The sequence below is a fragment of the Grammomys surdaster genome, unplaced genomic scaffold (assembly GCF_004785775.1).
Source record: "Grammomys surdaster isolate TR1022 unplaced genomic scaffold, NIH_TR_1.0 126198, whole genome shotgun sequence".
NCBI classification, from domain to species: Eukaryota; Metazoa; Chordata; class Mammalia; order Rodentia; family Muridae; genus Grammomys; species Grammomys surdaster.
Genome location: NW_021621003.1, coordinates 1,048,495 through 1,111,257, shown reverse-complemented (window position 1 = coordinate 1,111,257; position 62,763 = coordinate 1,048,495). Strand labels below are relative to the sequence as shown.

The 62,763-nt window shown below is 39.1% G+C and overlaps 1 protein-coding gene across 1 annotated transcript; it reads left to right on the top strand.

The window, feature by feature from the left end:
- The first annotated feature begins 20,185 nt into the window (after positions 1 to 20,185).
- Naa30 (N(alpha)-acetyltransferase 30, NatC catalytic subunit) lies at positions 20,186 to 38,210 on the top strand. Its single transcript, XM_028758632.1, has 4 exons — positions 20,186 to 20,956; positions 25,638 to 25,761; positions 28,129 to 28,184; positions 34,822 to 38,210. The coding sequence occupies exons 1-4, from the start codon at positions 20,189 to 20,191 to the stop codon at positions 34,957 to 34,959; spliced, it is 1,086 nt and encodes a 361-aa protein (XP_028614465.1). The 5' UTR covers positions 20,186 to 20,188; the 3' UTR covers positions 34,960 to 38,210.
- Positions 38,211 to 62,763: the final 24,553 nt, after the last annotated feature.

Sequence of the window (62,763 nt, the reverse complement as noted above, 5' to 3'; positions counted from 1 at the left end):
GAGAGAGAGAGAGAGAGAGAGAGAGAGAGAGAGAGAGAGAGAGAGAGGAAGCCCAGGGGAGCCAGCCAGCATTCTGTAGTGCACACACACACTTAGAGCTTACTTTGTACCAAACATTGTATTAGGTTTGGAGGCTACAAGAAGCAGACAAACACAGTACCTCACCTGAAAAACTATGTGGTAAGAGGAGAGAGCCAGGTGTGGAGGCACTCAGGAGGCTGAGACAGGAGGCTCACGTGTTCAAAGCTAGCCTGAACTACATAACAAGATCTGTCTCAAGCAGCCAAAGTATATAAGTTAAGTAAATAAATAACAGGTTAAAAAAAGAAATATTTGCAAATTAATCTCATAGTAATCATGAGAAATCATTTTTTCCTCTCTTCTTCCTTCTTTCTGTTTTTTTCCTACTAGCAGAAAAATTTGTTATTATGCACCATTCAAATTTTTGAATGTTATTCAGTAGGACAGTGGATAGACTACTTTTTCTTACTATTTTTTTAAAAATAAATTACAGCAAAATCATAAGCTATAGGCAGTTTTGATATTGTAACTGTTTATTTATCAAGTCTTTTGCTCAAGACGACTCAGATGGAATGTGGCCCTGCTGGCAGTGGCCCCTACAGAGGAAGAAAATTACCATATTTGTTATCTATGGCCAGGTGGGAGCTGGTTATTAGACAGCTTTACATAATAAATGTATCTGTGAACAACTTCCACTGTTTCATGAATAATAGTATCTCTTGAGCTCTTTTTGAATCACAAAACAAGCTCTTTCTTTCGGCAGTTCTACTCAAGATGAAACTCACAATTACCTTTTCTTGTCAAGATCCCCAGGGTGTAGGTAAGCAATTATTTCAGTGATGAAAATATCTCTACAAGGCCAAGAGGTGTTATAAAGAGAGAGGGTATTATGGTTTATATATGCTTGGCCCAGGGAGTGGCACTATTAGAAGATGTGGCCCTGTTGGAGTAGGTATGGCCTTGTTGGAGTAGGTGTGTCACTGTGAATGTGGGCTTTAAGACCCTCATCCTAGCTGCCTGGGCCATCCAGAAGCCAGTATTCTGCTAGCAGCCTTCAGATGAAGATGCAGAACTCTGAGCTCCTCCTGCACCATGCCTTCCTGGACGCTGTCATACTCCCATCTTGATGATAATGGTCTAAACCTCCAATCCTGTAAGCCAGCCCCAATTAAATGTTGTCCTTTATAAGACTTGCCTTGGTCATGGTGTCTGTCCACAGCAATAAAACCCTAATTAAGACAAAGCGGTTAGGTAGGTGCTCCTTTTGGTTTTATACAGGAGTTCTTTAACACCAGAAGCCCTTCTCTATCCTGCAGCACCTCTAAGGAGCTTATGCTGTCAAGGTGCTTTAAAGTTAGCCTGTGTGGAGCCCAGATGAGAAGCTTCAGTTGCATCTGATAGCATCTTGCATGCTTTGGTGGTTTGAATAGGTTTGGCTCCCATAGACTCATGTGTTTGAATGCTTGGCCCAGAGGGAGTGGCACTATTAGGAGGTATGGCCTTCTTGCAGTAGGTGTGGCCTTATTGGAGGAAGTGTGTCACTGTTGAGGGAGGACTTTGAGGTCTCCTATGCTTAAGCTGTGCCCAGTGTGGCATGCAGTCTCCTACTACTGCCTTTGAATCAAGATGTAGAATTCTCAGCTCCTTCTCCAGCACCATGTCTGCCTGCACACTGTCATGTTTCCTGCCATAATAATCAGGAATTAAACCTCAGAAACTGTAAGCCAGGCCTAGTTAAATATTTTCCTTTATAAGAGTTGCTATGGTCATGGTGCCTCTCCACAGCAATGAAACCCTAACTAAGACATGTGTCAAGAACAAAAGCTCACTAGAAACACACACAGTCACAGGCTGATCAATAGCACTGTCCAAGAATACAGGATTCACTGGTTAACAGTGGCACATCAAACTCCCATACCAACAGGGCACCAGACAGAGGACACAAGCCCAGAGATAACAATAGGAAAAACACCTATATTAATACCACAGTACCCACATGCAGAAAACACTGTGAATGACAGGATGAGACCAATAGATGGGAGTTAAAAGATGGGATAATTGCATGTGGAAAGAGGAAATTGAGAAAAATGCTAGTATCTTAGATGTGTACCAGAAACAGTACTCTCATGTGTATAATCCACAAGATATAGGCAGCCCAACATCATGATGTCTGGACAGCTGTTTTCCTCCTCATGTTTTGTCTTTGTGGAGCTGGCTATGTAAGAAAATGTATCATTCTCACGCTTGTTCATATAATTCACTGGCACTGGACTCATTCAAACTACTGTCTTTATCATTGTTACTAATTCCCTCATCATCTTTATCCTATTAAACAGAAATTGTACCATAGGTGAGAACATCTCACTCTCTTTCTTCCTTACCTTTGGTATCCATGATCATAATTTCTGTCACTATCACTTTGTGTATGGCTTAAATTTAATCAACATAATATCTTTAAGGTTCATGCATGTTGTAGCATGTACTGGAACTTCACTCTTTTTAAGGACCTAGTAGTACTCCGTTGTATGTATAGATAATATTTTATTTATCCATCTATGTGTTAATGGACATTTGGGTTGCTTCTACCTTTTAGCTATCATCAATAATGCTGCTACACATTTTCATTCCACAGTTGAATTACTCTTCATTGTTCCTTCCTCCTAAAGCCCCAGGAATTCTATGAGTATATATATCAACTACCTGAGGGTTTATGTTGTTTCTTCCTTGAGTACACTGAGGTACCTGCAGGATCAGAGACTTGAGCTACAAATAGAACCAGACACTGATATCATGCTTCCAGGATGAAAGAATTCTTCAGTCATAGAACTGATACATGCTGTTAGTGTGTTCAAAGACTTACTGTATTAACAATCAAAAAGAACTTGTAGAAAAGTATAGAAAGAAGTAGGCTGTGATGTTGGAGATCTGTGTTAGCTGACTATCAAGAGCAAGGAGGCTGAGGAGCAGACTACTCCATTTTGGAGGAGCATAAAGCATACAGTTTATTACATTTTAAGTCAACACACAAAGGAGTGACAGTTATTTAATTCATACTTGTGATGGTTTGGATAAGCTTGGCCTAGGGAGTGGCACTATCAGGAGGTGTGGCTTATTGGAGGGAGTATGTCATTGTGGGTGTAGGCTCATCCTAGCTCCCTGGAAGCCAGTCTTCTCCTGTTTGCCTTCTGAACAAAATGTAGAATTCTTAACTCCACCTACTCCATGCCTGCCTGGACACTGCCATGGTTCCTGCCTTGATGATAATGGACTGAACTTCTGAACCTGTAAGCCAGCCCCAATTAAATGTTATCCTTTTAAGAGTTACCTTGATGGGGGCTGGAGAGATGGCTCAGCAGTTAAGAGCACTGACTGCTGTTCCAGATGTCCCGAGTTCCCAGCAACCGCATGGTGGCTCACATCCATCTGAAATAGGGTCCCATGCCTTCTTTTGGTGTGTCTGAAGACAGCGACAGTATACTCATATACATAAAATAAATCTTTATAAAAAAGAAAAAAAGAGTTGTCTTGGTCATGGTATCTGTTCACAGTGGTAAAATCCTCATTAAGACAATACTCTATTATAATTCTGCCTCCTCTTCCACTACCCTCTCCTTCCCTCCTGTCCTCTCTCATTTGTTTCTGTTTGTTTGTCTGTATTTATTTATTTATTGACAGTGTTTCCTCTGTGTAGCATTGACTGTCCTGGAACTCATTCTGTAGACCAGGCTGGCCTTGAACTCATAGAGACCTGCTTGCCTCTGCTGGGATTCAAGGTGAGCACCATCGCAGCCCAGCCTGACATTGAGACTCTTTAACAAAGGCATTCATGGCCATTGAACATAAGCCAGTTCTGAGAGTCTCTCAAAATGGAGGAACAAGTCAGCATGGCTTTCTACAGAGGTCACATAAACCACTCTTGCTATAGTTACAGGCTAGGGATGTAGTTCAGATGATAAAGTGCTTGCCTGGCATACATAAAGCCCTAGGTTCTATCTCCACTATGGCATAAATGGGAAATAGTGACACATGTCAGTAATGTCAAATGCTCAAGGTCAAGCAACAATTCACATGCAAGCCCACCCTGGGATTCTGTTACATATATATATATGTGTGTGTGTGTGTGTGTGTGTGTGTGTGTGTGTGTGTGTGTGTGTATTTGAGAAATGTGTGTATGTGTATGTATGTGTGCTGCTAATTTCCCTTTTTTTTTCCTCCAGGAACTTTAAGAAAGGCTCTGGCCAAATGTATCTTGAAAAACAGTTATAGTCTGAGTTTATCTTCTTGTAGCCTCTGCTAATTTTTTCCCTTTCACATTTAACAGGATTCTTACCTGTATCCCATTTTCTGATGGCCGGACCTTAATTTCCTTTAGAGATTCCTGAGGTTGGCATGTAGAAGAGAAAACACTTAAATAAAGCGTACCTTGAAACGGACAAGCAGCTCTAAGCATTTCCTGCTGATTTCGGTCTCACACCTTCTCCTGGTGGGATGATGAATTTTTACCGTTATAACTTCGTTATTCGGATAAGGAAAAGAAGGTTCAGAGTGGGCGAAGAAACAAGCTCTAAGCCCAAAGAAAGTCATGGTGGGAACTGGGGCTCCAAACTCCACAATTAGCTATGGTGCTATGCAGCTCTTTGAATACCAGGTACATGGTCATTGAGTCTTTGGCTTCTACTCCTCTCCCTCCCACGCTATTTGCCACCAAAACTCCAAATCTGTTTGGTGTGGGGCATAGGAAGCTGGCACTGCACCTGCAAATCAAGATCTAGAAGAGTCTGCATGCTCAAATGTGTTATCACCTGAACTCGCCATTTTCCCATGACCTTCATTTACCAGAGCATTTTACTTAAGTGTCAGAAGACTCTCAGGGAGTGACTAAACTCTTCTTGACTAAATCATTGGGATGCTTTTTTTTATTTATTGATTTATTGATTTATTTAATTAAAAATGGCCTTGGAATTCTGATGGGGATTGGATCAAATCTGCAGATTGCTTTTGGTAAGATGGTCACATTTACTATGTTAGTCCTACTGATCAGTGAGCACGGGAGATCTTTCCATCTTCTGAGGTCTTCTTCCATTTCTTTCTTCAGGGACTTTAAGTTCTTGTCATACAGATCTTTTACTTGCTTGGTTAGAGTTACACCAAGATACTTTATATTATTTGTGACTACTGTGAAGGGTGTCATTTCTCCAACTTCTTTCTCAGCCCATTTACCCTTTGTATAGAGGAAGGCTACTGATTTGTTTGAGTTAATTTTATATCCAGCCACTTTACTGAAGTTGTTTATCAGCTGTAGAAGTTCTCTGGTAAAATTTTTGGGATTGCTTATGTATACTTTCATATCATCTGAAAATAGTGATAACTTGACTCTCTCCTTTCCAATTTGTATCCCTTTGACCTTTTTTTATTGTCTAATTGCTAGAACTCCGAGTACTATATTGAATAAATAGGGAAACAGTGGACAGCCTTGTCCCTGATTTTAGTGGGATTGCTTCAAGTATCCCTCCATTTAATTTGACATTTCCTTTTGGTTTGATGTATATTGCTTTTATCATGTTTAGGCATGGGCCTTGATTTCCTGATCTCTCCAAGACTTTTAACATAAAGGAGTGTTATATTTTGTCAAAGACTTTTTCAGCATCTAATGAGATGATCATGTGATTTTTCCCCCTTTGGGCTTGTTTAATTGTGGATTACATTGATGGATTTCCATATATTGAACCATCCCTGCATCCCTAGGATGAAAAACAAATAGCCTTGGACTGGAAAGGAGGTTTATTGGTTAAGAGCCTATACTGCTCTTCCAAAGGACTTGAGTTCAGTTCCCACCACCCAAATAGCAGCTCTCAATAGGACTCTCTTCTTGAATCTGTGGGCCTCTACACTCACATGCATATACCCGTACACCTACATGTATAATTAAAAGAACAAAATGAATAAAAAAAAAGAAACCTTACTGAGCATGGTAGCACAGGTTTGTAATCTCTGAATTTGGGAGATTGAGTGAGGAGAGCAGCCTAGGCAATAAAGTGATACCTGTCACAAAATAAAACAGAGAAACAACACACACACATACACGGAGTTTCATTTTATATGGGTGTGATAATTATACCAAATTTTATGGAAAAAATTGTTTTGTGTCCCCATTTATCTTCTTGCTTTTCTAGAAATCGAAACCAACATATAGAGTAGTCAAATAAATAGATTTTTTTTTTTTTAGGACTTAAAGACAAGATGAGCACAATTCTAGTCACGAATTCATTATATGGACATCAATGTTAAATTTCCTTGCAAATGTATTCTTTCATAAGTTAATAGAAGGACAATATGTAGTTATCAGACTGTACACATTTTCTGTTGAAAAAACTCACAGTCAATTAAAGATATTGACTTATTTTTCTTTTTATGCAAACATTTTATTGCTGTGCAAGATTGCCCTCTTGTGTTTCCTGTTGCCAAATCCTAATCACTTTTATTGACTTAATTTTCTTTCTAACTTTCCTAACCAAGACTAACTTGCTATGAAATGAACTTTAAACAAAATAATGAAGAATGACTCAGATCAGTGTCATGACTTGTTAAATGAGGTTAAACTCCTAACATCATTTATAAACACTATGCTCTAATATTAAGGATAACCAGAATCAAGTAGAAATAGTCACATTTGATCCCCCAAATAATTTCATTTTCAATGTTTTCTAGTTAAAGTGGGTACTCATTGTCAGAAGAAATGTAAATTAGGTGCACATGCATGCATACACACGTGTACTCACGTGCATGTGCATACATGTACACACACATGCACATATGTGTGCACACACATGCACACACATACACATACTTTTTTGTGGAATGAGCATCCGACCTTTGTCTAGGAAAGTATTCTACCACTGCGTTACCTTTCAAAACAGAGTCTCACTGTGTAGTCCAGGCTAGCCTCAAACGCCACGTTTCTTCTTCAGCCTCCCAAATGCAGGGATTATTGACTGGTACATCTTTTTTTTTCCAAATCAAATTAACACTGTGCATTATGAGCCTAGATTTGCTTCTAATAATTATCTTAAAAGCACAATCCTAAGCACTCCCAAATGTCATGTCCAAACTGTTGGTGACAACCTTTTATATACAATGCAAATACTTTATTTATTATACATTTTATTTTATAATACAAAAATTTATGCATGGTGCCATGTTGAATTAGACTGTAATACAATCACACACTAAGATGGTTTATAACCATTAACATTTTATCATAGCAGCTGGAGGGATTGTTCAGTGCTGAAGAGCACTTGCTGCTTTTGCAGAGGATTGGGGCTTGGTTCCCAGTACCCATAAGAAAGTTCACATCCTCTTGTAACTCCAGTTCCAGGGAACCTGACATCCTTTTCTGGTCTATGCAGGCACCAGGCGTGTATATGGTATACATGTATGCATGCCAGTAATAAGATACAAATACATAAATGCTTAATTTTGTATTTTAATATTTTAATTAACATGAACTTTCTTCTATTATGGTAAGTTAAAAGAATCAGGGTGTGTGTGTGTGTGTGTGTGTATACGTATGTATCACAGTGACTTCTGAGCAAGCCTCCTAAAACTAGATCTAAAGACTAACACAGAGGGTTAGGGCCAAGTTTACTGGTATGGTGCTTGCCTAGGATGCCTGAACTCTCGGATTTCATTCTGACACAATAGTAACAACAACAAAGACAAAAATGGTTCAAAATATTAACATTTGTCATTTGGTGATGCCAGTATAGGTGAGTTTCCCTCTATTTTTCATTTGTCTGTATTTTTTTATATCTTTTTCATACTCAACATATATTAACGCTTTGGTGGGTGAAATACTCAGTTTTGAGCAGTGGTAGAGCTGAGATAGTGTCCCTCTTCCCATAGGTATGCATTCTGAACTTGGCTGTTTAAACCCAGAAAGAAAACTCAGACTTCAGCATTGAGCTCAGGACACAGCACCTCAGTGAGTACAGGTAGGAAAGTGGGGAGCTTGCATTACTAAAAGACAAAGGTTTGTACCTCAGAGCCTAATCCCCCATACTTGATGCTTTAGAGGAAGAAGGAAGGAGTCAGATAATGGATCCTTCCCCAAACACACAAAGAGTAAAGAAAGCAGCAGCAGCGGCAACTAACCCTTTGAATGATAGGTTGCTTGAATGAGGCTGGATACTAAATGTACCAAAGAGTGGACGGAGCGAAGGATGGTGCTAAACTTCTATTCCAGTCTTCTTGTAGGACCTCCTCAGCTGACGGGTAGCTGTCACTACCCTAAGTTTTTTAACAACCCCATCTCTTTACCTCTTACTGGACCCTTGTCCATTTTCCAGTTTGCAGCGAGAACTCCTGGTGTCTCGTGGGATGAAGCAGAACGCCTTTAGATAGCTGGCAAGACCCCTAATGACCTGCCTTCTACCTACCCAACTCCTTAAGCTGCTCCTGTCTTTCAGGGCATTCTGCTCCTCGCCATACTGCCCTCTCGTGGTCACCTGAGGTAAAACAGATGTGCCTTTTCTTGGGCTCAACTCTCACCTACCCTTTAAAACTCCGATGAAATGTTGCTTTCCTTTGGGAGTCCTTGTGGTCCATGCTGTACACATCCTTCCTGGAATGACTCTCCCTAGTGAAGTCCTTTATGGATGTTGTTGAGGTCTCTGTGGTTGGTGCTTGGGATAGAATCCAGGTTCCCATGCATTCCGGGGTAGGAGTTTACCATTAAACGGTACCCGGAGACTTTCACCCTTAACTCTGCCTTATTTGTCCTTCTCTGACTCTAGATCACGGTCTCGGTGAGGGCAGAACTAAGCGTTCCCTTTTCTCTTTGGCACAGATAGTGTTTGTCAGGGAAGCAACCGTTGTTCATGACATGTAAACGAGCGAGTGAATTAATGAGATAACTCGGTCTGTTTTTTTACCCTTGCACACCTCCAACAAAGTGCTCCTAGACACCAGTGTATAGTGAAATAACTGTGAGAATCTCGTGATGACGACGATCCAGGGGATTTCAGGGGTACTGCATCAGGGTCAAGCCCTCGTTTGTCCTGTGTGTCTATGTCTCTCTGCCCCTCCTTCCTCCACTCTACTCTAGATTTACTTTTCAAATGTGTTATGGAGGAGAGAATGAATTGTAACACATTGACTGGCCTATCATACTTTAAAGACACCTCTTACAGTAAGCAAGTGAATAAAATAGGATTCATCAATGATTACAAATAATCTTTAAGGACACAAGAAATGTTCACATAATTTTAATTAATATGAACTATTTACTAATTGATGTCTATAATATATTTAATTATTTAATTAATGAACAAAAAAGTATACACAGATTTTGAACTTTGGAATATATTTTTTTCAAGTGCACAAAAACATATATTTGAAACAGGCTTTCTTTTGTCTATAGCCCTGGCTGTCCTGGAATTTGCTCTGTAGACCAGACTGGCTTTGAACTAAGAACTCAGAGATCTACTTTCCTCTGCCTCCCGAGTGTGCACCATCATCACCCGGCTACGTACACCGTTGTACTTGCTATGAATAAAGCCTGTTTCAGGTTCTCCTCTCTAAAAATAGTTTTTGTATACAAACTCCATGATTTAAATAAAATGCTGTCTTTTGCATAAAATATATTGCATGTTTATTCAATTAAGATGTAGAGCGTATCTGAATATGATGGCGCACATCTTTCATTCCAGCGCTCAGGAGGCAAAGCAGGTGGATCTCTGTGAGTCTGAGATCAGCCTAGTCTATACAGTATCTACATAGCGAGTTCCAAGACAGCCAGAGATACACAGAAGACCCAATGTGTGAGTGTGTGTGTGTGTGTGTGTGTGTGTCTGAGGGTCATTCTTTTGTTAAAGAAACTGAATTTAAAAAATCTTTATGCTAGCATGAATTTTTTGGCAATTAACCAATTTACAGTTACTGCAAGTGAGTTAGAGACTAGGCAAAAGGGATGCGTAGGGCTCTAAGTGGCAACCCCCACAGCTGGCCGAGAAAAGTTCCTCACCTGCTCCAGTACCTCTACAAATCTAGGAAGTTGCTTTTCTTTTGCTTAACAATAGGTCCCAGTGATAAGCAAAACCACTCTCCCCCAAAGCTCCTTGAAGTGCAAGAAGACTAAGAGGATCAAAGCGACCATCAGCCGCTCCCGAACTTCAAAGGTTTCTCTAGTGCGGCTGGCCCTTTCTACTTTGGAGAGTTCCATTACTGTGTGGAAACACAGCATTACCTCAGAAGGCTACCGCACCTTTCTATTTCCTCACTACCCCTGCATTGGAGACTTTGTGCACATACTAAAAATGGGTTACAAATAAATTAAAGTGCATATTAGGGTTAGAGACCGATCCAGTTTGATGAGCATTGTAGTTCTGGCTTAGCATTATGGTTTTTGTTACTTTCTAAAGGGTTTTTTTTTTAACGTCTTGGTTGTTTTCTGAATTTTCTCATGTATACAAAACAATAAAACAAGCATTTTATTTCAGATGATTTATGTTGTAAGGCAACGTTCAAGTTTACAAAGTATACTTACCTTTTTCATAGCCTGGATCCTAGTCTTGAAAACGGTCCTTTTACTGAGATGTTTCATGCAGGCTATGGTGACCTGAAACCAAAATAATAAAGTCAACGGTATAAACTGCTGTTGTCTTGTAAACATTGCCTCCAAATGTTTATTTTAATAATAAAATTATATCTATAAGTGATGATCTTAAGTAATGCTACCTTAGGTCCCAAGCATGTCATTTATGGGATAAAAGAAAATCCTATGTAATTAAACTTGTTTAAGGGCATTTGTACCAATAGAGAGCTGCATTCTTAAAGGATGTAAAGGAATTCAATCTTGCATCCATAAGTTTAGAATAAGTGCATTGCACAAAGAATTCCTACCCTTAAGAAATCTTTCTGTAGTGGCTAAAAATGCAGCTCTGTAAGAGAGCACTTGCTGTTCTTGTAGAGGAACTGGCTTCAGTTCCCAGCACCCACGGCGTGGCTTACACTGGTCTCTAAAACATTTCAGGGGATTCGACCTCCTCTTTTAGCCCTCAGAAGCATTGTGCACTCACAATGCACAGACACCCATAGGAATAAATATATGTTTAAAAACTTTTCTAGAAGAAGCCACAGATAGACGAAGGGATGTTTCAAAGAAGCGCAGGCGCAGATGTCCAAAGCGCATAGAGGTTGGTTGGTCATGGGAAGCTCTACATGCCCATGTAAAACCAGAAGGAGTCGGGAAGAGAAGAGATGGCTCAGTGGTTATGAACACTGACTGCTCTTCCAGAGGTCCTGAGTTCGATTCCCAGCAACCACATGCTGGCTCATAACCATCTGTAATGGGATCTGATGCCCCCTTCTGGTGTGTCTGAAGACAGCTACAGTGTTCTCATATAAAATAAATAAATCTTAACAAAACAAAACAAACCAGGGGTTAGACTAAGGATGTTCCAAGCACTCATATGATGTCATGGGCACAGCTCACAGGGGCTAGAAATCACTTGGCATAATTCAGACAATTCATCTCTAAATTCATCTCTTTCATATGATCAACCACAACCTGATTGAGTTGAATAGAAGAGAATAATGGAAAACAGGAGAAAAAATTACATAAAGGGCAGAAAGAAGTGCCACACAGGAACAAATGACGGGGTGCTAAGGAGGTGAAAGGTCTAGCTTTGGGAACTCAGCAAGTGACTATCTCCAGAGGGATTCCTCAGAATGAGAGAGACCAACACATTAGTTAAGGGGTGAGCCTGCCCTTGAAGCAGGACAGGTGTCATAGTGTGGATTAGTTTGTGATAAAAGGCTGGATCTAGCATGGGAGAAGGGACAGTTTCCCAATGCAGCATGGTTTTCAACGCTGAGGCACAATTTCCAGCTAAGGCAACATGGAACTAACATTCAGGGGCAACTGTGACTGGGAGAATCCAGAGGCCCTGAAGCAGTCTGCATGAGTAGGTGGAGGGAGGCGTGAGCCATGGAGAACTAGGAGGGCTGTCTCCCACCCTTTGGAGTGGGGGAGGTAGGCGAGGGGAGTCCTGCTATGGATGAGTTTATTGGATAGGGTGGCATGCACAGTTAAGAAATAGTTCACTTTCTTAGTGAAGTGGCAGCCGTCGCCTGTGGGAGTGTGATAAGCCAGCAGTGATTCAGCTGTGGTTGGCTGAGATTGGCCCCAGAGACCGGATGAGCAGGATCTGAAGTACCAATAACCTAGGGCACAGCTCAATTGGAGACCAATAATTTTCAACAGCTTTCAAATGAAAGAAGGATAATTCTCCCCAAGGTCTCTCACCAGCCCTGTTGTACCTACAGGGTCAGTCCATCCAGGTCAGCTGGCTGAGTAAGAGGTAGAAAGTAAGGGAAGAGCATTGTTGTTTGCCCATGACCCTGTGTGGCTCTGAGGCCTAGGGTCTGTGCCTGCAGTTGATACTGCCAATTACTGTTCTCAAAGGAAGGCAAAAGGTTAAAGAACAGACTGCCACCCCAAGCCCTCAATTGGAAGTGAAGAATCAATGCTAATTAAAGCACTTTAAACTGGGAATCTCAAAGTGTACCAGGTTAGGGAGTAAAACTACAGTTTTCTAATATCTGTCTAAATTATACAGCCCCCAGATTTGAGATATGCCTGTTCTTTCCACTAGAATGAAAAAAGCTAAGGACACATACATACCCACATCCCGTGCTTTATGTATAATAGATAAGATTAGTAGGATTTAGGACCACATGACATGTAAAACAAAACTACACACATACTTAAATTATTCAGTGTCTGTGCCTATGGCACATCGTGTCATCCTGCTGAGTTAAGGGACCTCAAAGCATCTTTTCATTATTCATGTCTTCATTCTCACAGTTACCAGGCAGGTAGGCACACAGCTCAGCTTCTCCTCTAAGCCTAGCCAGCAAGGGAAAAATGGCTTGCTGACAGAGACTTGGGAAAGAATTTCCCTACTATGGAGAAATTCCAGGAAGTTGTTTTAAGATATTGTTTTGAAATCTCTGTTGTTCATTTTAACTAAGGTTTAACAAGGAGAGTATTTTGCTTTCTAGAGTTTAAGATGTGTCCTTTTGTTGTCAAAAGAGGACAACAAGTAATATTTTTTTCAAGTGACTATTGCATCATAGGATATTACAAAGCAATGAAAATACCAATTACCCAGACAGAGGAGAAGCTGTACATCCCTTCCCTGCTCTGAGGCCATTTCTCTTCTTGTGCAGCCTTTGCTCATCGAGGTAGCTTTCTTTTGAGACTTTCCCAGCAGGCAGGTATGCCTGTAGCATTGTAGTGAATTAGTTCTATCTCCATGCTCCAGCAACGTTACCATCATGTCAAGTGAAAAGTAAAAAAGGAAACTTTTTATTTCCCAAGTAGAAAAAGAAAACTACCTAGAGAGGTCATCTGACCCAGAAGTACATTACTGAGATTTTTAATGCTGGATTACAAAGAGAACTCGTTGGCTCTCAGATGTCAGAGATATTTCTGCCTAATTATAAAGGAAGCCAGAATTTACTTTGGTACTATAAGAATTCTGGACAGCTGAATGATAGTGTCAAAAAAGCTTAAGACTTCTTTACATGTTAGCTGAGGGATACAAACTAACAGTCCTTGACTTTAAGCAGGTCTTCACAATTCTGAGTAATAATAATAATAATTTAAAAAGCATTTTATTTAGTGTGTCTATAAGAGGGAGGGGGAGAGGAGAGAGGGGGGAGAAGAGAGGGAGGGAGAGGGGAGAGGGTATACCTGTCATAGCTCATGCGTAGACGTCAGAGGATAACTCATGAGAGTTGTCTCTCTCCTTCCACTCTGTGTCCTGGGATCAGGCTCTAGCCATCAGGCTTGGTGGCAACTGTCCTTACCCTATGAACCATTTTCCTGTCCCAAAATTCTGATTTTTTTTGAAAATAACTTTTGGAGAAACAATATCTAATCAGTCCTTTGGTGTGACTAAATTCATTGTTAAATAACATTATAGAAAAACCTTAGACTAGCTACCCTTCTTTTTTACATCAGGGTCATTTTTCTGTTTTTTGTTTTTGTTTTTGCTTTTTTGATACAGCTGTATAGCTAATGTCTTCGGGTTTCTATTCCTGCACAAAACATCATGACCAAGAAGCAAGTTGGGGAGGAAAGGGTTTATTCAGCTTACACTTCCACATTGCTGTTCATCACCAAAGGAATTCAGAACAGGAAGTCACACAGGGTAGGAACCTGGAGGCAGGAGTGGATGCAGAAGCCATGGAGGGATGCTGCTTACTGGCTTGCTTCCCCTGGCTTGCTCAGCTTGCTTTCTTATAGAAGCCAGGACTATTAGCCCAGGGATGGCACCACCCACAATGGACCTTCCCACCCTTGATCACTAATTGAGAAAATACCTTATAGCTGGATCTCATGGAGGCATTTCCTTAAGGGAGGCTCCTTTCTCTGTGATAACTCCAGCTTGTGTCGGGTTGATACACAAAACCAGCCAATACAACTGACCCATTGTCGACTTGATACACAAACACATTACTATTAAGCCTCAACCCTTACTTTCTTATTCATCCCCAAGATCTAAATAACTTTAAAAGTCCCACAGTCTTTACAAAGTTTGACATATTAAAATTTCAGTCCCTTTATTAAAATATCCAATCTCCTTTGAATTTCAAAGTCTTTTTACAATTCAAAATCTCTTAACTGTGGACTCCACTAAGATACTTTCTTCCTTCAAGAGGGAAAAATATCAGGGCACAGTCACAATCAAGAGCAAAATCACACTCTAACCGTCCAATGTCTGGGCTCCTCCAAGGGCTTGGGTCGCTTCTCCAGCTCTGCCCTTTGTAGCACACACCTTGTCTTCTAGGCTCCAGCTGCCTGTACTCCACTGCTGCTTCTGTTCTTGGTGATCATCTCATGGTACTGGCATCTCCAAAACACTGCTGTCTTCTGCTGCAACTGGACTACACTTTCACAAATAGCCTCTCATAGGCTCTTTTCATGGCGCTAAGCTTTAACTTCTCTGCATGATTCCTTTAGTCCTGGGCCTTCAACTGCCACTGAGGCTGCACCTTCACCAATGGCCTCTCCTGGCTTCTCACAGTGCCAAGCATTAGCTGCTATCCCTTCATGTTTCAAAACCAGTACCACCTGGGAGACTTTTATACATTATCGAATCTGACTGCCAACATGAGGTACAACCATGGCTGCCTCTGGAACACATAACTCTGTGCTCCCCGGAACCACTTCTCAGTTGATTTCACCTGGTCTCTTTTTAATCACTGCTAATTTCTTAGGTCCAGCTAATCAGCATCAATTGATCCAGTAATGCAAACATTTCGATTAGAAGTTCTGGTATCTTGTTAATCACAGCTGAATCTTCAGCCTCAGCTAACGAAAACCACAGTATCTTCACAATCAAAATAGCAATGGCTCTGATAAGAGTCTTTAATCTTCCCTCTGAAATTTCACAAGCCAGGCCTCCATCATTTGCACTGTTTCTGACATTATCTTCCAGGCTCCTACATTACATTCCACAAAGCTCTTAACACCCAATGGCTCTTCTAGCCCAAAGTTCCAAAGTCCTTCCACAGTCCTCCCCAAAACATGGTCAGATTATCACAGGAATACCCTACTATGCTGGTCTTAGCTAGGGTTTTACTGCTGTGAACAGACACCATGACCAAGGCAACTATTATAAAAACAATATTTAATTGGAGCTGGCTTGCAGGTTTAGAGGTTCAGTCCATTGTCACCAAAGCCAGAACATAGCACCATCCAGGCAGGCATGGTGCAGGAGGAGTTGAGGGTTCTACATCTTCATCTGAAGGCTGCTAGCAGAATACTCCAGGCAGCTAGGATGAGGGTCTTAAAGCCCACACCCACAGTGCCATGCTTACTCTAAATAAGGCCACACCTACTCGAACAGGGCCACATCTTCTAAAAGTGTCACTTCTTTGGCCAAGCATATACAAACCATCAGAGCTACATTATTTAGAAACATTATTCTAAATGAAAGTTTCCCATAAACTTCTTTGCGGATTAAGTGAGGCCATTTGGGCATCTCCTTCATGTTTTGAATAGATCATGTTTCTTTGGCTACACTTTCATGTAATGCTTAGAAACTATATATTCTGAACCACATATAGGTATGCTTATACGTATGTATATATTATATCTACTTAACACTGTAAAAGTTTGCTTATTCACGTAGGTGTTTTGCTTCCATGTATGTATTTTGCGGGGCGCCGCCTCGCCGAAAAGGAGAATGCCACGCTCAGGATTCTTCTGACAGCATTTTTATTGTTACAGCTCTTTTAGTGTTACAGCTCTCTTAGATGGTAGTGTTACAGCTCTCTTAGATGGTAGTGAGGCGAGGGACCCCAAGCCCCAAAAGCTTGTGGCTTATATAGCGCTTTAGGAGATGTGCCGCACACTCATTGGCTCTTATGATGTCGCCAAATTAGCATACTGGTTTTCGCGCCTTGCGCAGGCGCACATTCAAGCAAGGCTCGCAAGAAGAACCAGGAAGCAGGAAACCGGCGCCATCTTGCGATGGCGGACTCGGCTCCTAACAGTATTTATGGGCACTATGCACATTCCTGGTATCTGTGCAGGGTGAGAAGGCATCAGACTCCACGGAATGAGTCAGAGATGGTTGGGAGCTACCATAGGGAACCAAATTGGGTCCTCTGTAATTGTGACAAGTACTGTTAACCACAGAGCCATCTCTATAGCCCCTGTATAAAATTTTTTGTGTGTGATAGACTCTCACTGTGTAGCCCAGGATGGCCTCAAACTCATGATTCTCTCCCCTTAGGCTTTTGGATGCTGGGATTATGTAGTTGGTTACCAGTATATCTGGCCTAAATGTGTATCTTTAAACGATGTATTCATATGCTTGAAAATATGATTGTACTGTATTTTTTCCAGACAGAGTCTTATCATGTAGCCCATACTTAATTTGAACTCACTGTGTAGCAAAGGCTGGCTTTGAACTTGCCACTTTTCTACCTCAGCATCCTAAATGCTAAGATTACATGTATATGTCACCAGGCCTGGGTTTGCACATTAATTTTGTTTTGTGGGTTTTTTTTGAAGAGGACAAACAGGATTATTCCATACTTATGCATCTTATTTCCCTTGCCCATAAGATATTGGGACAGTTATGCTTTTGTGTTTGAGACAGGGTCTCATTATGTAGTTCTGCCTAGTCTGGAACTCCATATATAGACTCTGTTGGTCTTGAACTTGTGGCAATTCTCCTGGTTCTGCTTTCTAAGTGCTGAGAGAACAGGTGTGGTTCACTAGCTCAGCTTTAGGATGTGCTTCCATGTAAGCACCTGTAGAAACTCAACGTTTCCAAAACAGTCTTAGGGTTCTACTGCTGCAACGACACACTGTGACCAAACAGCAAGCTGAGGAGGAAAGGGTTTATTTGGCTTAAGCTTCCGCATCATTGTTCATCACCAAAGTCAGGACAGGAACTCGAGCAGGGCAGGAACCTGGAGGCAGAAGTTGATGCAGAGGCCACAGAGGGGTGCTGTTTACTGGCTTGTTCAGCCTTCTTTTCTTTAGATGCCAGGACCACCAGCCTAGGAACAGCATCACCCACAGTGGGTTGGTCCTTCCCACATCAATCACTAAGAACAACCTTACAGCCTGATTTTATGGAGGTATTTTCTCAATGGAGGTTTCCCCCTTTCACATAACTCTAGCTTATGTCAAGTTAAGACTAGGCAGCACACACAAGTGGTTATTTTATAGTGAGTAATTGTGGGAGTCATTTTCAGAGGAGTCATAGGAGCTATAAGAGTAGCAGTAGCAATACCTCCTTCAATTTTTAAAAACAATAGAGTACGTTAACAGTAGGGGGCTTTATTTTAATTTAGGGCAGTGAGATGATAGCTAAATTGCCATGCCAGGAAGAGAGCTTGGTTGAGTTCGCATCCTCAGAACATACCAAAATGCTGGTGGGTGTGATGGCTCCTGTAATTCCAGCTTGAGAAGGTGGAAGAGAGGGATCTCTGGAGCAAGCTGCTTTGCAAAACTAGTTCTAGTGGTGAGCTTTGGGTTCAAACGAGAGATCTCCCCTCAAGAAGTAAGCAAGCAAGGAAAATTTCTACCATGTGTGTCAAGCGTCCTCATGCCTAAACACACCTGTACACACATACACCGACACACACATGCACATACATCCCACAGAGAAAAAGAGCAAAATAGCTTATTTATTTAGTCATTCTCAAATCTGTAGCTACTTAGTTGGATTTTTCCCATATTACTGAGAAGACTGAAATATGTAAGTGTATTCATTCCTGTTTGTACAGGGACGTACTTTTGTAACACATGAATTCATAAAAGTCATAATGTATAGAGAACAGTTTGCACAATACCTGGTAGATAATTATAAATTTCATTATCTTTAGAGGCCAAGTCTTTCTGCTTGAGCCGGCAGCATCCTTTAATATTCTTAGTGAAAAGGATTGTCACCCTCGTGTCTAAAACCGTGTCACAGTGCAGGTTAATCTCACTTGAAAATTGTTTTTATTTTTACTTAGTATTTATTTTTAGAAACGGTTTTGCTCTGCAGTCCAGGCTTCTGTCTCCTGGGAACCTGGATCCCAGACATGTGCCGATTACTGCAGCTCACTTTTTAAAATGTAGATGATGGCACAAAGTTGCAAACACCTGTCATAGAAGCCTATCTCTGAAAACATTAATCTCGGACATACCCGACTAGCTCTATAAACCACTTTAAATAAATAGAAAAGCTATTTAACACATTTTTAAAAACGTGTCATGGGTGTTTGCCTGTATGCAGGCATATCTGTGCACATTCCTGATGCCCTTGGAGGCCAGAAAAGGTTGTAGCATTCCTTCAACCCGGGATTCCAGACAGTTGTGAACTGCCATTTGGGTGCTGGGAATCTAACCCAACAAGCAAGTGTTCCTTACTGCCAACTCATCTTTTCAGCTCCTACAACTTAATAAGTAACTTTATTAGTATGCGTGTGAGTTATTTATTCAACTCTCAGATCAGATATGCAGCAAACTCCCAGCTGTGGATTAGAGCAGAGGTAAAAATCACATGCTCAAAAGCACGCTGACGTTTCTACACCTGATTAGCAATGGGAGGATCCCGAGAACTCTTTCCAGGTGCTTCCCAACCTAACACAATTACAATCACAAATCAGGAATGTGCTTCTTAACCGCCACCATCTCTGTCGCTTTCCTCTGGTGTTGCCTGTAGTTGTCCAACACCTGTTTGTCACATTTATGCCTTCAATTTTCGGGGTGGAGGAATGGGGCAGAGGGGGACTCTGGAAGACTACTAGCCAGTCTTTTGTCCCAACGGACTAAAGGTTCTTTCCTATTGCAAAATGCTATCTTCACAGCTCAATGCTTTAAATTCCCTCTATTTCGCGGTCCAGTCCGAGATTTGCTGCCTTTGTAGCGGCTGCTCCCTGCCCCACGCTCCAGGTCAGGATAAAAGTTGTAACAGTGCAGCTGCAAAAGGTACTAGAGGTTGGATGTGGACAGCCAGCAGCTCTGAGAGCACCTAGCCCTGCCCACCCCGGGAGGCTGCCGGGCGACTTCCGCTAGAACCTCAGGAACCTCAAGGCTAGAGCCCCACCCCCGGCACGCGGCCTCCCGGAAGCCCTCCGGAGACACCTCGGGCCCCGCCCCTGTACAGGTCACCTCCCTCCACGCCCCCTTTTTCTGGCCCGGCAGCCGGCAGGCAGGGAAGTGTCGTAAAGCTTGGCCCAGGAAACTTTACCCGGGGTAACAGGCGAGGCGCTTTACGGCGGCGGCGGCCGGGTGAGAGGCTTGGCGGCGGAGCGGCGGCGGTGGAGCGGCCGCGGCGGAGAAGGCGGCAGCGGCGGTGGCTGAGGGAAAGGAGCGGCGGCAACGGCGGCGGGGAGCGGCGCGGGGTGAGCCGCGAGGAGGGGCGGGTGGGAGGCGGTGACACGGCCGGCGGCGGGGCTCGGGCGGCCAGGGACGGTGGCCGGCACGGCGGCGCGGCGGCGTGGGGGCGGCGCGGCGTTGGGGACACTCGGTGAGGGACGGTTTCTGCCTTTGTTCCCCCCGCCTCGGCCGCCCCCGGCCCGCCAGTCCGCGCTGCCTGGCGCCAGTCGGCCGCCTCTCATGGCCTCCTCTCTCGGCTGTGTCGCTTCTAGGATGGCGGAGGTACCGCCTGGGCCTAGCAGCCTCCTCCCACCACCAGCGCCTGCGGCCCCAGCGGCGGCGGAGCTCCGCTGCCCGTTCCCGGCGGGGGCCGCACTCGCTTGCTGCAGCGAGGACGAGGAGGACGACGAGGAGCACGAAGGCGGCTGCGGGAGCCCAGCGGGCGGCGAGGCGGCGACCTCGGCCAAGGCGCGTTCTTGCCTTCGCTGTCCGCAGCTGCCTCAGGAGCAGCAGCAGCAGCTCAACGGATTGATCGGCCCAGAACTGCGACACCTCCGGGCCGCGGCGACCCTCAAGAGTAAGGTTCTGAGTGCAGCGGAGGCGGCCGCCCCCGACGGGGCACCCAAAGTGACTGCCACAAAAGGAGCCGAGGGACACCCGGGGGAGAGACCTCCCTACTCGGTCCCCAACAATGCAAGAACTGCACTCCCCGGCCGGCCAGAGGCGGCGTCGGCGGCGGGGGCGGCGAGCGATCCCGCTGCGGCCCGAAACGGACTGGTGGAGGGCAACGAGCAGGAGGAGGAGGAGGAGGACGAGCAGGTGCGGCTGCTGTCTTCGTCTCTGACCACCGGCTGCAGTTTAAGGAGCTCCCTGGGCAGGGAGGCCGAGCCCGGGGAGGATCGGACGATACGATACGTCCGGTATGAATCTGAGCTCCAAATGCCTGATATCATGAGACTGATCACCAAAGATCTGTCTGAACCCTACTCCATTTATACGTATAGATATTTTATCCACAACTGGCCACAGCTGTGTTTCTTGGTAAGTGGATGGAATGAAAACAGGGTGAGCCCAGCAGAGATCCAGGCCACTCGGGGCAGGGAGTGTGAGGGCCCAGTGTGTGGCCGTGGATGTATCCTTCATTTTCATAGTACCTTACAGATGGGAGGCGCGAAGGTGCGCACTTTACCAGGTATTCCGTGGAAGTGTGTGGAAGGTAAGAGCTCGAGGTCTGGGTTAACTTGTGACTGTTGGAACAGCAGCAATCCTGTGCAAAGCATGTTTCACATGGGGTTGTCTTATATCCTGTTTACATTAGCTTCTAATCATGCTTAACCTTCCTCATCCTTAGAGCACTTTGCCGTGATTGAATTGGAACATGGTTCTGTTTGATACAGGCCTTAGTGATAACTCAGTTACAGCCATAGTAGGGGAAGAATATATGCAGTAGATGCAGTTTTGGTGAAGATGGCTGTCAGCAAACTTGCTGTTACCACGCTGAAGAATGAAATCTCAGGCCATGTTCATTGATTATGGACATTGTTTCCTTGGGTAGGACCATTAACAGTTGTAGGTAACTATTGCAGGTGTCACTAACACTTCCGGTGGCCCACAGGCCCCTGAAACTTGAACAGAAGGCCCTTTTGTGGGATGCAGGAAACTTAAGTGTGAAACTACTCAAAAATAGTCCAAAACCTGGTACCATTGGTTTGTGTGGATATAGCTGACTGAAGTTTTTTTTTTTTTAACCTATACATAGACTGAATATATTTGTCTATCGGATAAGATGAATAATTTAAGTGTACATTCCCATCAGTAATCTCGAAACAGTAATATAGACTCAGTTTCAGTCTGCGTGGAACCTTTAATTAGATAGACTTCAGGTGTAAGTTGTGTGTGGCGAGCACAGGACGTGTTTTCATTGATGTTTACTAAAGGTGCATATTTAAGAGAGTAAAGCTCCCACTTTTATTTATTGTTGTAACCCTGACATAGTTGCACTCAGTATTCCTTGCAGTATGTTTTGACAAGACTTCTAAAGTCTTGTGGTTGCTTCTACAGCTTGGTGGTAATCCAGAAATACTAATGGATATTGTAGATTTTGGTAGTTTGCTATAATGTAAATTATACTTAAATTTTATTTTAGAACATTTGTTTAAACTTTAAGTAGTATTTTTATTTCAGTACTCCACCCCGGATTCTTAGTATTGTATTAAAGTAGTTCTGCTAGACATGGTTGTCCATGCTTTTAATCCTAACACTTGGGAGGCAGAGGCAGGAGGAAGTCTTGAGTTCAAGGGCAGCCTGGTCTACATTATTGAGTTCTAGGACAGCCGGGCTGTGTAGAGAGAACCTGTTTCAAAAAACAAAGTTCTAAGACATATTAGTATCAGAGAATATGGAACAGTATTTACAACCTGCAAATGTCATCAAATGCCATTTCTCAAAATTGAGAATTGGTGTCATCATAAGATAAGCCACAAAAGTGTATAATGGAGTCACATTTTAAACTGAAGTGGTGCTGGGGGTGTGGCTCAGAGGGAGTGGGCTTGAATTATGTTTTTTTCTAGACCTCAGTTTTCTGGCATTTTAGACTATGGTAAATGTCAATCTTTTATGTAGACCCTTCTTAATTGATCAGTTAATTTGTACTTTAGCCTTTACTAGCCAAAGTTTACCATTAAGTAACAAATATCTAGAAGTTGAAATGTGTACAAATAACTTTTTCTAAGGTATCTCATATGAAAGTATGGAATATGAATTTGGAGATAAACAATAAAATGATATACAACAGAGGTAGCTTACAACTAGGTCTTTTGTATTGGTATGCTTTTCAAATTGAATTTCCCGTAAGAACTAATTTTTATAAATTAAACCTTTTTTCCCCAAATTATATCTGAAAGGACAGCCATAAAGATAATGTAGACCCACTTATTTTTTTTTTTAATGGAAATAAAAACCATGCTGATGTGTAATGCTTAAATCTCTAGCTTTTTAGTAGCAGAGAAGTAAAGGTAGAATCCAGGTCTCCTGTCCTCTCATGACAATAAGGTGAAGGACTATGACATATCCTTGACCTATTTTATGAAAGACATTGTAGCATGGAGTTGTCTTCAGCAAGGGGCAGTTGTTCTTATGCACGTCAGTCTTGGGATTAAACTTACAGTGTACCCCCAGGTTCCAGGGATGAGGTAGACCAGATGGAATATATGAGGTTTAACCATAAAAATTGCCTATACTTGGTTGACTCATAAAATAAGTTTCTTAAAATTCTTCTTAATATTTGTAACACTTTGGAAAATAGAAGCCAGTACAAATATGAGTCCCCGTCAGTTACCACAAGTTGTACTCCTTTATATGGTATTTTCAGTGGCAGTGTTTTTAGAGGTTCTTAAATAGACGACTAGCAGTATAATGCAGTATTTCCATTTATTTTAAATGTAACTTTCTGGCATCCTTCAGGGTAAGTGTTGTGGAGTTTGAGAAAGTGTATTTTGTTATATACATTTTTCATAGTTCTATAGACTTGACAGACTTTTAGCCCTGTGAAGTTTAACCAGAGACTTGCCACTTCCCATACTTCAGAAAACACATTTAATAATATGCTTCAAAATGTGTGCAGCATTTTTCTTTGGAAAAAAAAAATCAAGTAATTTAGCTATTTTTGTAAATGTTGATACACAATTTATTAGGAAGCAAGCCACATTAGGTTTTTATTTTTAGATAATATGTACAATTTGATTTTTACTTACCTATATTTTTAAATGAGGGAAGCAATGTAGTCTCAAGAATGAACTAACAATAATATTATGTTTGCTTTTTACTTAAATGATCAGAGGACAAATACATGAAATTCTGGTGCAATTTGAAAGTATTGTCTAGCTGTATTTAGTGGTTTTAATTTTTCTTTTTGAATGGCTTTATTAACTAGGATAATAGCTGTAGGATATAGCTGTCCTGTCGTCTTCTGTAAGATTTATATGTATTTCCATTTCACATGAACCTAACTTACTAGGTCAGGGCAAATGTTTTCTTATTGTTACATGTATATGATTTTGGTCTGTGATAATTTTATGTATATGTGTACACATGTCCATATATGTATGTGTACACACACACACTCAAATCACACACATTAGACAATCCAAATCAGAAAATGCTACTAGTGGGGTTGGAGGTACAAGCATATTGTGTTATTGGTCCTGGGTTTAGTCCTCAGCACTAAAAAAGTATGTAAAAGTTGTTTCTTTAGATAACTTTTGTCTCTGTTTCAGGTTTTAATAACAAAAACAAATCAAATTGATTGTTGTGAATTAAATTGATACATTATGAATGAGAAAACAAAATGGAAATAACTGTAAGGTTGTTTGATCCAGAATAATTATGGAATATGTGATACAATGGGATGAACTATTAACAGTTACTGAGTTTAATATTCCTTCAAAAGGGTTTCTTTCAACCTAATTCAGGTTCATGTGAAATGGATTAAAGTTATCTTGCCTACGAAGATTTTCCTACAGTTTATTTAAAAAGGAATTTCCGGAAGTTTATTGAGTAATAGACCACAAAATGTTACAGCAAATTCAAGTTAAAATAGATACTAGGTTAAGTATATGCTAGATGTAGTTGCTTGCTAATTTTTTAACCGATTCCTAGTGGTGTTCAAATAGGTGTTTCTGAAAATTAATTTACAAATAAGTATTGCTTGCTGAGATAACATCCTATTTATATCTCTCAGGATACACTATTAGAACTTTTTAGCAGTTTTGAAATATTTGAAAAACATTTGCATTGACAACACTGGAATATCAAAATGAGTTATCAGCATTATTTAACATTTAACCTTTAATACTCTGACAACCTGATAGTTTTATTCAAATATAAATAAGTCATTATTCTATTGCATTAATGTAAAGATTGGAATTTGATATAAATGTATTTGAGACAGGGCCTTGTTGTATAGCAGCAAGAACAAGCTGCCTTGAACTTAGGATCTTCTGACTCAGATCCTTCCACCTTAGCTTCCTGAGTACAACCTATCGAGTTTCTGGAAGCTTTATGATAATGATTCATACTGTCTAATATCCTGAAAGTGAGATCGTCATGTATTTATAGTGCTAAAGTACTTTTTGAGTGTGATCTAAGTAATACCTTCTAAACAGTGCTTTTTCTGAAAAAAATCTTAGGTACATTTTTCTTGATCAAAGTTAACTGCCAGGTGTAATTTTCAGTTATGTTTTATATTTATCTTTTACTAACTTTTTATTACAAAAAGTTGTAGTACTCTGCTGATTGCTAACTTGTACAGTATTTTATTGTGTTCTAGTAAGTAGACTTTGCTTTAAAATAATTTTTCATTTACTCCCTCTTCCCAAAATGTAAACAGACCTTTATTTGCAAATGATTTTAATTATAAGTACTTGACATGTAGTCAGTAAATGTACTTGAGTATTTACATTGTAGAAATCTTGACTCCCCTGGCCTGAAGGTTTTAATAAGCATTTTAAAAAATTTATGTTTAGAAGAAAGTTTTGAGTTTTAGAAACAATAATATTTGAAGAGTTTTGAGATTCAGATTCTGAAGCTTTGAGATTGTTGTCTCACTCCGAAGTTCTCCTGATCTCTCAGAAATGCTGACCCAGAGTCTGTTGCTGTTTTCCCTTGGTAATTTTGCAGTATCTGATGGCAATGTGTTCTTCATAACTGTTTGTTTATTTTCAAGGCCATGGTAGGGGAGGAGTGTGTAGGTGCCATCGTTTGCAAGTTGGATATGCACAAAAAGATGTTCCGCAGAGGTTATATAGCCATGTTAGCCGTGGATTCCAAATACAGGAGAAATGGCATTGGTAAGGAAAATGTTATTTCACAAAGGGTGAATAAATTATTTTCATTTTTGTGTTTTGAAACAAAAGATTTAAATGTGACTGGAGGAATAAACTTCAAGGTAAGGAAAGAAAAGTTTTATTTTTTTATAAATTCATTATTGTGTGTCTGTAACACATAATTTCATAGGCGTCTGAGAACAGCTTTGGGAGTCCTCCTTTCACATGGGTTCTGGGGCTTGAACTCAGATTATCAGTCATTAGAGGCAGACGCTCGGACTGCTTGGCCATCTCACTGTCCTTACGACTGTTTTTCATCATATTTTCTAAACATTTTAAAAATAGGTTTTATAAATTAATATTTTTGAGAGATTATCTTTTAAAAATAGCATGCGATGAGTTATCTTCAGGGATGAGTTATCTTCAGGGTTTTTAAAAAATCACATTCAGCATTCTTTGTATTATACTTAGAACTGGAGGAAATATTCCTGTTTTTTAATAGACTTATGAGGGTATTTTATACCAACTACTAGTCTCGAGGACTTTAACCAAGCTAAAATTATGGAGTAAGTATCATTACCTAATGCTAATCATTAGACTTGTTGTAATTTGAGAGCCCAAAGAAGGTAATTATTTCTTACTATTCCGAGATACATTTTCTTAGCCTTTTTTTAAAGTTGAATTCCTTAGTTTTTAAAATTTGTGTGTGTGTGTGTATGTATATATATGTACATATACATATACATCTGTATGTATCTGATAAAGTGCACAAGTGGAGGTAAGAGAACAGCTTTTGGGAGTCTATTCTATCATGTGGGTCCCAAGGACCTGGGTTTGAGGGTTTGATCCTCTGGTGAGCAGTCTCTGGGTCAACATACAGATGTTTTTGAACCATCATTAGAACCATCTGGATGGTTTAAAAGCAGATGGTTAGACCCCTTCTTAAGAATCTTGTTCACTTGGTAGGGCTGAAGCTTTCCCTGTTGACTATTTTGAAGCCTAGTTACAGCTACTATCCTAGTGTCTAGTACTCCCTGGCTCTTTTTTTTTTTTTTTCCATAATGGAAAATCAGATGGAGAAGTGCTTGTTGGGATATGTAAATTCTGAGATGCATTTTAAACTAAATCAGTATTGATGCCTGCCACTAGTACTCTTAGCAGTTTTGCTACATGTAGCTTTAAAAACATTTGGATGTTACTGTTAATAGTCAGGATCATGTCATGAGAAGTCTCTATAAATATGTTACAGTTTTATTTATTTATTTGATATTGGGCTATAATGCCCATCATTAAACTGCTGGACTCAAACAGATATTCCTTCCAAGTGCCACTTGCTGAGTTTATTTAAGAGGTAATGGACTTTATTTTTGCATTGCTTTCTACTAAAATTTGTAATAAACTTGGTTTGTTTTAGAGGCAAGTTTGAAACTTTGGTGCTTTTGAAAAGAGCTAAGGACTCATGAGAAACAGTACCCTTTATTGGCACATTCCAGTGAGAGAACCATTATTTTAAGGTTACATCCTTGGCTTGCCTTGTTATGAGATGTGTACACACATGCCTGGTTTGAAAATGAAGAGATTTTTTTTTAATGTCTTTTTTTTTTTTTAAAAAAAAAGACAGGATCTCAGTATGTTGCCTTGGCTGGCCAAGAACTCTAGACTAAGTTGGCCTTGAACTCACAGAGGCCTATCTACCTAGCTTCCTAAATGCTGGGATTAAAGGTGTGTTCCAGCACATGTGGCATACTTTGTTTTTCTTAAAGTCAGAGTTGGCAGTTATTATTGGTTTTTAATGTATCATTATGTGACTGAATTATGACAAATTTTCCTAGACATTTACAGACATACCACCTGCATCAGTGAGAGTGCCTGGCTTTGTTTTGCCAGGCTCACTAAATTTTACTGCAGCAGATTTTATCTTGGCCCTCTGTGGGCTCAGCAGTTCTTGTTAGGTTGTCTTGTGCCTTGTGTCCGGAGATTTGGATAACATTTGGCAAAGTCAGCTCAGGCCATTCAGTAGCTTCTTGCTAGCTCATGAAATTCTGGGTTACTTTATGTAATTATATCCCTTTTCTTTTTTCTTCTTACCTTTTCTAATATCTTACAACAATAAAACAAAAAAACTTTAGCTTGGGCCCACTAATTACACTGAGAAAAAGGAATCTATCAGGAGGTAGGTCTTCCCAGGGCAGCCTGATTGCTATGTAGAGGTTCCCTGGGCTTCTCCCACCTGATACATAGTTTATTTTTAACTTAGAAATGATAATTGTATGTACCTACAGTCAAGATAAAACCTAATGTTTGACATTTTTATGTAATTATGATAATCATATATTTTTTTAAGACATTAATTATATTTTTCCTTTATTAATACTCAGATCTATATTCTAGGTACTAACTTGGTAAAGAAAGCTATATATGCCATGGTCGAAGGAGACTGTGATGAGGTGAGTCTTTAAACTATTTAATCCTGTTGTTCTGGGCAGGATTCTACTGGATAGATTTTTACAGCATCTTATAGTAATAGTGCTTTAAGTCTCAATGCAGATCTACTACACAGATGCAGCTTGTAGGGAAAATGTTACTTTGTTTAGAAACAATAATTGTGCTCTAGAATAACTTTTAATGGACTTGAATTTCTTCAGAATACAGGAGTGAAATCTAATTAATTTTTGTTTTTAAAAAAACAGGGGAAAACTCTCAACCTGTATAGAAGACATTTCACTCTAGGAAATGTCTCTAAGTATTAAATAATGAACAACAGATTGCCTTCTATAATTTCTTTATTCGTATACCACTATGCATAGTAAATATTGGGGATAACTAGGGATGAGAACATTGTACAATGTAGGTGGGAAGGAACAGTTTTAAACTAGAAAATGGATGGATGCCTTTCATAGCAGTGGCAAGTAAGGAAGTTATTACTGTGCTAATTTATGAGCAATACATGACAGGTATCTTTTGAAAAAAGTAACTTTTTTTGTTTTTTGAGACAGAGTCTTGCTATGTATTCCTGGCTGGCCTGGAACTATGTTGACCAGACTAGTACTTGTCTCAACTTTCCAAGTGTTGGGATTAGAGGCTCATATCTTTACTATTAGGAAAGCTGTCAAATACATGAAATTAGGTGATACAGTTTCTTTGACCTTAATAAGTGTTTTAATAACTTTAAATCAGTGTTTTGTTTTATGAGATTCTGTTTCAGGCTAGCCTAGAGTTTACTAGGTAGTCCAGGTTGGCCTTAAACTTGCTATTCTCCTGTCTTACTCTCCAGAGTATCAGGATTATAGAAATGTGCCATTTAGTAAAATGGATTTTTTGGTATAAAATTTATAGTAATTTAAAATAAGAGTACCTCTTTCCTCCATCCCCACCGTGTGTGTGTGTGTGTGTGTGTGTGTGTATATGTATGTGTGTGTGTATGTATGTATGTATGTATGTGTGTGTGTATGTATGTATGTATGTATGTATGTGTGTTTTTACATAGGTATTTCTCCTACCGTCTTGTTCCTCACCTGTGTCCTTTCTACTAATAGCTGGTTATCTACCTTCACATCTTCTAATCATACTTTCATGTATACATTTAGGCTTCACAAAAGTTGCTTAGCAGTTTGGAGAAATCTTTGAGTTTTATAGACTATATTTTGATCTGCTACTGAGAATTTCTTCTTGAAAACAGAGATGCTTAGGGCCAGGACCTACTGCATTCCTGGGGTTCAGCTTTTCATGAATTATATTACTCATTGCCTATGAGGCAAGGTGTGTTGAAATACTTCTAACTTTTCTTCAGAGCTTCTTAGGATATGGAGGTTTTGGAAATGCTATGTTAGTAAATAGTTAAATCTTAACTTTATGATGTATTTTAGGATTGAATAATATATTTAATCTATTTGTGTGGTGGGGGGTGTGGGTGGGAGGGAGGGAGTCAGTGTGTGTATATGTTTGCCAGTGTGGGATTATGTACATGTAGAGGCCAGAGGTTTGTTTTCCTTTTTGTTTGTTTTTTGTTTTTTTTGTTTTTTGTTTTTTGTTTTTCGAGACGGTTTCTCTGTGGGAACTCACTCTGTAGACCAGGCTGGCCTGGAACTCAGAAATCCACCTGCCTCTGCCTCCCAAGTGCTGGGATTAAAGGCGTGCCAAACCACTGCCCAGCGAGGTTTGTTTTCCTTAATCATTTTATACCTTAAATTTTGAGATAAAGTTTCACTGAATCTAGATCTTATCAGTTCAGTTGGGCTTGGCAGCAAGCACCTTTATTCACTATCTCACTGGATCCATACCAGAAGTATCTCGAGTATTTAAAAACTTCAGTATGACTCCTTAATTTCTTATGCATCTTTTATGACTTAGCAGTTGTATGATTGTAGTCAAATCATTTAACTTTTCCCGCTTTGTCACTTTGTGTGAAGTTATGTTAATTCTACTTTTAACTTGTCAAGAACAATAGGTACTTGTTCATTTATCAGTTACCTAGTCAAGGTCTGCAGGGAGGCAGATAACAGTGGGCACAGCCTACTCTTCATGAGCTTCCAGCCTACAGTGTTAAAAAGTCTAAACTGCCAGTTTGGCTTAGCCTGACAATGATTGATTCCTAGTGTATTAATTGTATTATATTCAGTATATATAGAATTGGTAGAACATCATTGTAATAGCAGAATCAAACTCATTAAGCTATTTTTTCTTTAAAGAAATTGTGTGTGTGTGTCTGTCTGTCTACCTACCTGTCAATCAGTTGTGTGCAGGTGCTCTAGAAGGCCAGAAGAGCTTGCCCCTTGAACTGGAGTTACAGATAGTTATGAGCTGATATAGGTGCTAGGAACTGATTTGGGGTTCTCTGTGAGCAGTACATGTTCTTAACCACTGAATTATCTCTCCAGCCTCTCATTGTCTTTTTATGTCACGCTTCTATGTAAAGTAAAAGAGAAGCTTTCTAGTAAATTTCCAGCATAAACCTAGATTTAAAAAAAATATGTTTATAAGAGTTGAAGTGATAAAATGTTGAAAAATAGTTGCTTTTTTTTCCTTAGCATATTCTACTATATTAAGGAATACATAATTTCTTAGGAAACATTAAGTGTACTAAGAAAATCTTTATATTTTAATTAGAGTGGCCACTTGTGTAATTTTTCTTTATAATTGGGCCTGATTAATCTATTATATCAAGCCAGAATTCAATTTTTTTTTAAGATTTTATTTTATGTGTATGTATGTGGTGAGTATGTCATGTATGTCTGAGGAAGCCAAAAGAGTGATTCTGGTCCTTTACAGAACAGAAAAGGCTCTTAGCTGCTGAGGTATCTCTTCAGCCATTCAACACTTACCCACACTTAGCTTGTATCTGTGTAGCTGTAGTTAACCCTTATATACCTTTAGAGCAGTGGTTTTCAACCTATGGATTGTGACCCTTCTGAGGGTTAAACGACCCTTTCACAGGGATCACCTATCAGATATCCTGCATATCAGATGTTTACATAATAATTCATAACAGCAAATTACAGTTATGAAGTAGCAATGAAAATAATTTTCTGGTTGGGAGTCACCACAACACGAGAAGCTGTATTTAAGGGTCATAGCATTAGGAAGGTTGAGAACCCCTGGTTGACAATATTTTAGATTCCTAATTACTTGTGAAAGTGGACTTAGATTCCCTTGTCTAAGTTGATTAAAACTTCTTTCTTTGCACTGGTTTATCTTCCCTGGAAGACAGTGGGGAGTATTGAAACTTGGTCACTATGAAGTTCTAGCTTATACTTGGATTCCAATTTGTCCTTGTTTACTTGATTTCTCTTTTATGATTTACTTATTTATGATTATCTATCTATCTATCTATCTATCTATCTATCTATCTATCTGCACATGCATACTGTTTACTGGTTTTCTTGAGTTTTATTCATCTATAAAGTATAGATAGACCAGTGATTCTCAACCTTCCTAATGTTGCAATCCTTTAATACAGTTCTTCACCATGTGATAATCCCCAATCATAAAATTATTTTCATTGCTACTTCATAACTGTAAGTTTGCTACTATTATGAATCATTATTAAATACTTTTGGAGATAGAAGTTTGTCAAAGGGGTTGTGACCCACAGGTTACAGATAACCATGTCTTTTCTTGAGGTTGCTGTCTAAATGAGTATAGCTATCTTTTTCACTTTTTATTCCTGTGAATTAAGTTAGTAATTTTACATTGTGACAAATTAGTTTTTCTCAAATTAAATTGCCTTTATTTAACAGTTTAGTTGTAATTAGATGTTGACCTAATAAGAATTCCAAGAATTTCCCAAGAGAATTAATTATTCAGAGGTAAAAACTTGTTCTAGTATATCATTCTTTTTTAAAACTTGAATTTTTGTTTGTTCCTGGCAGGTTTCTACTATGTAGTTTTGGCTACCTCAGTGGTCATAGAGATCTCTTGTCTCTGCTAGGATGAAAAATGTGTGCAACCATACTTAGCTTATAGGTTGTTTTGTTTGTTTGTTTTAAAAACAGAAACAGAATTTAATTTAATTTTTAAGTAAATCAGTTGGTTTTTGCTACGACTTGTATTTAAGTCTTCTAAAGACATACCCACTTTATACTGAAATAAGTACTGATTTTGGAATTTTAAAGGTTTGGATTTAGCATGTGATTTACTTTTATTACTTAATAGCATAGGCTATTGCCTTTGGATGATGCTTTCTCTTCAAGTACTCTGATCATCTAAAAAGCATGTTAATACTTGCAGTGCATATGTAGTATATGTTATATAATAAGGACTCATTTAACAAATAGAAGAGCTTTGTGTTTGTTAGGCAGTGTGCTAGGTGCAGAGGAAGCCACTGGAAGGTGTATAACGATGCCTGCTTTCCTTCAGCTCACTGGCTAGAAGTGACATAGTTAACAAGCATAGGGGCGTGCCGTAGGAGCAACTCACAGTGTTGTGGAATTGTGTAAAAGGAAATGGCATTCCATTGACTCTGAGCAACCAAGCCAGAATCCAGGAGGGAAGAAATACCATTCGTTCTTCAAGATAGAAAACAGTTTATATGAAAAGCCTAACCCAGAAGATGTATCCAAAACTTGTGTATGGGCCATGTGTTTTAGAATAGCTATGAGTTTGGTCTAACATGTTTGTAGATGTCATTTTGCATTGTTAAACTTGGACACCTATAGAAGGTGAAATAGATCATGGTTCCAGAGATTGACAGTTTAATGTTGAACTTTAAGAGGAGGAAGAGGGAAACTGTTGATGTATAAGCGAGCCATATCTTGATAGGCATTTTAAATCTCTTCAGATAATTTTTAGTTCATTAAGCATATTTTAAGGCTAGAGTCACTAAGTTATTTTAGTTAGGAAATTAATGAGAGGATCCTTTGTAGAAAATGGGAGACTTCTTGAGCTGGTGGCAGTTTAGGGCTCTGTCAGTGGAGAATAAAAATAAGAGAGAAAATCTAGGAGGGAGAGTTGACAGTACTCAGTGCTTAGATGCATATAGGAGAGTGGACAGAAAAGAGTTGAAGACTCTTGGGGTTCAGGTTGAAGAACTGGGTAGTAGGATGGAAAGCCTCTTCACTGAGATGCAGAATTGTGCAGGCCCTGAATGATTTTGGATATAGCAAATAGAGGTATATTTCCTTTCTGTCACTTGAATTCTTACTTAGAATAGGAAGACCTTCATGTGCTTTATGAGTGCTGTGCTGTGTCTTTGTTTAGTTGTACTTTGCCCTTTTTCCCTCACTCTAAGTGCCCAAAGGTTATGACACTGTAACAGGAACTATGGCGCAATGTGACACAGGTGAGACTCAATAGAAAAGGCAAATAGAGCAGCATATCAAGAAGGGAGGGAGTGAGGGAGTCTGTGTTTAGGTAGAGGGAAGTAGAAATAAGAAGGGTACTAGTTTGTCAGGGCCACGAGTTTAGTGATACTCCAGAACACTTAAATGGAACTTCATAGTCTGTGATCCTCTGTTAAGTTTTGATTTGAGTAAAATCTAGACCACTGGTTCTCAGCGACATCAGTCTCACTGGTAATTTTTTTATAATGCAAATTATTGGGCACTAAGCCTCTTTGTGTGTGTGTGTGTTTGTTATCTATGTGCATGTGGTATGCATGCAAGTTGGCAGTCTGAGATCAATAGAATGTATCTTCTTCAATTGTTGCCTACCTTATTTTTCCCCAACTCTTTATTTTTCTTAATTATTATATGTGTGTATATATTTATGTTTTATGAGTGTGTATGCTGCCATGGCACACATGTGGAGATCTGATAACCTTGTAGAATCAGTTCTGTTTTTACACCATTATGTGGGCTCCCCATAGTCAAGTGCAGGTTGCCAGGCTTGCTCTGCAAATGCCTTCACCTGCTTAGCCATCACCAGCCCTTATGTTTTTGACACAGTCTTTTTATCTAACCTGTAGCTTGCTGATTTGGCTAGACTGGCCAGTGACCTTTGTGGATCTGCTCTTCTCCCTTCAACCTGACACCTGACTTTTACATGGGTAATAGAGATTTTAATTTAGGTCCTCAAGTTTGTACAGCAAGTAGTTTATCCTTCCTAGCTCTTAGCAATCTTATTCTAACCATTCTTCAGGAGACTATGAACCCTAATATTTAAATCCCCTTGGTCTAGGTTCAGCAAACTTTTTCTGCATAAGGGTTGCAGTACTAGAAAGGTTGAGAACCGCTGCTCTAGACCAATATGGTAGTTGTTACCAGAGTAAACAGTGACAGGTTGATAACAACAGGGGTTAGAGGTCAGCCTAAATAATTTCAAATATCGGCTGCCTTTCAAAACTTTTGATGTTGATTTCTTTTTTCTGTTTCTCTTTATATGACACCTTGGTTTTCTTCACAAAAAAATAGTTCACTTTTGTTTTATTATAAACATGTAGTTCAATTCCTAAAAATTGAAGCATCACAAAAACCAGGAGAAAAGTTCTCAATGATTCCACTTGTCTTGACTCAAAAATAATTACTTTTATCATTTTGATGATAGTTTATCATAATTCTTAAACTTTTAAAATGTTTGATATGATTATATACTTTCTCAGCTTTTAGGTGTAAAATTATAACAAGTTTCTTTTTTTTTTCTTTTTTGAAGGTTGTTTTGGAAACAGAAATTACAAATAAGTCTGCTTTGAAACTTTATGAAAATCTTGGTTTTGTTCGAGATAAGAGGCTGTTCAGATACTATTTAAATGGAGTTGACGCACTGCGACTTAAACTGTGGCTGCGCTGAGAGACTGACGGCAAGGGACGGATGGCTCCACCCACCCGGAAGCGACTTCTGCATGCAATGCAATTTGTGCGGAATTGCTTTGCAGGTGGATTTAGTAACTCCCATGCAGCTGTTATCTGTCAGTGTCCATTGAGTGTCGCACAATATTTGTTGCACTTTGGCATGGCGCATTTGTTCTGAATTAAATGAGATTGTTTTAAACTTCAAGAGTTCTGTTGGTACCAGCAGGATGTGCCAGTTAATAGCCAAGACTTGTTCATTTGCAAAGTCTGCTGACAGTGCTATTTACATAGTGATCATTTTATCACAGAACCAGTAAGTGGGACGTGATTTTTGTTCCTTCAAGAAGCCAATGTAGATTGTTAAAGTCTCTTACGTATACTAACATTTCACACAAAACCTGCCAGTTTTCTGAAGGGGGTGAGGGAAAAGCTTCAATTTAGGTTTTATTTTTTCAATATTAAATTTTCCATTCTTGAATATTGGTACCTCAGTGATTAGTGGATGAAAAGTGTAGGGTGGAATTTGTCTTATGATGAGTAAAGATGACAATGAAATTGCGTCTGCCAGTGCCTGTGTAGATAAGTATTCTTGTCTTCATCTCTAGTTTTTGAATGCATGCTCTTTTCTTTTTCTTTAATACCTTTGCAAGCAAACTTGTTTTTATTTAAATTCTAAATTTGATAATAAATTATTTCAGATTTTTATAATTTGGACAGTTTTTCCAGGTGAGTGACAGTGGTTTGCTTTAGAAGTCCCTTCTTTCCTTACAGTAAGAAGCTGACTCTACTTGGGAAACTGAGAAATGGCTTAAAGGGATGGAGCTGGGAATTGTGGGGTTTGGATGCACTTTTTGTTTTTTGAGAATGGGGGAATTTTTGAAAAGAATAGAAAATTAATGTAAATTGGTATGATCTTATTTAATCAAAATGATTGATAAGCTGTGAAGAACAGCTTCTATAAAGTAGCTGGTTTTTGTTTTTTGTTTTTCTTTTTTTCTTGTTCTTTTTTTTAACTTTATTTGAATTCACATTGCTTCCATTTCTGAAAATACTTCACTTTTGGTTTAGTCTTAGAAATGAATTTCAAGGAGCATTGTATCCATTTTAAGCTACATTTATCTTCTTTTTACTCATGAGCAGATTCTTGGGGGACCTTTGCTTTTGTTCCTCCGGAAAAAAAAGAGGGATGAAAAAAAATTTAATGAGTTCTTTGGGTTTTCTGAGCAGCCAAGGTGTTTATTAGTTACAATGAATTTTGGCTAATCAGTGTAATGTTAACAAATTTTAGCTCATTGCTTTGAGTTGTTAGTAAAGCTGTGATGAATAATTTATTTAACTAGAATACCTAAGCACTCATAAGGAAAAAGATTCATTTTCTGAGAAATGTTTTATAGGAATCTGGCATTCATGTTGTTATTTTCATTTGAATATACTTTTCTTCTATTCTCATACTTGGTTTGAATTTTATTTGATGGCTGTAATTACTGTATTTTTAAAAACCCTACCTCCATTAACAGTTGGTAAAGGCCCCCTTTCAGGAAAGTTTGTTGAGCTTTTTTTTTGTTTGTTTGTTTGTTTAAAAGGAAAGCTGCTCTTTGCTCAGTATAGTATTTTGGAAGTGAACATGGTAACAAGTACTTTTAAAATAAAGATGCACAGTTTATATTTGAAAATAAAAACTTCCTGCTGGTGGGATCATTTATAGTTCCTTATTTTTAAGAAAATGTGTCTTTCCATTTTATATTGCTCTTTAAAGTTTAATATTAAAAATGTGATGATCACATAGTACTCAGCTTTCCTGCTGACCATTTTGAATCTGTTTTGGACAAACTTCGTTTGCGTCCCAGCATTTAGAAGAGTGCCAGTCATCATAATGCCTTTGTTTTCATTTTCAGTGTAAAGGAAAGTAGCTAAGCAGTATACTTGACATCACCAAATGTTGTTTTGATTTGCTGGTATGTAGGTATGAGTTGTTGATGAACATACATTTTCTTGACTCACTGTAATGGATATAGTTGTAAAGTAGATACATGTTAGACTTACCAATCAAAAGTTTTGTTCTTGCTAGGTTGTCGGTGAAAGTATCACTACTGCCCTTCAGTTCAGAATTGCTGAATTAACTGATTGTCTGATGATTTGTAAACATGATCTTAACTATGTGACTAAAATACCAGATCGTTACAGTACTGCTCAATGGATGGATACATGTTGAATATCAGTGTGTACTTCGATGTTTTCAATTACTTGACCCTTTTTTTTTAACCTAAAATTTTAACCTCTAGTTTGATAACCTAGTAACAAAATTAAAACTTTGCAAGTTGAATAGCTTCAACTTTAATTTGACATTAGGCTTTCATTTTTCTTTTATTAGCTTAAAGTGGTTCCATTTATAATTGACAGTGGGTTCATGTGACTAAAACTGAGCAAAACTGGTGCAACTTTCTTTTAGTGGGGTGCTGCCTCTTTAAGACTGACTGTACTATCTATCCACCTACACTGGTTTGGCAGTTGATACTGTTGAACATTTAATACATGCTACCATGAATCTGTATATGTTAGTATTGAAGAAAGCTAACGGGTATGCTACCAGTCTTGGTGATAATTTTCCTTACATTGGAATGAAACTATTTAACTTGGGAATAATCCAAGTCTACAGATCCTAAAACACATTACTGCTTGATGTTGAAGCCAGCAAAATAAGATAAATTAATATTAAAAATTGATTTTAACATTTTCTGCCTCTTCTCCAAATTATCTTCTACACACATAAGACAAGTCTATGTAAAGGGGGTTGTTATGTTTTAACTCTTACCATGCCCTATATTAAGGTATTGGCTGGTATATACAGCTAGATGTGTATGTTTATTATGGTGTCTAAAAATTATGAGGTTCATTACTTTCTAGGGGCATACAGGAAATCAGGTTGGCAGTACACCAGTTACTTTTCAGTACACATCTACATTACTAGGATGAGTGCTATAGTGTCCGAGGGCTTTCAGGTTTGTAAAAACACAACCATAAGTTATATTGTCATCACATATGAGTTGAGTATCTATGAACTATCACGTGTATCTCAAAAATATTGGACTGCTGTTTAATGACTGGGGATATTGCTGCATAATTTTCTCCTATTGACTCCTGACCTTTCGGAGAGAGAGAGCGATTTGATGGGATTTGAAATGTGCAAGCTGTCTGAAAAAGATACAGTAAAATAAAGTATGGTTAAGTTGTGTTTGCATTTTTCTTTAAGATACAGCTGTGTGCATTCTCTAATTTGGTTTCAGGTAATCAAAAAGAACCCCTTCTATTTCTCACTGCCCTCTATCAAGAGTTATTTGGAAGGAATGATATAGTTAAGTCTCTATTTTATATTCTGACAAAGTAAATTTGGAAATAAAGTTAAAAACTTGATTGCTAAATGTACTTGTTAGTCAGCTGAGCTAGCACTACCAGGGAGAGCATTTTTAAGCATTCATCAACTGAAAGTAGTTTACTTTTTATCCTTGCTCCTAGCAACTTACTCCTGTCAGTTTTTATTTTTACTATTTGTACAGACCTCCTTGTATAAGTTGTATTTTCCCCCCTTTTGCTAAACAGTAAAGTAGAGCAGGATCTAATGGGCTTTTTGACCTATCCTTGTGAGAAACTTAAATTGGTAGTTATGTATGCTTTTATGTTCAAAGTACTGAGTACCAGTGGGAAGATGAGATCATTTAATTTTGTCACCCTTCCTGAGTATTTTGTTCTTTATGATGTGAAACTTACAATTGAGTTTTGATCTTTGTAGCAGTGTGAAGTGTCTGATTGAGCTCATGTTGGACTTGAGTCTGAATGCTTCATAAACTTAGTGTAAATGAGGACCAGAAATGTGAGTCCATTGGTGTCCGGATCTTGATAATTTATTTTATAAACAACTTTAAAAAACCCAAAAAACATATAGCACAGCTGTACTTTTTTCAGATGAGCTACCCACATGCACTGTTTACACTGATGGAAATGCTCTTTGGGCTCTTCAGGATGGGAGCTGCTAGTCACTCTTCACTACTGAGCTCAAGTATCACAAGGACAGAGAACTTAATTTTTAATTTTACTTATTTGAAATGTGTTATATGTGGCTGTTGGCTCGTGTATGGATAGCGGAGCTTTAGATGATGTACATCTGAGGAAAGCTTATTGAAATATGAATAATTTAAAATTGTCTCTGAGCAAAAGCTCTAACTGAACTGTTTGTATGTTAACACTTCCCTTAGAGTGTTCCTGCTTTATGCCCAGCAGCTCTGGCATCTTACTGTTGCAAGTGCTGAGAACTGCAGAGACTCAAATGCCAGAGACTGTTCTGAGATGGCTAACACTTCTTTAGCTTTGAAACCTGTAGCACTAGGCCCAATGGTTTATTTTAGATTAATTTGAAATAATTTTACTTTTCAATAAAATAGAACTCATTTTATCAATGGTCCACCTGGAATATGGAGGTAATTAAACATTTTAAAAAGCAGATGAGGCTAAAGGTAGATGTTCTTAATTCCAGCAGGTTAATTTCTGTTGTCATGGAGTATCACTTCATCTTAGCTGATCATTTGGTTAGCTGTAGTTCAGTAAAAGACAGCAGTGAAGATGGCACCTCCCAGAATACTTGGTTTGGTTCAATCATTGGTGAGCTCTCAGCCTGTTCTGTTGGCAGCAACTTGGTATTTAATTTTCATGTGACAAAAGTAGAAGCACTAAGATATATTTGCTACTACCTTATGCTGGGCGGTGGTGGCACATACCTTTAATTCTAACTCTTGGAAGGCAGAGGCAGGTGAATCTTTTGAGTTTGAGGCCAGCCTGGTCTACAGAGGGACTTCCAGGACAGCCAGGGCTATAGAGAAACTCCCTGTCTCAAAAAAAAAAAAAGAAACCAAACAGTATGTATATATGTTGTTAAATATATAACTAGTATGCATACATGCATACATACATGGAGTATGGGGGCTATCAGTATATTTTTTTAATGCTAAATAAGCATACTTTTAGTTATGGTGGATTTTTATGCTTACTCCTTTGCTATATAAGTACATCTTAACTTTTTAATACCTCAGTTTCCTGAGAATAGACTTTTTTTTGGTAAATACCTTACCATATCCCAGGGAAACAACCTTCCTTCTTGAAGTACTGGATATGTTCGTAGTGAATCAACTTCAAGTTTCATAAGAATGCTTTAGAGACTTGAATGAGGGTATTTAGTGTCAGTAATCTTTGCATTCTGTGAGATCTATACCCTTACTTGTTCACTTATAACTGCAGCATTTGTCTGTACGTGATATTTTCATAGAAACTCACCATTTTATAAACACAGCACATTGTATGAACTAATAACTACTCCCAAAACTCTTGGAAATCCCCCAAATTCTTATTTCAAAGAGGCATTCATAAGTATTATTTCTTGGGATTTAAATGATTTTACAGTTAAAGTGAGAGATTGTTAAAAAAATGCATGTTTTTCAAGTTCATTAACTGCTTTATGAAAATACTGACATCTTAAGGGCACTGTTACATTAAGTTCCACAGATACATGAAGCTTCCAAAGTTGATTTAAGATAAAATGTAATTGCTAAAGTTTGTTTATACTTTTCAACTTAGTGCCCTAGTATGTAAAGAATTGATCTCTGTCATCTCTAGGGCCAGGTTTTCCTGTGATTGTTAATGGTTATTGATTATTTTTAAGGGAGCTGAACCTACTGCCTTAAATCTAAACCTGCTGCCTTTAAGGCTGCTGTACTCCAAACTGGCTGCACAGTCATCATGAATACCTGCTTTTACTATGAATGCAATTAAACATTTTAAGCCCATCAAGTATTGACTTAACTAGATAAATGTAAATCTACTTGATAACTTATAATTTGGAATCGAAGTACATTTATATGAATGTGAGCATTATGTTTTGAGCTGTATGTTATTTTTCTTCATATTAGGAACTAAAGGTGAATATTGAAAGTTTCATCTTCCTGATTCCAAACAAATACTTTGACTGTTCTGAACTTTTGGTGAAAACTGTGATAAAGTTATGGAGAATGGTATAATGTTTATTGGTCACCTAGTTCATAGTAACTAAGTGGCAGCTATTAGTAATATAGAACAGCTTTTACTGTGTGTTAGAGTACCATTTGAATAGAAATAGATACAAGAGTTTTAAATTAGAAGAAGATTTTATGTGTATGTGTTTGTGTGTGTGTGTGTGTGTGTGCGTGTGCATGTACATGTACATGTAAGGTTCCAGATGGTTGTGAGCAACTATGTAGGTGCTGGGAACTGAACCCAGCACTGCTCTAAGAGCAGCAAATTCCCCTAACCACTGAGCAATCTCTCCAGCTCTAGGTACTAGATTTTATGAAGTAGACGGTAGCATGTGAAGATGTGGTTCTGCTATAGAACATGACTAACAAACTGCCGTGTTCTTACCATCTAGATCCGCCACCTTTGTGTATTGGCCTCAAATGCACTCATTATTTCAAAGCAAGTATCAGTGATGAGTTTCATTTTAGAAACAAGACTACCATATCACACCCCCCCCATACACACCCCAATCCCTTTCATAATCAATGTTCCAATTTCTAGAGGCTGTCTCGTACGTCTCAAATACTTGATACTTTGCTGTGTATGTATTTGAGGAGAACATGAAGTTGATAGTGTAAAATTATGGGTAGTGTCTAAAGACTTAAAGGAGGGGGAAGGGGTTGGGTTTCAAAAACAATCAGCAAAGTACAACAAAAAGCAGCTGAGAACAGGAGAGAAATACTCAAGTAGTAGTAATATATATATGTATGTATATATGTATGTATATAGAGGTTTGATGGATGGTTAAGTGGAAATAGATGAGGTCCAGTAGAGCACAGAAGAGTGTCATCAAGTATTCCAGTTGCGATCAGAAAGGCTCGGTTGCTAACAGTTCAGGATAAATTTATTCCAGCCATTGTCTGCATTTAAAAAGTAGCCCTGAACCAGTCAGCTAAATAGTTACCCGAATTTTTGAATTAAGAGGTGATTGTATGTTGTACTATGGCTTCATTAAATGTTTATCAAGTATGAGCTACAGAACTGTTCTAACCCAGTGAGCCTAGTTTGTTTTCCTGAGAGCACCTAACCAGGTGGCTTTGTACAGGAGGAGGAGAGCACTGTTCTGGATTCATTATAGGATCCTTGCAAGTTTGGGGATGGCTCAGGTTGGTTTGGGGTGGAGAGTCCTATGATTAATGTCATCTCCATGGCTAGGACAACAGCTGAGTAACACATGGTAATAAGAAATCCTTGATGCATTTACTGCCTTAACCATTTTCAGAGAACCTTCACACAATATTGATGAAGCTCTTTTGAGATTAAAATTTTATTTTGCAAATGAGAAAAAAATAGTACTTGAAAGACACATATTAAAGGGCTCACAGATGGTACCATCTGAAGCCAGGCCTCAGGAATCTAGGTCTACTTTTTGTTACCACACACAGTTCCTGACACCTCAAAGAACTTGGAGCTGAATGTTTAATCTTGTTGGATAAATTGATTTTAGTAAACTCCATTAAATTATTCAAATACAGTTGCTTTATTCAGCCTAAAACTTAAATGCTCTAAAAAATACTTAATTGGTTTAGTTTGTAAAATCCATTAAGGGATTTAGAATTAAGTGGATTGTCAAAACACATAGTTGGTTTCCAATGATTTGGTCAGTAATGTAAAAGGAGACAGTCTTTTTTCCTTTAGAACAAGCTTTACAGACTTTCTGTGAAAGATGAACAGCTGTTAAGCTTACTTGCATTTAATTCCACACTCGACACACTGACTGTGCTCTAGTATATTTCTCATTTTTGTCAGATTTTAAGCATAGAAATACTTGTGTGAAGGGGGAGAAAGCAATCTCCAGTATTCAAGTGTAAAATGTAATTACAATGTGTGATAAATATGTACACTTGATCTTACATGAGACAAGTTATTCATTAAACCATGTCTTACAAACTATTCTTAACAAGGTATGTTAGGTAGTTGTGAGAAAAAAACCACTTTAGTGACTCATGTAAGACTCATAGCTACTCATGTCTACCTTAAAAGACAGGTAACTTTTGTTGTTGTTGTTGTTAAACTTGTTTTTTCCAAAGGGGAAATTAGTTGGTATGTGTTTGTGTATATTTTTTTCAGTGTATTGAACTCTCTTGACTAATTATAGTAGATGTTTGAATGTCACATTAAGCCTAGAAGCTTAAGTACTAAGTATGTATTTGCATATCTGGGTAGAAAGACCTGAGATACAATAATCTCTTTGTCTGAGCATAGTCCTGGAAAGTAGATCTGTGGATTGGGCAAAAGTGGTAAACATTGTAGAACAAAGTGTGTGTGTGTGTGTACACATTCATGCATGCTAACATCAGAGCACCAACCAGAAAAGCATCCTGTATGCCAGATATTAACCTAGCTGACACTGCAGAAGAAAACAGTTGTTGTTGTTGTATCAAAACCATTGTGAAATTCATAGAAATCTAAGGAAGGAGAAAGTGTTGAAAGGCTTTAAGTTTCCTGTATTCTTTGAGCAGATGACTATCTTCAAGTCCTAAGGGAGGCTTGAGAACTCAAGGCGTGGTGAGTCAGAACTATAGAAGGCAAGTTTGAACTGTTGGGATGCCCCAGAAAGCCCTTTAGACATAGGTAATAAAAGAAATGTAAATGGGATTTTGTCTCAGCAGCCTAATTCTCTTTGGATTATGACAAGACATTCTGTAGTGTCTCTTAAAATACTTAAACATTTGTGAGGGTTAAAGTTTTCATACTTGTATGTGTATGCGCTTATGTTAGGGATAGTAGTTCACAAACAGCAAAAGAATCCCTGTAAGGATTGAGCTCCTCTTCAGGAATGTGGGCTTTAATGCACCCCAGAGCTGAGAGTTGGCATCCTCTTTATCGAACAGCTTCTTAAGGGTGTACATTCAAGAAGAACAGGTTTTCACAATGTTATGTCCTGTCCCAGAGCAGCCCATTTCCAAGGCCTGGTTGATAGGGGTGTAAAGGCTGAGCTGTACTGCCCCAATCTGGTAGGACTAGAAATCCTCATTCATTAGCACTATGACTTAGCTCAGCTTCCCATTCCTTAGCCCAGCTCCCTAGACTGTTTCCTAGTCAGCTTCCAGAGAGCTGCTCTCTATCTCAGATCCTGTTTCCTAGGGAACCCCGCTGGGAGCGCAGTATGCCTTAGGAGGGTCAGAGGTGACTGGAGACAAAGGTATTGGTGTTTTTTCAATCAGGGAAAATGGAATATGGGAAAACCATGGTAAGAAATTCAGAGCCACTGCAGTTTATGCTTAAGGGATGGATAGTGAAAGAGTGCAGCCTTTTGAAAATTGTGTATTAGGGTTAAAAGCCCTACTTGAGTTAACTTTACATTAAAATCATGCCCGACTAGGTAAGTTATTTAAAATTTTAAACTACAATTTCCTTACCTAGAAAACAGAATTAAGTCATTTCATGTGTTTGTGGTAATGGTTAAATAGCAGTTGCTGTGTTGTGCTAAGTACTCAAGTTTATCTTTAGTATCATTCTTACTGTATAATTCTGGTTTATTTAGTGTCCAACCACACAGAGGAACCAAAGATAGCTTGAAAATGACATCAACCTACCCATTTCATTAGTTGTGGATAACTTGAGGGTGAACCTCAAATAAAAAGAATACATAGTAGCTGTCTTGCGAGTGAATGAGTTCACTGTCATCCTTGACTTCCAGGTTGTCTGGATGATAATGTTCCATACTGCTGGATGATAATGTTCCATACTGCTAAGAGTCTTGTCTGTAGGAATGAGGTTCTGGATAGGAGGCCTGTTTGTAGGTTGAAGAGCCAGTTTTTCATTGTTATCTTGAGCAAGAGCAGAGGCCTGGCAGAGTCTCAGTAGTATCATGAAGGTATAGTGAGCAATTGTAAGACACAGCTTGACTTCTGTGGTCGGCAGAGGGGTTTACAGTCTGTTCATCTTAGAGACTGAGGAAACTAACTCCAGGAAAGCAAGTGTCTGGAGAGTAAAGACCAAAGATGAAGGGCTAACTGATTTCCATAAAGCAATCTGTTGTGCTGCTTAGACTTCTGTTAGGATGGGCTCATGATCACAGAGGACAGAAAATTGAAACAACAGGTATTGTTATCTGTCTAGGATACTAAACAGCTACCACGTGTGAGTTTAGGATTCTCTGTATGAAATAGTTGCCATTTAAACTATGTTTTTAAACTAGAATTTAAACTAAGTTTTAACTCTTGCTTTCAAATGAGTAAAAGGTACTAGGAAGTTTTCCTCACTTCCAGCTAATGACTTACATCCCACTACTCTGAATCACTGGAGGAATGAGTAGTCCCAACTTGAAGTGCATACAGATTTAGGATACACTCGTCACTCTATGGTGAGCTCTGCTGGGTTTGTGTCTCGTACTGCAAATGAGACTGAGGAGTTGCAAGAACCTTGACACACTACCCACTTCTGACAGAGGGCGTTAGGGCCTGTAGGCCAGTAACCTTGATGTGATGTGTGTGAAAGGTACTGCTCCACCTCAGCTTGAGTTCTGAATCACAGGGTGAAGAGGAAGAAATTGGAGGTGGAACATTTGATAGCACAAGACAAGGAATTCTGTCCTTGTTCCCAAGGAGTAATTCAGAAGAGTTTCAGAACTAAGTTTTCTGTCATTCTGTTGAGATGAGTCACAGACAACTCTAACAGTGACCTTGTACCTGTTCTCTCCCCCATGATCTGTAAGATTACACTTCCAAGATACTCAATACTCAGTAGTCTGTTTCAGTGGGAATTTCAAGAGATTTTTTTTTTTTTTGGTCATGGTTGCAAATACAATTTAGGATGAATACTCACTGATGCCGTCACTAGAATCTGTCTGCCCTTAGGCCCAGTGTGCATACAACAACTAGATACGAGAGGTCAGTGTACTGTTTCGGATTCTTTTTGCTGTGTGGGGGATTCTGGTAGCAGAGAACAGATCTTTTTTTTGGGGGTGGGTGTCCCAGTGGGGCTCATTATATAGCTGTGGCTTTCCTGGACCCCCCCTCAACGAGAAAATATCTTAAAAACTGGCAGCCTCAGCTCTCAGCCAAGGAGGAAGAGGCCCAAACTTTGTAAATATGATTTTAGGAGGAGTGATTTCTAACAGAATTCTTTGCCTCCACTCAAATTTTCTGTGGTATGGATCTAGGTAAAATACAAAAAGATAAAAATCTAAGAAGAGGGGAGAAATGGCAATAACCCTAAAAGGAAGAATCATCAGTCAAATTTAACTTACTATATGCATAAATATTATATCTATAGCTACTTATGTATTAGAATAACATTTGATACAATTGAAACTTAACTATTATTTGTAATTTGAAGTCAATAGCATGCCTATAATAATGTTCCAGGATCTTACTGTGTACTGCTACCATTTCCTTTGTGAAAAAGAGGTGACTGCAATCTGTGAGAGGGCGTGTAGCACCATGATCACCTGCTGTATACCTATACAAGGAAGACTACGAACTCCTGGGCCCAGACGTCATGATTTCTTTTAGTTTGATTTTTTTTTTTTTTTTTTTTGCCAGCTCTTGGACAATCCTGGTTTATTTTTGCAGATACTATTCAGGAATAGCTATTTGATAATTTTTTGTTAGATTTTCTTTATGTATAGGAATGTTTTCCTGTATGTATACATGCCATATACATGCCTGGTGCCCTCAGAGGTGCTGGATGCCCATGTGGGAAACTGTGAACAAAACCAGGATCCTTTGCAAAAACAAGTGCTCTTGTGCCAGTTGTGGTATATGCCTTTAATACTAGCACTGGGAGGGAGCAGAGTTGGCACCAGAGGCAGGAAGAGTTCTGAGTTCATGGCCAGTCTGCTGTACATAAAGGAGTTCCTGGACAGCCAGGGCTGTGTAGAGACACAAGTCTCAAAAACAGATAAACCAGTGCTCTTAAGTACTAGACCATCTCTCCAGTCTTATGTTTGTCACTTTTCAAAATTCAATGGAAGGGGCTGGAGAGGTGGCTCAGCGGTTAAGAGCACTGTCTGCTCTTCCAGAGGTCCTGAGTTCAATTCCCAATAACCACATGGTGGCTTACAACCATCTGTAATGGGGTCTGATGCCCTCTTCTGGTGTGTCTGAAGACAGCAACAGTTTACTCATATAAATAAAGAAATCTTTTAAAAAAATCAACTGAGGACAAAATAGAGTCTTGAAATCCTAATTAAGACCATACACAGTTAAAATGAGTATTTTTTTTTTACTCTAAGCAGCCTCTCCTACTTTCCCTTTTACCCAAACATTAAAGCACCAATTTGCCCCATCAGTGAGACATTTGAGGGCATTCTGCAGTGTGATGGCAGAAGTGTGACCTTAGGCATGTCACTGCAGAGCCTGTCGGAAGTTTGGCCGAGGCATCTCACTTGCAGAGCAGTTTTCCTTTATTTCGTATTTAAAGATCTACTTTTAAGTTGTTTTGCAGTCGGGCATCTCTACCATTTTAAAAGACTATGATGGTAGAATTTTCCTTCTAAATTATTACCATAACCAGAGCATAGAAGGTGCTAATAAATATTGAAGCATGATGTGGAATCTTATATAATGGTTAATTCCATGGATGTTAGCACTAAAAAGCCAGGGATCAGCTACCTGATCCTGGAGTGTATAGTGCACAGAATCAAATGTTATTTGTGAAATTAATAATTATTTTAACTTCTTAGGAAAGTGGAAAATTTTAAAAACAGTGCAAGTAATTGATTTAGGAGAGAGCCTGGCTCAGAATGTTTAATGTGTATGAGTGTGAAAGACAAGGGTTGAAGCCAAGGCCTCTTGCATGCTAGACAAGCACTCAATCACTCAGTTATATTTCTGGTCCTGGGTTGCTTTTATTATTACTGAAAAGTATTAGTGCTAGTATTTTGTATAATAAAATTATTTTAACTTGATTATCTAAATATGATAATTTCAAAGAAAGGAATTCAGGCAAGAAAAATGGGACATAAGGTCATGTTTATAATAGCTTATATCTTAGTGTGCTGGCTAGTTTTATGTCAGCTTGACACAAGCTAAAATAATCTGAGAGAAGGGAACCTCAATTTAAAACTGCCTTGATGAGATCAAGCTGTAGAGCATTTTCTAAATCCATGATTGATGGAGGGCCCCGACCGTTGTGGTTGGGTTGATGGTCCTTATCTGTAAGAAAATATGTTGAGTAAGCCAGTAAGCAGCACTCCTCCATGGCCACTATGTCAGCTAGCTCCTTCAGGTTCCTGACCTCACTTCCTTAGATGATGAACAATGACTTGGAAGTTTAAGCCAAATAAACCGTTTCCTCCCCAAGTTGCTTTGGGCATGGTGTTTAATCACAGCAGTAGAAATCTTAAGACACTTAGCAGGCTACCTGTCAGCAGATCATTAGTTGACATGGTCATCCCACCCCGCATTTCCCACACACACACATCCTACTTTCTGTTGTTTGACAGGAAGAGCGGCTTTTTTTTTTTTAATTGAAGAGCTTTAGAGATCCTAGATAATACTCTTGCTCCACCTAGATTGAGTTACTAATGTTCTTTACACAGCTCTCTTTCCCAAGTTGATTGCTGACTGCTTGCTTATTTATAGAAATTAAATGTTTCCTTTTACATTTAATTACCCTTCTTTGTTATTAAAGGAGTTGGAACTTCTTCAACATAGCAAATGGGTGGCGATGTTTGTTTGTTTTTTAAAGATTTATTTATTTTATGTGAGTACACTGTTGCTATCTTTGGACATACACTAGAAGAGTGCATCGGATCCGGTTACAGATGGTTGTGAGCCACCTGTAGTTGCTGGGAATTAGAAGATGCTCTGGGGTCACTAGTCCCATCCTTGGCACAGTTTGGGAATCAGTCAGTTCTAACCAGAGGTCTACATCTCTTTGGTGGAAAATGTTATTTGCAAACCATGATCTTGGTACTTGTTGTTTTTGGGTGTCGTTGATTTTAGACTTTCTTGCCAGATCAAGCAATAATGTGTGTGTGTGTCTAAGTCTAAAGTAGAGATTTTACTCAGTGTACTGTATTATTTTCCTACCTAATTCCTATTCTGAGTTCAAGATGGAAAGTTCAAAAGTGAGAGGTTCACATTCAATTATTATACCTAGTGTTTGACTTGGCACGTGACTATTGTGCTTAATTTTATCAGAGACTGATACAATACCCTGCTGAAGCCAGCCATTTATTGCACAGGCCACAGACATGCCCATTTTAGTGAAAGCCATATATTATTTTTAAAGATTTATTTATTTATTGTATATGAATACACTGTAGCTGTCTTCAGACACACCAGAAGAGGCATCGGATTCCATTACAGATGGTTGTGAGCCACCATGTGGTTGCTGGGAATTGAACTCAGGACCTCTGGAAGAGCAGACAGTGCTCTTAACCTCTGAGCCATCTCTCTAGCCCAAAAGCCATATTTTTGATTTAAGTGGTAGAAATCTGAAAAGTATATTTTAAATGTCTTTGCTGCTCAGTTTACTCAGTTTCTCATGGTACATTCATGTTTTAAACTATAGCCATTACTTAGGAATCTGTTCAAATGTCTTGGCTGGAAGTGTTATCAGTTACAGTCTTGGAAGGGTTAGCAAGATGAAAGAACAAATAATTTACCTGATGAGTCCTCACAATCAAACTTTACTTGTTACCACTGCTGGTACTGAATCATCCCACAGTGGATGCTGCTTTGGCAGCTCTGAGAAACGTTTACCATTTAACGAAATCCCAGGAACTTTAGGTTGCTCACCTAAAGTTAGGAAATAGGTGGCTCAAATAACAGCACAAGATACACTGGACTAGCTTGTTCTTACTTGAGCCTAGAAGAATCCTTAAGCTGTGGTCATTCGTTCTTGGTAGTATGCAGTATTGAGTTGGCCATTATGATCTATCAAGCCTTTCATGAGCAGGTCTTGATCCCTGACAGCCAATGTCTTTGATTACCTGTATTATGTGTCTGTGTGTTCATCAACACTGTTACCAGGGGTATTTTGGTGTGCCTGGAAGAAGTGAGACCCAAAATTAGAAACTTGTAAGACCAGACAAAGCAGCAAACTGCTTTACTGACATGCCAGACCTTCAGGCAGGAAAGCAATATTTAGCCTTGACTGGCTATTGTTCTTGTTAAGCAATACTGAGGGGTGACTAGGGACAGACTGAGGGTAGGAATTTGCTGGTTAAATTCTGTTCCCAGTCGAGCATGGTGGCACATGCCTTTAATCCCAGCACCTAGGAGGCAGAAGTAGGCAGAAGATCTCTGAGTTTGAGGCCACTCTGGTCTTAAAAGCCATTTCTAGGATAGCCAGGACTATACAGAGAAAAACCCTACTTCAAAAAGCCAGTACAAACACACAAAAACCAAACCAACCAAACAAGTGAAAAGCAAAGCAAGAGAAAACAAAACAAAAACCCCAAAACAAACCTGTGCCCTTCAATTCTGATGGAACAAAGTCAGATGACTGAATAAGTTATATTATTTGGCATAAAGAAAACAAACTGTCAGTAAGCTTATACTTAGCCAGCTCCACGGGATGCCTTCACAATGGTTACTACATTGAGTCCTCATACGTCACGTGGTGGGAAATGACTTTATCACTGCATTTTATAGATAGGGAAGGAAATGAGAATGACACTTGCAATGATTACCCAGATAGCAAGTGATCACAGAAACTTGTCTTTGACTTAAATTCAGTGTTTGTGCAATAAAACATTGTGCTGGGCAGCAGCTTGTATTATGACTTTGTTTTCTTTCCGGGGAGGATGTTATTGAAGGAAACACACATTGTCATCCGTGAAAGTGTAAAGCCAGCAGACCTACTTATGTTTTAGATCTAAATACCAAAAGGTCATTTACTCAGGAGTGCTGTCTTTGCTTCCTGGAGTTGTGTTCTTTGCTCATACAGCAAGGTATTCTTTTATTTAACAGTGTTTGGTCCAGTTGGTAGCCACACACCATCTTTGTAGGTTTGCATTACTGGATGCCTCCTTACTCTAGTATAAAAAAAAAAAATGGGAAAAGAGAAGACATTTGCTTTTACTCATTTTCTCCTGCTTTTTGCACAGTGTCTGATATGAAAGAATTTGTTGAAAGAATAATGTTAAGAAGATATAGGAAGAAAATGAGCCAGATTTTGTCATAGACTGAGACTTTGAGAAAAACCCAGAGCAAACAAACCTTAGGTCTCGGCTCTTTTGCTTGCCAGCTCCCTCCCTTCTTCTCCTCCCCTCTTCTCCCTTCTCTCAGTAAAATTTACTCTTTGTGGTGGTTCAAATAGGTTTGGCCCCTATAGGTTCATGTGTTTGAATGCTTGGCTATGGGGGATGGTACTATTAGGATGTGTGTTCTTATTGGAGTAGGTGTTGCCTTGTTGGAAGTGTGTCATTGTATAGGTGGGCTTTGAGGCTATGCTGAGACTCCACAGAGTGCAGAAGAGAGTCTCTTCCTGGCTGCCTGCAGGGTCAAGATGTGGAACTCTCAGCTTCTCCAGCATCATGCCTGCCTGCACATGCCATGTTTCCTGACACAATAATGGAACCTCTGAAACTATAAGCTATCCCCAATGAAATGTTTGCGTCTATAAGAGTTGCCCTGGTCATGGTGTCTCTTCATAGCAATAAAACCCTAACTAAGAGACTCCCTCTCCCCTTCCTCCTCCACTCTCCCTTGGTTTTGTACCCATCCTTCCTCACTTTACTCCATCTAGAACTCTTAATGAATGAAGGTTGTGAAGCATTACATCTACAAGGAAAATGCAAGCCACTGTTGAAAAGGGCTTCAGAAGTTCTGAAATGCTTCACTATATAAAGCAACTGTTGGATTCCTCTAGGATTAGTATTTTTGTAATAATTTTCTCTTTTTCCTGATATTAAAATGTCATGTAGTTTTATTTAGTTATGAAAATAGAAAATTTCAAAAATTATATAATCTAAAAGTGTTAATGTTTATGTACTCTTGATCCAGTTTTAATAATTAGTAGCATTTATCAAGTTGGTTTCATTTTTCTCCCTCAGTGTTTGTTTTTAATATTGATATTATTTAAAGCATATGCAACCCATGTTATAAATGTAATGCTTTTAAAAAACAGCCCCATGCTATCATAATTCATACAAATAATTCTTTCAGTTGCTAGCATATAATTCCTACTTATGCTCAAATACCCATTGTTTAAAATTATCCTAAAATAGTTTTGTTTAGGATCAAACATATTTTATACTACAGCATTCCTCCAAGTCTTTTTAGTCCGTAACAATTCTTTCTCCTTCTACTTTTTACATTGCTGTCTGTTGTATAAACCCGAACATTTATTTCATACTGTACTTTGTCTTATAGGTTTGGCTTATCTTCTCCTTGCCCAAGTTGTTCTTATCCTTTTCATTAAAAAAATTGTAAGACTCATAGTATTAGTGCATGTTTTAGAAGTTCAGTGTGACATTTTAATCCATGTGTGCAGTTTGTGCAGATTAGATCAGGGTAATTAATATACCCATCAGTTCAGTCTTCCATGGGGTTCTTGAGTTCATGTATTGCAAGAAAACTTGTACTTTGTTATATCTTCTCAAAGATGTTTGTATAGTGGAAAATTTTGGAAGACAAAGACAGTGTCTCTTATCTGGAGCAAAGGACAGGCAAGCTTACCTACTGATACGACATCAGAATTTCATAATTTTAGTATTATTTTCCTCAAATGCAACTCACTATGAGCACCTTTATGTTGCTCTGCTGGAACAAGGGCTCAGAGTATCAACATAGTGATGCTTCTCTCACTATTACTGGACTACAGACAACAGACTACCTTTGCTCTTTCTTAGTCTGGGTTTTCAGAAAACAAACCGATAGAGTGCATATGTATCAACCATATCTCTTACTCATCTGTCTATTCCTATCGCTCTTGTGTATAAAGTGAACGTCTGTGTTTAAGAGTTACTAGAGGCATGGGAGAGATGGTTCAGAAGCCAGGAGCTCGTCCTTTTTTAGTAGAGGACCTAAGGTTGTTCCGCAGTACCCGTGGTGGATGGTCCACCTGTAATTCCAGCTCCATGGGATCTGATTCTGTTTTCGGTACTCCATGTGCACCTGCATTTAATAGGCACATAGTCTGTCCACATATTCTACATGTGTGCATAATTAAAATTAATACAACTATTGTCTTGAAAAAGTTACTTTAAGCTGAATGTGGTGGTACATGCCTGTGATCTCAGCACTTGGGAGGTAGAGGTGAGAGGTTTGAGATTTCAGGATTCACCCCTGCTATGTAATGAGTCTAGGGCCATCCTTATATGACACCCTGCTTTGAAAAAAAAAAAAAAAAAGAAGGGAAAAAAAAGTCCACAAACATTTTTTCTTTGGTTATGTTTCTATTTGATAGTTGAGCTCTTTATATGTAATACAAATTGTAAAAATAAAATTGTAAAAATAAGATTTATTTTCTAGAGTAATTTTAGGTTTCTCCCAGGAAAACAGTAGAAAGTACAGTTTCTGGCAAAAAGAGATGGCCAGTTGAGACTCCATATTCCCTGTTACTAGGAGTCCTCATTAGACTCACCCTCACAGATTCCAGGCAGTTTCCCCTGCGCTAGGCTTTCACAGCACATCCCCAAAGCCTGCCAATTCTAGCCATCTCTGTTCCAGCTCATCTCTCCCACACCTGATGCTCCCTCTTCCTGGTCTCATCACCTTTCCTCCAAGTCTGCCTGTATTCTATTTCCCCCTCCCTGTGAGACCATGTATCTTAGACCCCTTATCTTTACCTAACCTCTCTAGGTCTATGGATTGTTGCTTGTTTATCATACTTAATGGCTAATATCCACTTATAAGTCATACATACCATATTTGACCATATTTGTCTTTCTGACTTACCTCTCTCAGGATGATTTTTTTCTTGTTCCATTCATTTGCCTGCAAATTTCATGATGTCTTTTTTTTTTTTTTTTTTTGAGACATAGTTTCTTTGTGTGTAGCTGTGGCTGTCCTGGAACTTGCTTTGTAGCCCAGGCTGGCCTCAAACTCACAGAGATCTGCTTGCATCTGTCTCCTGAGTGCTGGGATTAAATGCATGTGCCACCATGCCCAATGATATATATATATATTTTAAAATTTATTGTATAAATGTACCACATTTTCTTTATACACTATTCTGTTGAGGAACATCTAGGTTGCTTCCAGTTTCTGGCTATTATGAATAAAGTAGCAACAAAAATGGTTGAGCAAGTGTCCTCATGGTAGGATGGATTGTCTTTTGGTTATAGCTAGATCTTGAGGTAGATTGATTCCCAATTTTCTGAAAAACTGCCATATTGATTTCCATAGTGGCTGTATAAATTTGTATTTCCACCAGCAATAGAGCAGTGTTCCTTGTACACTACATCCTTGCCAGCATGAGCTGTCACTTGTGTTATTGATCTTAACCGTTTTGACAGTGTAAGATGGAATCTCAGGGTTGTTTTGATTTGTACTTCCCTGATGGCCAAGGATGTTGAACATTTTGTAAGTGCTTCTTAGTTGGGTTGCCATGTTTAACTTTGATATGGTAGTTTTTGCTTCGTCTTATTATAGTTTATTTTGTCAGGTTTGGTTGCTGTCTCTTAGAAGCCTGTTCTTTTCTAATGATACAGGGAGTAGATATGGAGAGGAGGGGCTGGGAGATGTAGAGGGAGGGGAAACTGTACTCGGGTTATATTGTATGAGGAAAACATTTTCAATAAAAGAAAGAGAAAAAAAAGAGTAGAAAGAAAAGAAGGAAGAGAGGAAAAGAAAGAAAGAGGAAGAAAGAGAAAGCAGAGGTCTTGTGCATGCTCTGTCTCCACCCATAGACATGGTGCTGTTAACCTCTCTGACACAGTGGCGTGTGTTACAGCCATCATTACCAGATCTTAAATTCACACCAGGGTTTAGTGTGGGTGGTATAAATTCTACATGTCTGACAAATGTATAACACAGAAAGAATAATTTTACGGTTTTCAAAGTCTTTTAATTACCTGCCCCCAATCCTTGGCTACCATTTTTTTCATTGTTTTTGAAGATATGCTTTTCCCAGAAAGTCATATTATTGCTCCTGTATAGCCTGTAACCTTTCCACATAGGCCTTTTTGACTTAATAATATGCATTGAGCTGTGACTTTGTGTGGCTTGCTAGTTAACTTCTTTTTAATGCTTCATATTTCCTTTGCCTAGATATACTGGTTTGTTTTATTCATTTACCTACCGGGGAACATCTCATTTGCTTCCAAGTTTGCCAGTTATTAAATACGGCTTTTACGATCATCTGTATGAAGGTTTTTGTGTTGACATAGTTTTCAGCTCATTTAGGTAAGCATCAAGGAATGTGGTTATTTACACTGTAAGAGAGTTTTGAGAGGAAAAAAAAATAAACCTGCAAAACTGCCATCCACCAGGACTGTCCTGTTTTCCTTACCATCAGCAGTGACAATATTCACTGCTTATATTTGGTGGTGGTCTCAGTTTTGGCCTTTGTTACTGGTATGGAGTAGTGCCTAGTTGCTGTTTTAATTTGTAATTCTCTAGTAAAACTGTTAGCAAATTACCTTTATATGTTTACTTTCTTCCTTCATCTGTTTCTTTTTAGACAAAGTCTCATTCTATAGCCCAAGCTGTTTGGGAATTTATTATGTAGCCCAGGCTGGCCCTTGACCAGACATTGATCTTCCTGCTTCAGTCTCCCAAATGCTGGGATTATAGGTGTGAACCACTGAGCCCAGCTTACTTTCCATTTTCTCTGTTATTTTATCTTTTAGGATCTTTGCCTGTATTTAATAATATTACTCAGGCTTTTTAAAATTGGTTTCAAGTTTTTAAAAAATAGTTTGAATAATTCTATTCAAACTATTATATATATATATATTTTTGGTTTTTTGAGACAAGGTTTCTCTGTGTAGTCCTGGTTGTCCTGGAACTCACTCTGTAGACCAGGCTGGCCTCGAACTCAGAGATCCGCCTGTCTCTGCCTCCGAAGTGCTGGGATTAAAGGTGTGCACCACCACCGCCCGGCATATCATATATATTTTTATAGTATTCTTTCTTCAATGCTTTTCACAGATTCAAAAATCACCTATGTTTCCCCCTGTTGTCTCGTAGGCATCTTGTAGTTTTACATATTACATTTAAGTCTACATTTTGAGTCCATTGTTAAGGATATAAGATCTTGTCTGCATTCGTTTTGTTGAATGTAGAAGTCTAATTGTTCACTTCTTTTTTTTTTTTTAATTAAAATTTTTTTTTTTTTTAGTTTTTCTTTCTTTCTTTTTTTTTTATTGGATGATTTATTTACATTTCCTATGTTGTCCCCTTACCCCATCCCCCACCACCCCCTCGGAACCCCCAATCCCCTCGCCCCTCCTCCTTCTTCTCTGTGGATGTAACCTCTATCTACCCCCCCCCACTCCCACCTCCCCACCCTCAAAATTCCCACCCCCTGGGGCATCCAGCCTTCATGAGGTCAAGGTTCTCTTCTTCCACCTATGCCCAGCAGGGCCCTCCACTTTTACATATTCAGCTGAAGCCCTGGATCCCCCCCCCAAGTGCTCCCAGGCTGGTGGTTTAGACCCTGGGAGCTGTGGTTGGTTGGTATTGTTGCTCTCCTCATGGTGCCACAAATCCTTTCAGCTCCTTCAGTCTTCACTCTAACTCCTCTATTGAGAACCCCATGATCAGTTCAATGGCTAGTTGTGAGCATCTGCCTCTGAATATGTCTGACTCTTGAAGGCCTCTGAGGAGACATCCATATCAGGCTCTTATCAGCATGCACTTCCTGTCTTCCACATCAGCATCTACCTTTGGTGATTGCACATGGGATAGATACTCAGGTGGAGTGGTCTTGAGACGGCCCCTCCTTCAGTTTCTGTCCCTCACTTTGTCTCCATATTTGCTCCCTTGAGTATTTTGTTGCTCCTTCTAAGAAGGACCAAATCACCCTCACTTGGTCTTCCTTCTTTATGGGCTTCATGTGGCCTGTGAGTTGCATCTTGGGCATTTCAAGGTTCTAGGCTAATATCCAATAATCAGTGAGTGAATACCATGTGTGTTCTTTTGTGATTGGCTTACTTCACTCAGGATGATAATTTCTAGTTCCATCCATTTACCTAGGAACCTCTCGAATTCATTGTTTTTTTTTTTTTTAAGATTTATTAATTTATTATATATGAATACACACTGTAGCTGTCTTCAGACACACCAGAAGCACCAGAAGAGGGCATCAGATCTCATTACAGATGGTTGTGAGCCACCATGTGGTTGCTGGGATTTGAACTCAGGACCTCTGGAAGTGCAGTCAGTGCTCTTAACCACTGAGCCATCTCTCCAGCCCGAATTCATTGTTTTTAATAGCTGAGTAATACTCCATTGTGTAAATATACCACATTTTTTGAATCCATTCCTCAGTTGAAGGACATCTGGGTTCTTTCCAGCTCCTGGCTATTATAAATAAGGCTGCTATGAACATAGTTGAGCATATGTCCTTATTATATGTTCGAGCATCTTCTGGGTATATGCCTAGGAGTGGTATAGCTGGATCCTTGGGTAATGGTATGTCCAATTTTCTGAGGAACCGCCAGACTGATTTCCAAAGTGGTTGCACCATCTTACAGTCCCACCAACAATGGAGGAGTGTTTCTCTTTCTCCACACCCTCGCCAGCATCTACTATCACCTGAGTTTTTAATCTTAGCCATTCTGACTGGTGTGAGATGGAATCTCAGGGTTGTTTTGATTTGCATTTCCCTGACTACTAAGGATGCTGAACATTTCTTTAGATGCTTCTCGGCCATTTGAGTTTCTTCCGTTGAAAATTCTTTGTTAAGCTCTATACCCCATTTTTTAATAGGGTAATTTGGTTGTCTGGAGTCTAATTTCTTGAGTTCTTTGTATATATTGGATATTAGCCCTCTATCAGATGAAGGATTGGTAAAGATCTTTTCCCAATTTGTTGGTTGTCGTTTTGTCCTATTGACAGTGTCCTTTGCCTTACAGAAACTTTGCAATTTTATGAAGTCCCATTTGTCAATTCTCGATCTTAGAGCATATGCCATTGGAGTTCTGTTCAGGAACTTTTCCCCTGTGCCCAAGTATTCGAGGCTTTTCCCCACCTTCTCTTCTATTAGTTTCAGTGTATCTGGTTTTATGTGGAGGTCCTTTATCCACATAGACTTGAGCTTTGTACAAGGGGATAAGAATGGATCAATTTTCATTCTTCTACATGTTGTCTTCCAGTTGAACCAGCACCATTTGTTGAAAATGCTGTCCTTTTACCACTGGACAGTTTTAGCTCCTTTGTCAAAGATCAAGTGACCATAAGTGTGTGGGTTCATTTCTGGGTCTTCAATTCTATTCCATTGATCTTCCTGCCTGTCTCTGTACCAATACCAGGTAGTTTTTATCACTATTGCTCTGTAGTACAGCTTGAGGTCAGGGATGGTGATTCCTCCAGAAGTTCTTTTATTGTTGAGAATAGTTTTCGCTATCCTGGGTTTTTTGTTATTCCATATGAATTTGAGAATTTCCTTTTCTAACTCTGTGAAGAATTGAGTTGGGATTTTAATGGGAATTGCATTGAATCTGTAGATTGCTTTTGGCAAGATGGCCATTTTTATTATATTAATCCTGCCAATCCATGAGCATGGGAGATCTTTCCATCTTCTGAGATCTTCTTCAATTTCTTTCTTCAGAGTCTTGAAGTTCTTGTCGTACAGGTCTTTCACTTGCTTGGTTAGATTCACACCAAGGTATTTTATATTATTTGCAACTACTGTGAAGGGTGTCATTTCCCTAATTTCTTTTTCAGTCTGTTTATCTTTCATGTAGAGGAAGGCTACTGATTTGTTTGAGTTGATTTTATAACCAGCCACTTTGCTGAAGTTGTTTATCAGGTTTAGGAGTTCTCTGGTGGAAGTTTGGGGGTCACTTAAGTATACTATCATATCATCTGCAAATAGCGATATTTTGACTTCTTCCTTTCCTATTTGTATCCCTTTGACTTCTTTTTGCTGTCTAATTGCTCTGGCTAAGACTTCCAGTACTATATTGAATAGGTAGGGGGAGAGTGGGCAACCTTGTCTAGTCCCTGATCTTAGTGGGATTGCTTCAAGTTTCTCTCCATTTAGCTTGATGTTGGCTACTGGTTTGCTGTAAATTGCTTTTACTATGTTTAGGTAGGGGCCTTGAATTCCTGATCTTTCCAAGACTTTTATCATGAAGGGATGTTGAATTTTGTCAAATGCTTTCTCAGCATCTAGTGAGATGATCATGTGGTTTTTTTCTTTAAGTTTGTTTATATAGTGGATTACATTGATGGATTTCCGAATATTGAACCATCCCTGCATTCCTGGGATAAAACCTACTTGATCATGATGGATGATTGTTTTGATGTGTTCTTGGATTCGGTTTGCTAGAATTTTATTGAGTAATTTTGCATCGATGTTCATAAGGGAGATTGGTCTGAAGTTCTCTTTCTTTGTCGGTTCCTTGTGGGGTTTGGGTATGAGTGTAATTGTAGCTTCATAGAACGAATTGGGTAGTGTTCCTTCTGTTTGTATTTTGTGGAATAATTTGAAGAGAATTGGTATTAGGTCTTCCTTGAAGGTCTGATAGAATTCTGAACTAAAACCATCTGGTCCTGGGCTTTTTTTAGTGGGGAGACTTTTAATGACTGCTGCTATTTCCTTAGGGGTTATGGGACTATTTAGATGGTTTATCTGCTCCTGATTTAACTTTGGTACCTGGTATCTGTCTAGGAAATTGTCCATTTCATCCAGATTTTCCAGTTTTGTTGAGTATAGGCCTTTGTAGTAGGATCTGATGACTTTTTGAATTTCTTCAGTTTCTGTTGTTATGTCTCCCTTTTCAGTTCTGATTTTATTAATTTGGATACTGTCTCTGTGCCCTCTGGTTAATCTGGCTAACGGTTTATCTTTCTTGTTGATTTTCTCAAAGAACCAACTCCTGGTTTTATTGATATTTTGTATTGTTCTTTCTGTTTCTATTTGGTTGATTTCAGCCCTGAGTTTGATTATTTCCTGCCTTCTACTCTTCCTGGGTGTATTTGCTTCTTTTTGTTCTAGAGCTTTTAGTTGTGCAGTCAACTTGTTAGTGTGTGCTCTTTCCAGTTTCTTTTTGTAGGCACTTAGAGCTATGAGCTTTCCTCTTAGCACTGCCTTCATGGAGTCCCACAAGTTTTGGTATGATGTGTCCTCATTTTCATTGAATTCTAAAAAGTCTTTTATTTCTTTCTTTATTTCTTCCTTGACCAAGTCATCATTGAGTAGAGAGTTGTTCAGTTTCCATGTGCACGTGGGTTTTCCATTGGTTTTGTCATTATTAAAGACCAGTCTTAGTCCGTGGTGATCTGATAAGATGCAAGGGATTATTTCAATCTTTTTGTATCTGTAGAGGCTTGTTTTGTGACCAATTATATGGTCTATTTTGGAGAAGGTACCATGAGGTGCTGAGAAAAAGGTATATTCTTTTGTTTTAGGATGAAATGTTCTATAGATGTCTGTTAAGTCCATTTGGTTCATAACTTCTGTTAATGTCAAAGTGTCTCGGTTTGGTTTCTGTTTCCATGATCTGTCCTTTGCTGAGAGTGGGGTGTTGAAATCCCCCACTATTATTGTGTGAGGTGTAATGTGTGTTTTGAGCTTTAGTAAAGTTTCTTTTATGTATGTAGGTGCCCTTGCATTTGGAGCATAGATGTTCAGAATTGAGAGTTCACCTTGGTAGATTTTTCCTTTGATGAGTATGAAGTGTCCTTCCTTATCTTTTTTGATTAATTTTGGATGAAAGTCGATTTTATTTGATATTAGAATGGCTATTCCAGCTTGTTTCTTGGGACCATTGGCTTGAAAAATTGTTTTCCACCCTTTTATTCTGAGGTAGTGTCTGTCTTTGTCACTGAGGTGCGTTTCTTGTATGCAGCAAAATTCTGGGTCTTGTTTGTGTATCCAGTCTGATAGTCTGCGTCTTTTTATTGGGGAATTGAGACCATTGATGTTAAGAGATATTAAGGAAAAATGATTGTGGCTTCCTGTTATTTTTGTTATTAGAGGTAAAGTTATGTTTGTATCTTCTTTTGGGGTTGTTGGAAGATTACTTACTTGCTTTTTCTAGGTTGTAGTGTCCCTCCTTGTGTTGGCATTTTCCATCAATTATCCTTTGAAGTGCTGGGTTTGTGGGAAGATATTGTGCAAATTTGGTTTTGTCATGGAATATCTTGGTTTCACCATCTATAGTGATTGAGAGTTTTGCTGGGTATAGTAATCTGGGCTGGCAATTGTGTTCTCTTAGGGTCTGTATGATGTCAGTCCAGGCTCTTCTGGGTTTTATAGTCTCTGGTGAGAAGTCTGGTGTAATTCTTATAGGTCTGCCTTTATATGTTACTTGACCTTTTTCCCTTACTGCTTTTAGTATTTTTTCTTTGTTTTGTGCATCTGATGTTTTGATTATTATGTGACGGGAGGTATTTCTTTTCTGGTCTAGTCTATTTGGTGTTCTGTAGGCTTCTTGTATGTTTATGGGCATCTTGTTCTTTAGGTTAGGGAAGTTTTCCTCAATAATTTTGTTGAAGATATTTACTGGCCCTTTAAGTTGAGAATCTTCATTCTCATCTATACCTATTATCCTTAGGTTTGGTCTTCTCATTGTGTCCTGGATTTCCTGGATGTTTTGAGTTACGAGTTTTTTGCATTTTGCATTTTCTTTGACAACTGTGTCAATATTTTCCACCGTATCTTCTGCATTTGAGATTCTCTCTTCTATCTCTTGTATTCGGTTGGTGATGCTTGCGTCTGTGACTCCTGATCTCTTTCTTAGGTTTTCTATCTCCATGGTTGTCTCCCTTTGAACTTTCTTTATTGTTTCTATTTCTAGTTTCAGATCCTGAATGTTTTTGTTTAATTCCTTCTTTGTGTTTTCTTCCATTTCTTTAAGGGATTTCTGTGATTCCTCTTTAAGGGCTTCTATCTGTTTACTTGTACTCTCCTGTATTTCTTTAAGGGAGTTACTTAATTCCTTCTTATAATCCTCTATCATCATCATGAGAAGTGATTTTAATTCTGAATCCTGCTTTTCAGTTGTGATGGGGTGTTCAGGGCTTGCTATATTGGGAGAACTGGGCACTGATGACGCCAAGAAACTTTGGTTTCCGTTGCTTATGTTCTTGCGCTTGCCTTTTGCCATCTGGTTAACTCTAGTGGTACCTGCCCTCACTGTGTAAAACTGGAGTCTGTATTTCCAGTTATCTTGCTTATTGCAGAGCTCCTCAGAGTCCAGAGGTCTCTGTGGTCTTATGCTCCTAATCTCCTGGGTGGAAGAACTCCTGGGACTCAGGCCACCTCTTGGATCTGGAAATCCTTCTGCTCTGAGTGCAGTGGGTCCTCGATGACTCAGGATTCAGTTTCAGCTGCTCTGAGTGCAGTGGCTCCTGGATGACTCAGGATTCAGTTTCTCAACAGGACAGGAGCAGACCAACTCTGTGTCTGCTCCAGCCCAGAGGACCAGGCAGGGGCGGAAGGGAAGTGGAATTCCAGAGGGGCGGGGTTTGGGTAGCTGCTGTGCCCTGGATGTCCCTGGCTCCCCGATGTATCTCTGGGGTTTAGGGAGTGAGATGGAGTTCTTACCAGCTGCTCTGAGTGCAGTGGCTCCTGGATGACTCAGGATTCAGTTTCTCAACAGGACAGGAGCAGACCGACTCTGTGTCTGCTCCAGCCCAGAGGACCAGGCAGGGGCGGAAGGGAATTGTTCACTTCTTTGTTTCCCTCC

Bases quoted from the DNA above. Each gene is read 5' to 3' on its own strand.
- Naa30 (XM_028758632.1), top strand. From the start codon at position 20,189: ATGGCGGAGGTACCGCCTGGGCCTAGCAGCCTCCTCCCACCACCAGCG. The intron at 20,957-25,637 runs GTAAGTGGATGG...TTTATTTTCAAG, and splicing joins GGCCACAGCTGTGTTTCTTG to GCCATGGTAGGGGAGGAGTG. The intron at 28,185-34,821 runs GTGAGTCTTTAA...TCTTTTTTGAAG, and splicing joins TCGAAGGAGACTGTGATGAG to GTTGTTTTGGAAACAGAAAT.